We start from the raw sequence: 60948 nt of genomic DNA on the forward strand, positions 1-60948 counted from the left end.
GACTTACAGTTAGAAATAGGAAATAGTGAATGGTCTAAAATGTTAACTCAAACAAGAAAAGCCATACAGGGGGCAGGGCCAAACCAGCATGGCGGCAGGACGCATCTCGGAGGAGCTCCTCCACCAATATACCAAAAAAGGCATTTTACAACCAACTATTAATCGTTCTAAACTACTCTACTTGATACCCAAGCTACCTGCTTAGCTACAAAGCGAGAAGGGGGCTGGCAACCCGAGGTACCTGTCCTGCCACACCCGTGGGAAAAGCGGCCCGGTTGGCGCCGGGCGGGGGAAACGGCCGATCCCCTGCTTCTAAGAAACCGAGCTGCAGATAAGCATAGACCTATGCCCCGTAACCCCCCCCCCCTTGGACCGGAGGGGGTGATCCCGGTCCCCCCCCAGAGGGCAACGCAACCCCAGCAATCAAGCTCCTGACTACGGGTGCACTCAGCGGCGGCCACGCCAAGATGGCGAATACCACATGGATCCCAGCACCTAACTCAGTGCTCGAAGACATACTCGTCCGGCTGGACAATAGGTTCCTAGAATTCTGGCGGAGACTAGAAAGCATGATGAGTGTGCCTACCGCTGTACAGCCAGCTGCTCCCTCACACCAGGGCCCACCGCGAAAGTCTGCAACTCCACTTAGAAGGAACCACCCCACACAACGTCTGCACAAACGGCGGGCACAGCTCAAGCAACTGACATCCAGAAGGCCCCACACGAGGAGACTGACATAGAGATCAGCATTATCTCAAATCCGGCGGACGACAACTGCGATCCAGCACTATCACCAGACACCCACTGGACTTACCCTGCAAAGCCCCCCAGGGCGAGGGTCCCAGAAAAAGCGAGACAGACCACAGGAATCTGGAGGAATAGAAACACCGCTAATGGCGGTCAGCCGCGGCGTACAGCTAAATGCCCTCAAAACACAGTGTCAAGCCATTGGAGCCCGGCGGGGCCTTTCATCCCAAAGAGCTGCGGACGGACTTAAGCATCTACCTGCTGACAGCCTCCCGTTCCCGGGCATCGGCTGAAGATATTATTTTATTTTACCAGCCCTCATCCTGGCGGACGGAGCGGGACTTAATCTGTGTTTATGCCAATATAACTGGATGGACACATAACGGTATTCTTGTCTGCTCTTTTATTAGACCAGCCTATCACAGCACACACAACATTGTCCACAAACATGATATTCCACTATGTTTTATTTGCCTGTTATGTTCATCTTGGTACTTAGATGGCGCTGCATTATTACTATTATTATTTGAACTGTCCCTGCCTTATCTAAAGTGGCAGTTAATCATTTGCACCTAACCACGTGTCACACACAAAATGTCGTCTAGCTGACACACCCTCACTATTCATGCCTGCAACCAACCTACTTCATGCCTTTTGCTTTTATGCCACTTAACGCCCCTGGCAATCTCTCCTGTTACGCATAGGGCAACTGACATACCCACCATAGCGGCGCTCAAACAACTGCTCAGCCCTAGGGGCATCACTATACTCATAGGCTTAAACTATGCTTAGCCTTTGAATGATACTACTCGAATTATCTATTTTGCTTCTCGTAGTTACCACCCTGAATGAACCTAAAGCTACAGATTGTTTTACCTAGCCTGACTTCTCTTGTTTTTTTTTTTGTTTTTTTTAAATGTGCTGATAATGATTGCCATGTTATTGATATTCTTGTTTCATTCCATCGGCTTGTATTTGCTGTTGTGGCAATATAAGCGTGTATTGTTATTCTAAGCACAATAAAAATAAAGAGTTTAAAAAAAAAAAAGAGAAAAGCCATACATTGTTTAAACTTAATAGCCAACTTGTATTGTATCTCTAACAGGTGGTATTGTAATCCCTTAAAACTATCTAAAATATATCCAGCTAGATCATCTGAGTGTTGGAGGTGTGGTAAAATGAGCGCAGATATGATACATATATGGTGGTGATGTCCTGAAATATGCAAGGTCTGGCAGATAATATTTAAATGGATAGAGAAGTGGTCATCAACGAAATTAGAGTACTCTCCTGCATCTGCACTTCTACACATAGTTTGGCAAATAATAGAAAAAGACAAACGAGAAACGAGATCTAATAATCCATAATTTATTAGCAACAAAATTACACATATCTAAAAATTGGAAGTCACACCATCCACCAAAAATAGCCGATATAAAACTCCAAATTATAAATCAATGTCAAATGGAACAAGGGATAAATTAATATTTTAATTTAAGCAATGATACAAGATGGAAGGAATGGATAGAAAAGATTTTAAAAAGAGTAATAATTATGAGGGGAAAAGGGGGGTGGGGAATTATTTTGAAAGGAGAAGGAAGAGGTTAAAAAGATTGAAAAACACAGTTTATAAAATCTTAGAGATAATGAGTTGATAGACGTACGATATAAGAAGAAAATATATGAGGAATTATGTTGATGTTATGTTCTGCTATACCTGCTATAGGATTTAGGGAAGAAAGAGGAAAAGGAATATATTAAAGGAAACATTAGATAGTATGACGTATGAACATTAGCTAATAGGATAATGGATTATATAGGTGTAGTATTGTATGTTTTTCTTTTCTTTTAAGTTTTTGTTTTTTTGTAATGCTAAGTAGCTAGCATCTCAAGATAGAATGAGACCTTTTAATACTGAAGTTATTTATAATGAAACCATGCAAGAATATTCTGCCTTGAAACTTGACCCAAGATAATGCAGATGTGATAATATTTTAAGGCTAGGAAGACAGTTATACTCTAGGTTCTAGGATTATATTAAACTAAAAACCTTAGATGGTTTAAACTTTCCATTTAACTGTTTAAAAAACAAAAAACAAAAAAAAGAAGATGAAAAGGGGAAAAGAGAGAAGAAATGGAAAGGAAAGGGAAAAGGGAAAGAAAAAAGATAAAAAGGAAAGATGGAGAGCAGGAAGGAAGGGGGGGAGGGTGTGTATTGTATTTATACAATTTTGGAAAATATAAATAAAGATTATATATATATATATATATTTAAAAAAAACAAAAAACAGTACCCCCCCCCCATGTACAGGTTTTATGGGGTTTTGAAAAGTTACAGAGACAAATATAGGACTTTCCCATTTCAGTTGGCCAGATTGGTTTGCCGAGCCTATGTTGCCCTTAAGACCATATGGCAGCCAAGGACTGAGAATTACCCCCATCATGGCATACCATTCACAAAAGTAGACAACCCATGGTTTTTAGAAATGAGTAAATCCAGTCTTTTGTAGTAGCCACAAACTTTGGCCAAAAGGTAATGGAAATGGCAGTGATATCTGAAATGTAGTTAAAGTACAAAGTACAATATATAGTACGGTATAAACTAAATCAGATATCACATACACCACATTCCTCTAGAACTAAATATCCACAGTCTGTAAGACTATTAGGTAGCACGGCTATAGAGGTGGGACTGACCGTCAGGCTGAGAGAAAGTGTATATCAGTACTATCATTTGTTAAATTCAGTAGTAGTGCATAGGGAAGATGTGTTGCATGCAAATACATCCTACGAGACTCGAAAAAAGTCCAAGATAGTGATGGACAACAGACTTTCGAAATTACCCACTTTTTCAACTGCAATACAGCTGGCCTGGTATACCTCCTTACCTGCAGCTGCAAAATGCTATATGTGGGTAAAACTTTCAGACCGTTCAAGGAACGGATAAAAGAACACGTAAGCAGGGCCGGATTAACATAGGGGCTGATGGAGCTGCAGCTCCAGGCCCAGGCCCATGGAATAGGCCCATTGGTTTTAAAAAAAAAAAAAACATTTTTTTTTTTTTTTTTTTTTTACACACTACTCTTAGGGTTACCAGGTATTTCTCATGTATTTCTTAGGGTTGCCAGGTATTTCTCAGAAGTATTTCTCAGGTATTTGAGGCTGCCTAGCCGGTGCCGGTATTGCAGTAATACCGGCAATACAAATGTCTGTCTCAGTATAAACATAGATTATTCTGCAATACCAGCGCCGGCCAGTAGGGGTCACTGTTTGTGTGGAGAGAGGCAGTGATAAGAAGTTACGGCATCTCCCTCCCTGCCTCTCTCTACTCACTGATCCGCGGGGGAGCAGCTCTGCACAGAGAGTCCAGACAGCAGCTCCGAGACATGGGGACGCTGATACATTGGGACACTGGGGAACATGGGGACCCTGAGCATGGACGTCCGCAGTAATTTTTCAGGGGGGAGAGGGGGGGCATAATTGTAATGACATCCATGCTTGGCCCCTTTTTGACAGTGTCATGAAAGGGAAGGAGCATAGTCATTTTCACATAAAGCAAGGATGAATAGCGTTTTCACAACTATGGTGTCAGGAATATATGTTTGTATTCCTGACACTATAGTGTTCCTTTCATCAAATTACAGGAACATTCTGGTCACCATAACAACTTTATCTAAATGAAAATGCTGTGATGCAAGGAGGCCCCTGGGTGCTCTTTCTTTGAAGGGGTGAAACCGCTCTCAAATGGTTTACCCCCAAAGGCTTCCTTCAGCTCCAGATCTCCAGGTCGCTCAGTTGTATTCAACTTCTGAAACAGAGTGTCAGGAAGTGCAGATTGATGTTGGGCATGGGTGCCGCTGATTGGCTAGAGTGGTCAGCTGACACTCTAAGCCAATCGCTAGTTCCCGATTCATAAAAATGTTTTACGTTTTTATGAATGGGGAGCTACTGATTGGCTTAGAGTGCTAGCTGACCCATCTAGCCAATCAGCGGCACCCCTACCCAGCGGCCCTCTGTGTTTCCTGACACTCAGTAAATAAAAGTGAACACATTAACACTGATATTGTTTGTTTTTACCTGGGGAGATGAGAAGGTCCAAAGTTTCCCTTCTGATTCTTCCTGCCCCTTCCTGCTCATTGCTGCCCCTTCCTGCTCCTTGCAGACCCTTCCTGCTTTTTACAGACCCTTCCTACTCCTTTCTGCCCCTTCTTTCTCCTTGCTGCCCCTTCCTACTCCTAGCAGACCCTTACTACTCCTTGCTGACCCCTCCTGCCCCTTGCAGACCCTTTCTACTCCTTGCTGCCTCTTCCTACTCCTTGCTGCCTCTTCCTACTCCTTGCTGCCTCTTCCTACTCCATGCTGCCCCTTCCTGCTCCTTGCAGACCCTTCCTGCTCCTTGCAGACCCTTCCTGCTCCCTCTTCCTACTCCTTGCTGCCCCTTCCTGCTCCTTGCTGCCTCTTCCTACTCCTTGCTGCCTCTTTCTACTCCTTGCTTGCTCCTTGCAGACCCTTCCTACTCCTTGGTGACCCCTCCTGCTCCTTGCAGACCGTCCATACCCCTTCCTGCTGCCCCTTCCTATTCCTTGCTGACCCCTCCTGCCTCTTGCAGACCCTTTCTACTCCTTGCTGACCCCTCCTGCTCCTTGCTGCTCCTTCTACTTTACCCCCATCCCTTACTTACCTGCTCTGTAGGCTGCCTCTGTGCTGCTCCCCTGCAGTTTCAGTCATGAGAGAGAGGCAGGCATAAGCTGTAGCTTCCTGCCTTTCTCCATTCACAGCGCCACCTACTGCACTGTATTCTCACACTAAAACGAAAAATAGCAGCACAAGCTGAAAAATCCGGGGGGGGGGGGTACCTCCCTTTACCCCCCCATTCGGACGCCCATGACCCTGAGACACTAGGGACACAGTGGCCCCATGTCTCCCAGTGGCCCCTAGTCTGTGTCCCCATGTCTCCCAGCCACTGTCCCTAGTGTCTCAGTGGCCCCATGTCTCCCAGTGTCCCCATGTCTCTAAGTGTCCCCTAGTGTCCTAGTGACATCAGGACACTGGGAGACATGAGGACACAGACTCCAAGGGACACTGGGAGACATGGGGATACAAACACTAGGGGACACTGGGCGACATGGGGACACTGAGAGGCATGGAGACACAGGGAGACATGGGGACACTGGGCGACTTTGAGACATAGGAGACATGGCAGTGTCTCCATGTCTCCCAGCCAGTGTCCATAGTATCTCAGTATCCCCATGTGTCCCTGGTGTCTCTCAGTGTCTGTAGTGTGCCAGTGCCCCTAGTGTCTCAGTGTTCCCTAGACTCCCAAAGTCCCCTAGTCTCCCAATGTCTCTGTGTCCCCGTGTCTCCTAGTGTCTCAGTGTCCCCTAGTATAAAAGAAAAAATCTCAGGCACTCACTGTGATAGATTTAGGCAGGTTTATTGGACACCGCAACGTTTTGACTTGTACCCAGGTCTTTATCAAGTCTCCAATGTCCCCTATGTATCAGTGTCCCCTATGTATCAGTGTCTCAGTGCCCCATGTCTCTCAGTGCCCCATGTCTCTCTGCCCATAGTGTCTCTGTGCCCATAGTGTCTCTGTGCCCATAGTGTCTCTGTGCCCATAGTGTCTCTGTGCCCATAGTGTCTCTGTGCCCATAGTGTCTCAGTGTCCCCTAGTATAAAAGAAAAAAATCTCAGGCACTCACTGTGATAGCTTTAAGCAGGTTTATTGGACACCACAACATTTTGACCTGTACCCAGGTTTTTATCAAGTCTCCAGTGTCCCCTATATATCACAGTGTCTCAGTGCCCCATGTCTCCCCGTGTCCCCTTGTGTCTGTCACCCAGTGTCCCCAAGAGTCTCAGATTTCCTAGGTCTCCCAGTGTTCCCTAGTATCTTTTTCCCATGTCTCCCAGTGTCCCAATGTCTCTCAATGTCCCAATGTCTCCCAATGTCCCCTAGTGACATGGGGACACTGGGAGAAATGAGGACACAAACACTAAGGGACTAGGAGACATAGGGACACAGACATTCCCCCTTTTTGTGTATGTTCGCCCTTTCGGCCGTTCTGGTTATGAGATTTGTGTCAGTATCCCACCCTTTTACCGCATCCATAGACTTCCTGCTTTACTGGACACTGCTGTTAGGGGGTATGGGTTTACTTGAAAATTGAAAGCATGAGATTAGCAAAGGGTATGTGTTTTCTCATATTTGCATCCTATGAGTTTCCCTACAGCATCATCTCCATCAGATACATGACGCTTAGAAGGTAGGACTGTTTTAGTGTTTTTGGTCAATAAGATTTTGTAATTAGGCCCATCATAATTATCAGCACCAGGCCCACTGGGCTCTTAATCCGGCCCTGCACGTAAGGTCCCCAAAAAACAGTATGGAAACACCAATCTCTAGACACCTAAAAAAATTCCATGATGGTATATCTCATGAGATTAGGTTCTGCGGCTTAGAATGGGTTAAAAGGGACCAGAGACGAGGAGATTTTGATAAACTCCTACGTCAAAAGGAGTGTAGGTGGATATACAAACTAAAAACTCTGAGTACTAAAGGTCTGAATGAAGGCTTCTCTTTTTCCCCCTATATCTAACCATCACCAGATGGCAAAGTCTATAGTGGGTGACTCCATTGAACCGCTTAGACATAGCGATGATTTCGACCGTGTAAATAAATATATACGAATAAACAATAATGTAAAGATATATGTGGAAATTAATCTTCCCATATATTGTTCATGATACATCAATGACTCTGACCGTGTAAATAAACGTGTATATAAATAATAATGTAAATATGTATATGTGAATAAACCTCCCATGAATACACTCCCTTCCTGTTCTGACCTGCACACATTGTCTATTTACGATTATATCTTGATCTTTATTTGTAATAATTTTATGGTCTTTATACCTTAACCTGGTACTGGTTTAGTCCAATGGGACTATGACCATAAAATTGAGGTGTACATATTCTTGTTCATTTATAATTAAATGTATAATCCAGCAGAAGTCTGTCTATCTGGGTGATCTATCCAAAGAATGCATATGATGGATCCTTGATCTATTGGGTCTCTTCTAGTTCAATTAATATTATATGGAACACATAGATACTCTCGGCCATACCATAATGTAACTCCATGATAGAATTAGTGAACATTTGCCCAAATGAGGACTAACTGACACTAATGAGAGAGGCTCTAGTGGAGTGGCCTGGCTCTGTATAAAACTATATGTCCGTTCCACAAACTTACCTGCCCCTTTAAGTAGACGGATCCCTTGCATTAGAAAACTAACAATGACTACCCATGGTATGTGCATATTATGTTTATACCTATGCCTTTTCATATGTAGCCAGCACAGGGAACGGATCCCTAAACTAAAGTCTCTGCGCAGGCGCATGACCTTTACTGCGCGCGCATATAGTACGACCGGCTACATTACCATGGTGATAGCCAAACATACACGAGATACTTGACATCCGGATAAATTACTCTGAATAGACTCGATCGGGTTGTAATCCCGCCCCTAGTCACTCCTCAGCTAATGCTGATTGGAGCACACCAATGTATATACTCACCTCCCTACAGCTGTACCAGGAGCTCTTGATAAAGGCGTGTGACCGCGCCGAAACGCGCGTCGAGCGTTTGCCGTTTTTTTATTTTAGCACCGAGTGATGCAGACGGCTATCTTAGATTGGGTGTTTTAACTACATAGGAGCTTATTTAATGGAACGTTCAGGCATGTGCAACACCGGACTGCCTGCATGTTAGTGTCTGTAGCAGTAGCACTAAAGGATAAGAGGAGATAGATCGAGATACTCCTCTTAGCTAGTTTGACACCAAGTCTATACCCTTTCAGTGCTGGATGTAGCAGCAGCACTAAAGGCTAATAGGAGTATCTCGATCTATCTCCTCTTAGCTAGTTTGACACCAAGTCTATACCCTTTCAGTGCTGGATGTAGCAGCAGCACTAAAGGCTAATAGGAGACAGACTGAGATACTCCTCTTAGCAGCAGCACTGGTGTATACCCTTTCAGTGCTGGACGTTTCTGAAGCAGCTACCCTCCTTAGTCAGTCAGATAGTTACTCCTATCAGCGTTAGGCTGCCTTGAAGCAGCAGTGTGTAAGGAATTTACCTTTGAGCTATTATCAACCTATATAGGTGGTTTATATACTTAAGCGGTCTTTATATCTGGGAAAGATTGGGGTGGTTGTCGAGTACCAGTTTGTGTATGGGACCTATATTTTTAACCATTTACTGTAACTTAATCTTAGATACGTTTTGCTATACCAATTCTTTCATCCTCAACCTATACCTATGTATTTCATACTCCTATTGATATACTGAGATATTTCCCTCCACTGCTGTTTCAATCTAGTGAATTACTATCTATCCACTATCAAATGTATCTCCAGGCTATTGTATACGATTACAAGGAGACATTTGGATATTAGATAGTGTTCACTAGTTAACTCTGTGTGTCTGTGTATATGTATATACACATAGGTGCTGCTATCACGGTCTTCACTGACTGAACAGTTCCCTATGCACTACTACTGAATTTAACAAATGATAGTACTGATATACACTTTCTCTCAGCCTGACGGTCAGTCCCACCTCTATAGCCGAGCTACCTAATAGTCTTACAGACTGTGGATATTTAGTTCTAGAGGAATGTGGTGTATGTGATATCTGATTTAGTTTATACCGTACTATATATTGTACTTTGTACTTTAACTACATTTCAGATATCACTGCCATTTCCATTACCTGTGGACAATATCCATACTGCATCCACTCAGTTTTTAATTCACTTGTATTTTTCACGAGTGTGTCACTATTACTTCACTTGTTTTTTGTTTTGTCCGTAAGCGGCTTAATAAAGGTTATACCGTATATTTATTCTAATCTTTTAGAGATATCTTTTGGTGAAATGGGGGTCCATTTTTTTCACTTTAGTCTTTTTTCTCTTAACGCATATGGGGTTCATGCCCTTCTGATATCTCTGTAACCCATTAGGAATTTTGAGATAGACTTGGTCCATCTCTAATATTTCCTTTCTTGTTTCTATATCAAGAAACGCTTATGACATTAATTTTTTTTTTTAATATTTAGTTTATGTATATTTTGTAATATATGTATTATATATTATAAGTTAATAAAACATCTGATTAGCATATACATCTATAATGACCACTATAGGCACCCAGACCACCTTAACCCTGCCTGCTGTAAAGACAGCAGTTTCAGAGAAACTGCTATGTTTACAAATGGGTTAATCCAGCCTCTAGTGGCTGTCTCATTGACAGTCGCTAGAGGCGCTTCCGCGCTTCTCACTGTGATTTTCACAGTGAGAAAACGCCAGCATCCATAGGAAAGCATTTAGAATGCTTTCCTATGGACTGACTGAATGCGCGCGCGGCTCTTGCCGCGCATGCGCATTCAGCCGATGCCGACCGAAGGAGGAGGAGAGTCCCCAGCGCCGAGGGAGCCCGGCGCTGGAGAAAGGTGAGTGTTTAACCCCCTTCAGCCCTGAAGGTGGGGGCACCATAGTGCCAGGAAAACAAGTTTGTTTTCCTGGCACTATAGTGGTCCTTTAATTCTAAGTGTATTTTGATATTAATATGCATATTAATACCAAAATACAATAAAAATTAAATTATACATGTATTGTATATGTATAATATGCTAATCAGGGGTTTTAATTAACTTATACATGTACCATATACTACCTGTATAATATACTATGGTAATTTTTTTTTTAGGGCACTTGTGGGCCTGCCTGAACACTCAGACAGTCTCCCTGCAGGCAGTCTCATAGAATGCTTTGCGGCCATGTGATACATGGCCCTGTATGGCTTAAATGGAAGCAGAGGGACTGCCTCTCTTGAGAGGCAGTCCCCCGGACCGGGGTATGCAGGGACAGGGGAGCTAACGATCCTTAGGGCGTACTCTTACACCCTAACGAAGTTTAGGCTCATTAAATGCGGGGCGGCATCAGGGCCGGCCTTAGGGGTGTGCGAGGTGTGCGGCCGCACAGGGCGCCATGTAGCAGGGGGCGCCGTGCGGCCGCACAGCCGGCCAGGATTTAAAAAAAAAGCGGTGGCGGAGCTTACCGTGCGGCGGGGGCGGAGCTAAAAGCGCCGGAAAACTGCTGCAGGGGAAGCAGGAAGTAGTCCCTGCTTCCCCACCAAACAGTCACCAGGAGCTGCACTGCCTCCACAATGAACTCCACAGGTAACTGTGGGATTGTCAGGTGAGTGTGACTCTCTGCCTGTGTGTATTACTGTCTGTGTGTGTGTATGACTGTCTGCCTCTGTGTGTCTGTGTGTATGACTGTCTGCCTGTGTGTCTGTGTGTATGACTGTCTGCCTGTGTGTCTGTGTGTGTGTATATGACTGTCTGCCTGTGTGTGTGTCTGTGTGTATGACTGTGTGTGTCTGTGTGTATTACTGTCTGTGTGTATGACTGACTGTCTGCCTGTGTGTGTCTGTGTGTGTGTATGACTGTCTGCCACTGTGTGTCTGTGTGTATTACTGTCTGCCTCTGTGTGTGTGTGTCTGTGTGTATGACTGTCTGTGTCTGTGTGTATGACTGACTGTCTGCCTGTGTGTGTCTGTGTGTGTGTATGACTGTCTGCCACTGTGTGTCTGTGTGTATTACTGTCTGCCTCTGTGTGTGTGTCTGTGTGTATTACTGTCGGCCTCTGTGTGTGTGTCTGTGTGTATGACTGTCTGCCTCTGTGTGTATGACTGTCTGCCTCTGTGTGTCTGTGTGTATGACTATCTGCATGTGTGTGTCTGTGTGTATGACTGTCTGCCACTGTGTGTCTGTGTGTATTACTGTCTGCCTCTGTGTGTGTGATTGTGTGTATGACTGCTTCTGTGTGTATGACTGCTTCTGTGTGTATGACTGCCTCTGTGTGTGTGGCTGTCTGCCTCTGTGTGTCTGTGTGTATGACTATCTGCATGTGTGTGTCTGTGTGTATGACTGTCTGCCACTGTGTGTCTGTGTGTATTACTGTCTGCCTCTGTGTGTGTGATTGTGTGTATGACTGCTTCTGTGTGTATGACTGCTTCTGTGTGTATGACTGCTTCTGTGTGTATGACTGCCTCTGTGTGTGTGGCTGTCTGCCTCTGCGTGTGTGTGTGTGTGTGTATGACTGTCTGCCTCTGTGTGTGTGTGTGTGAGACTGTCTGCCTTTGTGTGTCTGTGTGTGTGTGTATGACTGTCTGCCTGTGTGTGTGTGTGGATGTCTTCCTGTGTGTGTGTATGGCCGTCTGACTCTGTGTGTGTGTCACATACAACCAATACACGCATATCACACACTGTTAATACACCCATTACAAATATCACACATAGCATACATATCACACACAGTCATCACACCTACTATCACATACACAGACAACACAAACATTACAGCATACATGGATGACGGGGGGGGGGCGCTGTGAAGATTTTTCGCACAGGGCGTCTAAATGCCTAAGGCCGGCCCTGGGCGGCATAGTATGCCCTAACTGCATTAACTGGTTAATATCTAAACCGTTGGCAACAAAAGTGAGTACACCACAATTAGCCATTTTCCCTCTCCGGTGTCATGTGTTACAAGGTTTCAGGTGTGAATGGGGAGCAGGTGTGTTAAATTTGGTGTCATTGCTCTCACACTCTCTCATACTGATCGCTGGAAGTTCAGCATGGCACTTCATGGCAAAGAACTCTCTGAGGATCTGAAAAAAATAAAATTGTTGCTCTACATAAAGATGGCATAGGCTATAAGAAGATTGTCCTATTGTCCTCCCCCACCCCCCCCGGCCCCTACACCTGAGTGGTGGGTGGGGGCCCTAAATTAGAATAAGGGGGGGACTTATTGTCCTCACCCTGGTCCTCACCCCTGAGCGGTGGGTGGGGGCCCTAAAGAAGAATAAGGGGGGGGAACCTAAGGGGGGGGACCTTCCCCGGCCCCCACCCTGAACAGTGGGTGGGGGCCCTAAAGTAAAATAATGGGGGGACCTATTGTCCATCCCCCCTGGCCTGCACCCCTGAGCTGTGGGTGGGGGCCCCCGGCCTCCCCTGGCCCCCACCCCTGAGCGTAGGTAGGGGCCCTAAATACCAATAAGGGGGACCTTTGTCCTCCCTCCTGGCCCCCGCCCCTGAGCGGTGGGTAGGGGCCCTAAATACCAATAAGGGGGGACCTATTGTCCTCCCCACTGGCCCCCACCCCTGAGTGGTGGGTGTGGGCCTTAAATTAGAATAAGGGGGGGACCTATTGTCCTCCCCCCTGCCCCCACCCCTGAGCGGTGGGTGGAGGCCCTAAATACCAATAAGTGGGGGGGAACCTATTGTCCTCCCCCTGGCTCCCACGACTGAGCGGCGGGTGGTGGCCATAAAATAATAATGTAACACCCCCCCCCCAGGTGACTACGGGTCCCCAACCCCTAGTTACCCCCCTACCAACAAAATTAATTAACCCCTACCTCCCCCCCTACCCTAAAAATAGTGAGGGGGAACCAATAACTAGGCACCTGTGTAAAAAAAAAAAAGAACTTACCATTTGATGTCTTCTTTTTTCTAAAGTCTTCTTTTTTCAGCCCCAAAAAAGGCCAAATAAAAATCCATAATAACTGCCGCAAAAAAACAGAGCGCATCTTGACCAGGCACCCACGAAGCAGTACCACATAAGGCACCAGTCCGGTTCCATAAAGCCACGTATAACTCGCTACTTCACTGCAAACACCCCCCGCCCCCGCTACCCCCTTGGTCAGGGGCAACACCTCCACCGCACGGCTAAGCCATGCACGAAGGTAGCCAAAGGTAGTCACCCCCACCACAATATCGGCACCCAAGTGCAGGAAAACCACACGATTTAACCCTAGACCCGTGCATGTTTCCAAACTTGCCCACTAATGAGCGGACACGACCGACTTGTAAACCCCTACATTGCCTTAGGAACATGCACCTCATGCACCACCCTACCGGGGCTTGAACAGACAACACCAATATACCATGTACCATACTCGCCAATAGCCCACTAGGGACCCACCCATGTTAAACATAAAAAAATGTGCATAATCACGATCACTAAATATGTGTAACATGTACAATATCATATTGTTTACTTTGCTAAAAATGTCAATTATACATCTCTGTAATGCAATGCACAACAAAAATAAAGAATTAAAAAAAAAAAAAAAAACAGAGCGCAAAAAAAGTAAAAATTTGCTGAAGACAAGCAAACTAAGGACATGGATTACAGGAACCATGTCCTGTGGTCTGATGAGACCAAGATAAACTTATTTGGTTCAGATGGTGTCAAGCGTGTGTGGCAGCAACCAGTTGAGAAGTACAAAGACAAGTGGTGGGAGTGTCATGGTCTGGGCCTGCATGAGTGCTGCCGGCACTGGGGAGCTCCAGTTCATTGAGAGAACCATCAATCCCAACATGTATACTTGCTTGGGGCCAAAATCTAATTTAAGTAAGTCAACATCTTCCTTGCCGGTGACCCCCTTGGCAGAAGTTTTACTTTGAAAACCTAGGTGAGTAAGTGTTTAGTACTTCTGTTATTTTATCCCTTTTGTTTCTTCTGTTTGTGTAAATAATTTGTTTATCATCTATAATTTTGTATGCACTGTGACTACTTTTTGCTCATAATAAATATCCCTTTATTAAGTTCTGCCATTGTCTGGTAAAGAATCACGTTACCTGAAGAGACTAATTAGTATTTTTTGCAATTCCGTAAATATTGTGCTAAGTAATATTTGGTGGGTTTTTATTGTTGATTTACCTGGGGGACCAAAGCACCCCATTTATGAATTGTCTTGGTGGTGGCAGCTTTAAAATAGTAATAGTTATATCATTATTTTTAAGTGTGGGTGGTGTTAAGGGGGATTTTGTCATTATTTCCGGTCTAGTGCAGAAAAATAGTGAACTTTAACCTTTTCACCACCACAACTATGTCACACATACTCTTGAAGTAGGGTAGGTTCATGAAAAAAAATCTCTTGACCCGTCCTCCCCCTCTAACTATCGTCCCATATCCCTGCTCCCTTTTTCCTCAAAGCTTCTGGAAAGACTTGTCTTTGGCCGTGTGTCTCACTTCCAACTCTCTCCTTGACCCTCTCCACTCTACTGAGACTGCACTTATCAAAGTTACTAACGACCTAATCGCAGCTAAATCCAAAGGCCACTACTCCATACTAATTCTTTTTGACCTCTCTGCTGCCTTTGACACCATTGATGATGCTCTCCTTCATCAAACTCTTCAATCACTCGGTCTCTGTTATTTTGTCCTCTCTTGGTTTTTCTCTTATTTATCCCAACGCTCATTCAGTGTCTCCTTTTCTACTGATACCTCCTCCCCTCATCCTGTCTCGTTTGGCTCTGCCCTTGGTCCCCTTCTATTTACTCTTTATACTGCCTCTCTTGGCAAACTCATTACCTCTTTTGGATTCCACTACTACCTGTACGCTGATGTCACCGAGATATATCTCTCCTCCCCAGACCTTTCTCCTGCCGTCCTGCAACGTGTCACTTCTTGCCTACCTTCCATCTCTGACTGGATGTTTCCGAAACTCAATCTCTCTAAAACCGAGCTCCTTGTCTTTCCTCCTTCTTTCAAGTTAGTGGTATCCACATAAGTCCATCCTTGCAGGCGTGCTGTCTTGGCATCATACTTGACTCTAGCCTTACATCTAGTATGTTCCCAAATCCTGTAGATTCCATCTTAAAAACATAGCCCGCATCCACCCCTTTCTTACGCAAGATTCTACCAAGGAGCTTGTCCATGCTCTAGTAATTTCCCATATGGATTATTGTAACCCTCTACTGATTGGTCTTCCCAAAAACCCCTCTACAGTCTGTAATGAATGCTGCCGCCAGACTGATTTTCCTCTCACACCTCACCCCTCTGTCAGTCCATACATTGGCTTCCTGTATCTTATAGGAGTCAATTCAAAGTGCTAACCCATACCTATAAAGCACTAACAATTCTAGCCCCTCTTATATCTCATCACAGATCCATAGGTATGCCCCTTCTCTGTCTCTCCGCTCTGCCCATGACCTTCTCCTGTCCGCTGCTCGCACCCGTACGGCCAACTTGCGCTTGCAGGACTTCTCGCGGGCAGAATGGAATAACCTGCCTACCGCCATCACTCTCCCCTAGTCTTCAATCATTTTAGAAGTGCCTTAAAACCCATTTCTTTAGGAAAGCTTACGGCCTCCCAAACTACCCTCTACCTCACATACTTGTCTCTTGCTCTCTCCCAAAGAGCAGCACTCTACTCTCTCCTCTAGCTCTGCTTCTCTCCCACCTTATTTGATTGCTACTTCCTGTCCTAATGTGGTGGAATCTCGGTAAAAATAAATTTAGTAGGCCGAGATTGCCACGTGGTATGTGCACGTGCATATGCTGATGTATCGGTCGGTTGCACGTGGCAACGATACAATCAGTAGTGTACGGAGCATGTGCAGGAATACAGGATATAAAAGTATTCCCCTCCTCCATTGTGCTGGACAAGCCATGTGGTCAAACAGGAATTTAGTCTCTATTCTGTTGATTGGGTAAGAGTACGTGTAGGTGGAACTGATTATAGGAGGAGCTATATGTCTATATAAGGTGCCTACACTGTACGATCAGGGCTCAGATTTGAGCTGTTTTTGGTGACATTAGTCCCTCTGAGTCCCGGTCGGTGAATCGAATAAAGATCTCTTCCTTCCTGAAGAAACCTGTGTCCATCTCTCTGTGCTTGGCTTCCATCAGTTTCTCCGGTATCACTAATGTGTTTTATACCCCACCTCCTATAGCTTGTTTGAGCAGGGCCGTCTTCAACCTATCATTCCTGTAAGTTTTCTTGTAATAATCCTATTATCCCCCTCTCATAATATTGTAAAGAGCTACGGAACCTGTTGGCACTATATAAATGGCAATAATAATAACAATGTACTGTAACATACTGAAGCAGAACATGATCCCCTCCCTTCAGAGACTGGGCCGCAGGGCAGTATTCCTACATGATAATGACCCCAAACACACCTCCAAGACGACTACTGCCTTGCTACAGAAGCTGAAGGTAAAGGTGATGGACTGGCCAAGCATGTTTTCAAACCTAAAACCTATTGAGCATCTGTGGGGCATCCTCAAACGGAAGGTGGGGTAGTGTAAGGTCTCTCACAACCACCAGCTCCGTGATGTCATCATGGAGTAGTGGAAGAGGACTCCAGTGGCAACCTGTGAAGCTCTGGTGAACTCCATGCCCATGAGGGTTAATAATAATGGTGGCCACACAAAATATCGACACTTTGGGCCAAATTTGGACATTTCCAATTAGGGGTGTACTCACTTTTTTTGCCAGCGGTTTAGACATTAATGGCTGTGTATTTTGAGGGGACAGCAAATTTACACTGTTATGCAGGCTGTACACTTACTACTTTACATTGTAGCACAGTGTAATTTCTCAGTGTTGTCACATGAAAAGATATAATAAAATATTTACAAAAATGTGAGGGTGTACTCACTTTTATGAGATACTGTATATACACTGAACAAAATTATAAACGCAACACTTTTATTTTTGACCTCATTTTTCATGAGCTGAACTCAAAGATCTAAGACTTTTTCTATGTACACAAAAGGCCTATTTCTCTCAAATATTGTTCACAAATCGGTCTAAACCTGTGTTAGTGAGCACGTCTTCTTTGCCGAGATAATCCATCCACCTCACAGGTGTGGCATATCAAGATGCTGATTAGACAGCATGGTTATTGCACAGGTGTGCCTTAATCAAATCTGCTATCTACTACCATAAAAAAAAGGATTCTGCTGTGTGAAGCTGGACATGGACAGGAGTTACCAGTAAGATAACAATCTCTCATATAATTTTATTTGTACAGATTAAACTTATTGTGAAATTTAATGGTGATATAAAAATAGGTATTTACAATATATAGTGTCCGCTTGCAGGCTGTAGGTGTGATGTAAGTTTTGGGGCGATAAAGCACTGACAGAAGTAATCCATGTGGGAAGTTATATTCTAACTTTCTTTGCAGGTGTAGGTTTTGGTCTCTCAGGATTGGGAACACGAGCTGCTGGTGCAGAAATCTGATATATCTTCTTCCCTATGGTTTCTACCTAGAACGACAAGAATCATTTTCCTTATAACAGGAGCTCTCCAAGTCTATTCAGAATATAAATATAATATATACCCAACCACGATACAAAAATAACTTTATAAAAAATTATAACAGGTGAAAATGAACAAGGCCAGGCTCCTATGAAAAAGCAAAATCTATGGTATTTTGGTATGTAATACAGACACTGCAATATTTTCGAAATCATCGGTTTTATCGGATGCAGGGGCATCGGGGGCACAGAGGCAATTGTCCCCCAGGCCGCCCTAAACCCAGGCCCGCTCGCATCCAGCAAAAAAAGGAAAAATCTGGCCGAGGACTCAGATTTTTCAATTTAATTCACTCTCCCTGCAGTCTGCAGCCAGTGGAGTCGGCTGGCCTCTTCCTGATGATGTCATGGGGAGGGGGTGTGACTTACCTGCTCTTCTCACAGCATCGCTGGGGAGTCTGGAAGAAGATCAGAGGAAGCCATGCCCCCTCCTACTGACATCATCAGGAAAGACCGACTTCACTGGCTGCTAGTGTATGCTGGCTGCTGCCCACCCCTCCCTGGCCTAAGGTAAGACTCAGGGATGGGGAAAAACACTTTAGTTTTTTTATTCCCCTCCTCAGCCCTGTCCCCTTAGTCAGCCCATGTCTCCCCTCAGCCACTGTCCCCCTTCCTCAGCCCCTGTCCCCCCCTCTCAGTCCCTGTCCCCCCTCCTCAGCCCTGTCCCCTTAGTCGGCCCCTGTCCCCTTCCTCAGCCCCTGTCACACTTCCTGAGCCCTGTCCCACTCCTCAGCCCCTGTCCCCTTAGTCAGCCCCAATACCTTAGTCAGCCCCTTTCACCCTTCATCAGCCCTAATCCCCTTGCTCAGCCCTTGTCCCCCCTCCTCAGCCCTGTCTCCTTAGTCAGCCCCGTCCCCTTAGTCAGCCCCGTCCCCTTAATCAGCCCCTGTCCCCTTCCTCAGCCCCTGATCCCCTTCCTCAGCCCCTGATCCCCTTCCTCAGCCCCTGATCCCCTTCCTCAGCCCCTGTCCTCTTTTGCCCAGTCCCTGTCCCTTTCCTCTGCCCCTATCCCCTTCTTTAGCCCCTATCGCCTTCCTCAGCCCCTGTCCCCCCCTCTCAGCCCCTGTCCCACCCTTTCCCTGCTCATTCCCCCTCTCTCAGCCCCATGCTCCCCACCACAGCCTCATAACATCCCCACTACAGCTCCTCTCCCCAATTGTGAAACCATATCACCCACACCACAGCCCCTTTCCCAAATTGTAGCCATCAACCTGCTTCAGCCCCTATCCCCCCCTACATTTCATAAACCTCCAATTACAGCTTATACCCTCCACTACAGCCCCTGTCCCCCCCACTACAGCCCTGCCCCCTTACTCTGCCCCTGTCTACTGGTTTTAAAAGTGTAAAGTTTGGGTGTATGAGTATGTGTGCAGGGCCGGACTGGCCCACCGGGATACCGGGAAATTTCCCGGTGGGCCGCTGGCACCTGGGGCCGGGGTGACCTGCGGCCGCAGGGAGAACTTGAAAGGCGGCCGCAGGGGAAGCTTTTCATGAGGCCGCTGGGGGAGCAGGCTCTTCTGGGGGAGCAGGCTGTTCTGTCTCTGCTCCCCCTCCCTCGCGCGCTAGAAAGAGACCGGGGCCGGAATATGACGTCATATTCCGGCTCCGGTCTCATTAAGCTGCGCGCGAGGGAGGGGGAGCAGAGACAGAACAGCCTGCTCCCCCAGAAGAGCCTGCTCCCCCAGCGGCCTCATGAAAAGCTTCCCCTGCGGCCGCCAGCACAGCAATCAGTCTGCCCACCCACAGGTACCAAAAAGTGTGTGTGTGTCTGTCTGTCTGTCATGCTGTGTGTGTGTGTGTGTCTGTGTCATGCTGTGTGTGTGTCTGTGTCATGCTGTGTGTGTGTCTGTATCATGCTGTGTGTCTGTCTGTCATGATGTGTGTGTGTGTCTGTGTCATGCTGTGTGTGTGTCTGTGTCATGCTGTGTGTCTGTGTCATGCTGTGTGTGTGTCTGCCATGCTGTGTGTGTGTGTGTGTGTGTCTGTCTGTGTCATGCTGTGTGTGTGTCTGTCTGTCTGTCTGTGTCGTGTGTCTGTGTCACGGTGTGTCTATCATGGTGTGTGTGTGTGTCATGCTGTGTATGTGTGTCTGTCTGTGTCATGCTGTGTGTGTGTGTCTGTGTCATGCTGTGTGTGTCTGTTTGTGTCATGCTGTGTGTGTGTGTCTGTCTGTGTCGTGTCTGTCTGTGTCGTGTGTGTCTGTGTCATGATGTGTGTGTCTGTGTCATGCGGTGTGTGTCTGTCTGTGTCATGCGGTGTGTCTGTGTCATGCTGTGTGTCTGTCTGTGTCATGCAGTGTGTGTGTGTGTCTGTGTTATGCTGTGTGTCTATCTGTGTTACGCTGTGTGTGTCTGTATGTGTCATGCTGTGTGTGTCTGTGTCGTCTGTATCATGGTGTGTGTGTCTGTGTCATGGTGTGTGTGTGTGTGTGTCTGTCATGGTGTGTGTGTGTGTGTGTGTCTGTCATGGTGTGTGTTTGTGTGTGTCTGTCATGGTGTGTGTGTGTGTGTGTGTGTGTCAGTCGTGGTGTGTGTGTGTGTTTTTAAAAATAGTGTTTTACTCACCTTTTTTTTTTTTTTCCAACGTCGTGCTGGTCTCTGCCTCTATGACTGAGATCATCAAGCTTGATGATCTCAGCCAATCCGCACTGACACAGGAAGCGCCTCTAGTGACCGTCTGAGTGTCTGTCACTAGAGGTGTCACTAGGAAGCAATGTAAACACTGCCTTTTCTCTGCAAAGTCAGTGTTTACATTCAAAAGCCTGCAGGGACAGGCTATAGACACCAGAACCACTACATTAAGCTGTGTGTGCGCCTGCTAGTGAGCTTGCTTGCTTGCATGTGTGTGTGTGTGTGTGTGCCTGCTAGTGAGTGAGCTTGTGTTTTTATGTCAATGAGCTTATGTATATTAGTGAAATTGTTTGTCTATGAGGCTGTGTATCAATGAACTTGTGTGTGTCAGTGAGATTGTCTGTGTCTGCATGTGAGTATGCTTACTGTATAATTAAATGTTTTAATCTGAAAGGACCAATATATTATATTAGAAAAAGCAATAAATATATATATATATATATATATTACTCTATTATCTGGGGTGGCAAGACATATCCTTACATATTACATGCAACAATATATGGCGCAATGACTTATGGGGCTGGCATAGATTTTTTTTTCCAGGGCTGCTTTGTATCCCCAGTCCGGCCCTGTATGTGTGTGTGTGTGTCAGTATGTCTGTCTATGTGTGTGTCAGTATGTCTGTCTGTCTGTGTGTGTGCAAGTATGTCTCTGTGTGTTTGCCAGTTTGTCTGTGTGTGTGTGTGTGTGTCAGCCAGTATGCTTGTGTGTGTGTGTCAGTATGTCTGTCTGTCTGAGTCAGTATGCCTGTAACCATGTGTCTTTCTGTGTGTGTCGGTGTGCCTGTCAGTGAGTGTGTGCGTGTGCCTGTCAGTGAGTGTGTGTTTTTTAATGTGTGCCAAATCAGCAAGTGTGTGTGTGTGCCTGTCATTGAGTGTCTGTTTAGGTGACTGCCCCCCCTCCCCCCTTCAATCAAATGGGAAAGGTATTTTTACTCTCCTCTTTCCTCTTGGTGCAATGGGCCACTTGACTGGATTTTGCCCCCCTAAGGCTGCCAGCCCTCCCCTGATCGGATGTGCCCATTATTTCACTGGGCAGATTGTGTTTTAGAATCATGTACTGCACAGATGGTGACATCATCCATTCATCTAATCTCCATAATAAACAGGTAATTATGAACATAACGGCACCATTAACTCAAATTAGTGTCATTTGATTGAAAGCGGCTGAAAAAGCTCCAAAGGAACTATAACTCCCACTAAGCTTTAAGGAACATTATAGCATTAGGAACACAAATGACATTACATGACAGGCTTCATAATTTGCATAATCTTCCTTTACTACTCCATAGCAGCAAAGACATATAGAAATAAAGGAACCAATCAGAGATAGGCAGAGAGTATAAGATACACCTCCCACTGAGTCACTTCCTCTTTCTTTGCTGTTCCATCACAAGTCAGGTCAGAATATTGTGTGTCTACACTTTGTTGGCTTGTTTTGTTATATTTACTTATATTGATTGATTTCTTTATTTTTCATACTGAAGCCCATGGAACAACGCAGTAGGAGGAGTGGGCCTTGACAGAGCCAGGGAGTGGGCAGGTGCTAGTGTTTGGGGGTTGGGTTAGTTTAATGGTGCTTGGGGGTGGAGACAGGGAGTATAAAGAGCAGCCATTTTAGAATAGGGGCCATTTTAACCAGAGCCTCTCTTACCTGTAAATTGTCCCTCCCACCCTCCCTAAGTTTAGCAGTACCGTTTAGTCACAGCGGCGGAACAGGGCGTAGTAAAAAATTGGAATTTGGCGTGGAGTTTGAACTGGACAGGCCGAGGTGTAGGCCTGATGGAATTAAGGACTGGTTGGTTCTAGCTCTTCGGTGGCGACGAACCTGGGGGTGTAGGGGTGTCTGAGGTACACCCCTACAGTTAACAATATGATGTGGGGCCTCTTTGGTAGGCCGTGGTTCAAGTGAATTGTTATTTGGTTATTTATTGTTCAATTGGTAGGGTCATTGTCAGGGGTACTGTGTGGGGGGTATAGTAATTTAATGTATAGTTGGACAATGACCCTAAATTATGTTAATTATGTTAATTTATGATAATTTAATGAATAATTTAATTAATAAAAGCTGTGGACTTTGTACTCCAACAGAATTAACTGTGTCCGTGTCTTACTTAGTATAAGGGTATAATACATGATGAATAACGTCTGTGCAAAAGGTTATATAAGGTTTGTAGCACATGCCGAATAACGTCTGTGCAAATGTCATGTATATGTATTTATGTTAGATTTTCTATCTGATAGTGGGGACACTGTTTTTTGTTTAGTATGTTATAGACTTTGGGGATTGGCTGTGTAAGCTACATTATCCCTATTAAACCCTTCCCACCTCTTCTGACCAGCTCTTTTTTCTGATACCCCACTACCCTGTTCTCCTTGTGGCTATGCTCGCCACTCCACAGGCACTCTCCCACTGCCACACACTCTCCTCAGGGAGGGCGTGTGGTGCTGTTGAAAAAGCCATCATAGGTGAAACGCGTTGTGGATATTTTAATATTTTATTTTGCATTCCTAATAAAGATATATTGGCTACTTTTAAACTCACTTTGATTGTGCCATTTAACTTTTTTACTCTATTTTATTTTTTACTATCGCTGCTTGGTATCCTGATTTTATTTCTGCCTGCTGAGTATTACTCCAAAGAAATCCTAGGTGGGGATTATACCACTTACGCCTGAGTCATTGAGCAGTCCACCTGCTCAATCATATGTGAGTACATAATTTATTACTTATACTCCTTTGATATTATTTTAAGACATCGAGCACTATCAATTGTCTCTCTTCTCTCCTACTGTCTACATACCGGTACGGTACTTACCTCTCTATACATATCCTATAAGCGGGGATTATACCACTGTACGCCATCCACACTAGAGCTGGTTCAAGCTCTACTGCACGTGAGTAGGACTACTTTAGACCCTGCTGTTATACTACTGATCCATCTATATTAGACGTATTGCACTATCATCTGTCTTTTCTCTTCCACCTACGTATCCTATAAGCGGGGATTGTACCGCTGTATGCCATCCAAACTGGAGCTACCTCCATTTGATCCTCATAGAGAATATTCCTCTACATAGGCCGTTGGCGTCCCATCAGGCTTTCTTAAGACTTTGTTTCGCTATCTCCTTTGTGTAAAGGTTTTCTCTTCTCAAAGATTTGTTACTATATTCTGGACTTTGTTCATAAGTAGCTGCACTACGGTGAGCTTTGGGGCAACCTTCATTTATTTTGTATGTTGAGATTTCCCGCTTGTCAGGCTGCGTTCGCATGCTTTTGTGCGCTCGCCTTCGTCTATTCTCTTAGTTTCAATCTACTGAACGCGTATATCTATACGCGTTTGGCGATTTGTATTTTTTGTCAGGTGTTCGCGGTTTGCATTGGTTCGTGCATTCGCGTACGCCTGTTTTAGTCCTTCAGTCTACCGAACGCGTATTCAAACCAATACGCATTCGGTGGTTTGTATTCCTTCCTGGTTCAGCCTTTTGGGCCGTTCTACTCCCGAACGCACATCCCTCAGCATACTGTAGTTTTCTCTTTGGGATCTTCGTTTCGCGAACGTACTTGTTCGAGTTTTTCTGTGTTCGTTTTTCTTCAGTTTGTTTTTTTTACCTACATTACTGTTATGTCCATAGGCTTGCGCAGCCTATTGCATAAGGGTGTCCACCCTAAAGCACAAACACACATGCCGCGTGTATCAGGATAGTCTTTTTTTTTTTTTCTCGGAATTCAAGTGTGGAATCAGTGCAGGAATTGGTTTCTGTTCGCCTTGCCTGTTACAGGGACCTGTTAAGGTTAGTACTAACCTAGGGGTGGTTCAACCCATTAACCCGGCTTGGGGTGAGCCCCCATATACTAAGCTGCAGAGTGGAGCTGTGCTTGCAGCCTTCTTTTATCTGGGTGAGCCACAGCTTTGTCTCTGCATACATTACTGTGGGTCGCATACTTGACCACCATACCCCCCTAGCAGTCCGTGCTACCAATTTGCCTATTTACTCACGAATCCTTTGGGTGAGCCCCAAGTATACCGAGTGTTATTGACGGAAGACTCACAGATGCCCTCAGACCTCCAGGCATTAAACTCCAGGCAGTTGCCACTTCTGTGGGAAAGGCCTTAGCCAAGGCGTTACCAGCCACTCAAGACACAGTCAAAGCAACTGCTAAAAGCTTCCAACAGTGAGACATCTCGGATGAGTCCGACTCCTCTTCCCATGAGTAAGGCCACCCTGCTAAATGCCATTGGAAAGGTGAGGGGTCAAAGTCAAAACCCACTAAGGGTAAGGCTCCACTAAAGAAGGGAAAATGTACACGGCCTGTGAACCCTCCAACTTATGACGCTTCCTTGGACGAGGAGCAGGATGTCCCACCATCACTATCAGCTTTTGATGAGTGGCAAGCAGAAGATTCCCATTCTGATGATAGGACATGTGACCGTGTTAGAATCCCTCGGCTTCCTGGTCAATTGAGTAAAGTCAACACTGACTCCAACTCAATGTGTGCAATTCCTGAGGTTCGACATCGACTCCCTGTCATGTACACTCCGACCTCCAATTACCAAAGTCGCGACAATATGCAAGGAGATACGGAAGATACTACGTTGGGATTCAATCCCACTCAGACTGCTGGCACAAATCGTAGTACTACTATCCTCCTCCATCCAGGTGATTTTCCCAGGCCCCCTGCACTATCGAGCCATGCAACGCCTAAAAGCTTGTTTCCTCTGGAAAACCCCCACTTATGAACAACCGGTCTCCATGACGGAAGAAGTCCGACAGGAACTTCGATGGTGGCTCGATTGTATGCAGGTGTGGAAAGGCAGAGTCATCTTCAGCAAATGACCGGATTTCATTCTGCAATCGGACGCAAGTCGATGGGGTTAGGGTGCCACTGATGGACAGACAGCCACGGGCGGAGTTTGGACCACAGAAGAACTCACCCTACACATCAATTCCCTGGAATTGTTGGTAGGTGCCTTTGCTATACGAAGTCTATATCACACTGTGCATGGACAATTTATCCGCAGTTCGTTCCATCAACCACTTATGTGGCATCACGTTCTCAGAGACTGACGGATCTCACAAAAGAACTCTTCGACTATTGCCTACCACGCAATATCACATTGGTGGCGGAACATCTTCCAGGAGAAACCAATCTGACGGCAGACTAGTTCTCTCTACACTGGAGGGACAGCAGTGATTGGCATCTGGATCCACACATATTTGCAACACAGAACAACCTTAGAGGTCCGCTCTTGATCGACCTTTTCGTATCCCGCACCAATCGCCAACTACCAATTTTCTACAGTTGGTCGCCAGACCCAGAGGGTGCAGCGGTGGACGCATTCCTGCAGACATGGCCTACCAAAGGAGCATATGCCTATCCACCATTGGCGATGATCGCGAAAGTGGTTCACTACATCAGACTGCAGGAAGTCGCAATTCTCCTGGTAATGCCCCAATGGCAGAGTCAACCGTGGTTTCCAGATCTCCTTGCACTGTCATACATGGATCAAGCTGCTATTACCAGACGATCAGATGATGCTCACAGATCCCATGGGGAATCCTCATCCCATGCTACAAGAAGGATTTCTCTCTGTAGTAGCCTGGATTCTTTCAGGGGTGCTTGGTGCACCGCTGACTTATCGTCATCAGCTAGAGATATACTCTGGGACTCCATGGGCACCTGGAACGAGGAAGTGTTACCTCTCCGCTTGGAATTCATGGGTCAATTGTTGTATGGGATGAAACCTCAATCCCTTTACCGCCTCTGTATCCTCCATATTGGACTTTCTTGCGTCCCTGTTCTCGGAAGGTATGTCCTACCGATCCATCAATGTCGTGCGCTCTGCGAGTTCAGCGGCTCACACCCCATTACAAGGGAAACCAATAGGTCAGAATCCCTTGGTTTGTAGAATACTTCGGGGCATTCAGTTACGTAGAACCCCTGCACCGAAATATTCCTCCCTTTGGGATGTGGCCCAAGTTCTTTGTTTCATCAAGGAGTGGCCTTCTAATTCGGTTCGGGGTACAGCGGCCTCTTCCACCTTCACGGTGGGGGGCCTCCTTATCAGATATATTGCTCTCAACAGACTGGTCAAGAGAGTCCACCTTTCCGATTTTTTGACTTTCGCCCGTCCTCCATTGCCATTTTTCTCTATTGCCTTAGCGTTAAAAATGCAAAATATAAAGCCTCCTGTCATGTAATAAAATGTAAGATTATGCTAGCTTTAGTGTTCTAATAATCTTTATTTTAAATAATGACAGGAGGCGAGTATTTTTCCCCCCCTTTTGAATTTCCCTCCCATTCAGGTGGGTTCGCACACTCGGGTAAGTTATGGATGTTTTATTATAGTACTGGTCGTTCTCTTATGACCACGTAATTGATTCTATGCACTTGAGATGGAAAGTTGGGGTTGTTTTTCATGTAGAGTTGATATATGTATAGATGTTCTATTTTAGGTAACTAATATTATTGTACTATGTTAATTTATATAGCTCACAATAGATTATGATAGAACTTAATTATTGTGCATCTTTCATGTGACTCATATTGTTCAGGTTTACATTTCATTTCACTAAAACGCTCTTGGGGTCTTTCAGCCTAAAAGACGCAAAGAGATCTTCCAAATCAAGCGAACAAGGATGTTTGTTGTTGCCAGTTTTGAATGAAATACAGCCGTTCTTCATCGTTCTTGGAATTGGAACTGTTTTCTTTATTCCGTATGGTTCTTCATTTGATAGTGTGACTTGTGATGTCGCTGTAATCAAGAAGAAGTGACTCGGTGGTAGGTGTATCTTATATTTTCTGCCTGTCTCTGATTGGTTCCTTTTTTTCTATATGTCTTTGCGGCTATGGAGTAGTAAAGGAAGATAATGCAAAATACTCACCTCCTGTCATTATTAAAAATTAAGATTATTAGTACACTACAGCTAGCATAATCTTCCATTTGTAACCCTACCAATATAGTGCCATAGTCCCTGTTTAGATGACAGGACCCCTGCTACCAGGGTTAAAAAAGGGATTTTAGTTACCTTTTATCCCTTGCAACACTGGTCTTCAACATGAAGCTCCACCTCTTTGGCTGAGATCATCGCGGTGAATGATCTCAGCCAATCCAATGCAAGGATAGTTTACATGCTAAGCAGAATGCTGCACAGCGCCAATCAGATGGTTTCTGATTGAAATAGGAGTGTTACTTTACTATTTCTCTGAAGTTCCTCTAGTGGCTGTCAGTATAACAGCAACTAGAGGCAAGTTAACCCCTTAATGAAAACATTTTCAGCTGCAGGATTAAAACAGGGGGACATGGCACCCAGACCATTTCATGACTTGAAGTGGTCTGGGCATCTATACATAGTCCACTTAAAATGAGATAATATAAAATAATGGCAAAGTGTGTAATAGGGAAAACTAAACTCAGAATTCTGGAGGAATTTAATTTGTATATGATTAATGTTTCCAGAACTCCTAAATGGCATTATCTTCCCATGCTACAAAGTTAACTTTTATCCATTATATGCACACACAGACTGTAAATACATTCACTGGCATGTATGCAGACAAAATCACTTTCCCTTATAAAACACATTTTACACATATTTTAAGCTGGCCGTGGAATGTGGAAAGGGGAAGATCTATACAAGCAGACATTTTTCATGCAAGTAATTAGCCATACCTGGAAACCGATTTGTAGTAAGTTCTTATGTAAACCATCTAAAACTCTTCTCCCATCGAAAATAAAGGCAGGTTTTAACATTTTCCCATAGATTCTCTGGTAGTCAAGATCCTAGTTAAAAGGATTGCATTCAATTTAATTTCTAATGTAGAAACATCACATACTAGGAAGAAATCATGATTGATAATATCACCTCCCATTGGTGTAACGGAATCCCCATATTTGTTTGCGTAGATGGGAAATTTTGAGTAGCCTTGCAAGATTTAAAACAATTTTTATTTATTCTTTTCTGTGTGTGCGCTGTTCGTTTAATCTATATTTTGTGGATATGTTCTTAACAGCAGCACTGTACTGAGAAATTTCTCAGTGTGCACCCCAATTCCCCTTTTTTCTGGGTATATTTGGAATCCAACAAAGATACCTATTGGGTTGAGCACTCCGCCCATTCAAATTGGAGGTGAAGACAGAAAGCATAATTTTGGGGAGAGTCTCTGGAAGCAGTTTAAGCAGTCAGTAATGCAGTTAGCATGTTTATCTACCATATTACATATTGGTGTAGGACCAACCGATATTGAGGTACTTTAAAGTAGTGGTGGGCTTAACTCAATATGGCCATGTGGTGTAACTGAATCCCCATGTTTGTTAGCTAAGTGTGTGACTTTAAGTAGCCGCCTTGTAAGATTTCAAAAAGGTATTTTACTTTTTTGTGTGTGCGCTGCTCCTTAATATGTATTTTGAGAATTTCGTACCTTGAAAACATCCCATTCAGTGCAAATCACCAATGCATGTGTATTTTCACAAGCTTCATATGGCTCCGAAGCAATGGTTACCAACTCAGACACTACATCATCAAACAGAGAGTGACAGACAGTGAGGGTAATGGTAAAAAAAATAAAAAAATAACAAAAATGCCAGCTATATGATATTTAATACATCTTGAAGTAAGCACGTCTTTAACTTAATTCATGACCAGGGGTAGTTGACATGTGACATAGGATTTGCAGATGTAAGAGGACAAGGCTATATGGTGAAGTAACACCAAAGCTTGAGGAAAAAGACAAGCTCAGGCCCTGAATTTTAAAAATCTTGACTATTTGGTAAATAGTTTAAAAAAAAACCTTGACAATGCGAGGTTTAACCGATGTAGTGGCTTGCCAGTGCTTGCTAGACAGTTGCCACATTTAAAAGTTAAACAGTTATTTTAACCTCTTTTCATGAAATTTCATGACTTTTGTTTTCATCTACAAGGCACTATTGTACCTTAGTAATTAGGCCCCTCTATAAAAACCTATTAAATAAGTTAAAAACTTAACCGCAATCCAACAACGAGCAAAGCTGCACATACAGACTTGTACCACTATTACCACTTCTAAAAGCAGAAGTCGTTATGGTGGTTTGAGTAGCCCTTTAAAAAAGAAAAAAGCCTATGTGGGTCGCTATGACCCTCATATAACTGTAGGGAGGTCACAAGAGGAGTACATGAGGATATATAATACAGCTAAAAGAATGAAGGAGAGAAAAAAGGATACAAATATATAATAAAGCACAAGACAGAGGAGGAGAGAGTAAAAAGTTATGAAAATGCCTCTCCTAAAGTGGATGGAATGAGACTGAGCAGTGAAGCAAAGAGGTAATAAGGCCTATAAAATCGAAAATTAAAAATGCACTTCTTACCACTATGTGTCTCTCCTAAGCTTCCATATCCCTTTTGTTTGTCTTTCCTAAATTCTATTACCCCCTTTGAAGGACCTCAAAATGTAAAGAAATATGATTGTGAGGGACAGAGGTGGGGATGCATTGCCACACAGTACGTAATTGTCCAGGGTTAATGTACTTTTTGACAATCACCCTGTGACATAGAATTCATTTTTTACACACTATATATATATATATATATATATATATATATATATATATAGTGTAAATATGGAGGTAATGTCACTGTTTACTTTCAGCCATAAACATCCTTTACATATCTCTGTATGAAGATGATAGCTCTAGAATCAGTTAACATGTTGATTATACCTCTCCCTGGATTGTCCCCCGATACAGATGGATGAGAAAGATCCCGTATAATTTGTGCTTTTGTTACTTTTGGATCATAGATTGATAGATGAGCCCCTTCGTCCATGAGATATTTGCACACATGAATACTGGATGATTCCCTTTAAAAATAACACCGGGTCAGTAGGCATACACACTCCGAATTGGGTTTATTAAAATCATTTTTTTTTTTTGCATCAAACATTGCAAAGAATATTTAAAACTGGTTCATGTTCAGAAAACCACAGTTGCGTATGTTTTTTTGTTTGGTTCTATTTTTTAAAACACCTTTAAATAAGACATCTAGGAAGGCATTCTTTACAGTCACTGATGTCATTTTGCACTCAAGTATCACAGTACTTTCCTAATTTACATCGAGTGCATGACGTACTGAATGTTCCATCCCTCTTTAAAGTGACATTATGAGCACCCAGACCACTTCATCTCATTGAAGCAGCTTGGGTGCAGTGTCCCTGTCCTCTGAGCCCTGCAATATGAAACATTGCCGTTTTAGAGAAACTGGTATTGTAAAATCTGACTTGGTTGATATATACGTCTTTTGTATATATAGTCTTGGGCCAAATGCTCGCCATATTAATATATGTCTATATTAATAAAAAGTACTATTACGCAATCTGACTTAATGTTTCTTCAGGTTTATTCTTAGTTACTGATACATATTAAAACAACAAATGATGTTACAGGATAATGGACATTCAACAGCAGATGGTAATTGCTGGACTTCTTTACATCCTTACATCTTTACATCGAGAGAGCCAAGAGACAGAGACAAGAGCGCGACCTCGTGTCCCTCTGTTACTATATATGTGCCCATACTGATGTCATGTATTATTAGTACAATGAAATCAAGAAAATCAAGGAATCAAATTTAAATTAATATAGTGGTCATTGATAATGAACCTTCTATTGAAAATGTCTTGTGATCACAAAATGTGACAATTACCTTGTGTCTCCTGTATCTTTCTTGAAAGCAAATCCAAGCAGAGCTATCTTCTTGTCAGCTACTGTATTAAAAAGGCAGCTTACAATGCGGGACGCAAACCTGCGACGCTGGTATTCATTGATTTCCAGGACCTATAAAATGTAATTAGTCAGTTTATTACAAGTTACATAACCTTATATAATCAGCCACTGCCTGTGAGGATTTGACTGTTGGAATTCCAAGATAATCACCTCCGTACAGCTAGATCTGACTGCAAGTGGTTTCTACAGCTAAACTGTTTTAGGACCTATTGTCTTTAGTGTACAGTTGCTTACTTAATAGTCACCACTAGGTGTCACTCTATAGTATGTACTTCATATAGTTTTGCACACAAGTAAATCTCTTTAACACTATAATATTAGGACTACAAACCTGTGTTCCTAATACTATAGAATCCCTGTCCCTAGTTATATACAGCCCCCTCTCTGTGTGCAATAAAAAAAATAATAACATAAAGGTTTTACTTACCTTTTTATCGGCACTGAGTAAGTATTACCTCTGCAATACTTACCTCTCCAATTCCCGCAATATAACAGCAATGTTTTATCTTGAAGGGGTGAACATACAGGACCAATGCACTCAGACCACTTGAGATAAAGTGATATGGGTGACTATAGAGGGCATTTAAAGGGACATTTTGAGCACCATGTCAACTTCGGAATGAAGTTGTTATAGTGCGAGGAGGTACCCGAAAAACCTGCCTTCATAGGTTAAACTGTTAACCCCAATTTCTTCAGTCCCGCACCTATCAGCTCTGCCCCTCTTCTTCTGTAATGACCTCAAAAAGGCATTAATGTTATTCTGAGAGTTTCCTATTACCAATTAAGTGAAAATTGTATCTTTTGGGGGATGGAAGCTGTTTTATAAGAATAGAGCTGTCTGTGAGAAGTCCCGGCAGTTAGTGAGTTAGTTAGCAGTACAGGTACAAGCAGGCAACAGGAGAAGGACACCGGCACGGCAGAGTTGCTGAGAAGGGATCTGCCTATGAATTTGTTAAGAAATGTAGTGGGAGGTAGAGTTGTTGAGAAGTTATTAGGTAAAAATAAATATATTGTTCCCACTTACTTTACAACATATTTTAATTGTTTATAATATTGTTCCAAAATACTGTTTTTGTTGTATCTGTATAAAATGTGTTCAATAAAAATTATTTGAATGGGCGGGGCCGGACTGCCATGCTGAGCGAACGCACAGAGGAATAGCTCCTGAAAAGCTACTCCGTTTTAACCCCTGAAAACCGGCAAAACGCTTACCCGACAACTGACAGCTGTGCTCCGGTGCAAACAAACAACCCTGGTCCCGAGGAGATGCTTGCCGTGAGGTTCTAGTCCCTCGGTGGGGTGATCCCCGTCACGCATGATGGAGACCGCCCGGGCGGTGAGTGGGGTGGACGGCCGCTGCCCAGCTATCCTGTCCACCAGCGGTACGGCAGAACCAAGAGGCTAGGCGGGTCCGGCCCTGTCCCCCTCTCCCCCCCCCCCCTCTCGGACGGCGGGGGTGATCGGAGCACCTCGAAACCAGCGGGAACCCGCTCCCAAGATGGCAGAGACCGCATGACATGCAACTTCGGTCCTCGCCTGATACCACACAGACAGATAGCATACTCTGCCTGAGCAGGACCCGGCAAGCCAGGGAAGAGTAACACCAATATCCGCAACACCAGAGGGTTCTGACCCAAAGATGAGATGGGGCAGCAAGGCCTTGGACTACCCTGCCATGCCGCTCAGCCTCCCACAGGAGGGTGGAAAAAGAAGGCCTGACAGCCTAATGCAACCATATTGGGACTCTCCCCTCATCCAAGACAGACACCAGCCTGGACAGCAAATGCCCCATGAAGCAACCATCGCCTCTCCACTCGGACGCCCAACGGGACTAAAACTATTGCCACAATCATCAAACCTCTCGTCCAATTGTGGCAGGCGGCACTACGCACAGATGGGCCGCCCAGCACGCCCAAACGAACCCTCGCCCGGCTGACATGGGGCTAACTAGTATAATCTTGAACGTAGATTGTATGCTCAAACCTTGTTCTCCTCCTTTGTCTCTCTTCTACCTACTTTTCCATGACATGTACATTTTAATAAGCATAACTTTCAACAATTCGCATACTGTTAACGTTGATTGCATGTATTAGTACGCATACCTACTCATACAAAATGTGCAGCTTAAACCTGTTATGACAATGTTTACGTTGATATACCTGTGACTGCTGTCGTGGCATAACAGGCTTGCTTGTAACCCATAATGCACAACAAAAATAAAGAATTAAAAAAAAATAAAAAATATTTAAAATAGTTAATATATTGATTGAATAGGGTACAGAAAGCCAGTGTAACAAATCACAAAGATGTCTGAGAGAAGCCATGAGACAGAAAAATGAGTTTGGTAGCAAAATCCATTATGGACTATAGATAGACAGTACAGCTTCTGGTGAGACCAATTAGAAGAGATTTACAGCAGTCAACGAGTGAAACTGAGAGCATGAACCCGCTTCTTAGTAGCAAACATGAATAAAAAAGGGCAGATGTGTAACTGACAGGATTTGGTGACAGCATGAATATGAGATTTAAAGGTGAGGCCAGGATTATTGATAACACCAAGGCAGTGAGCTTGTAAGAATGGGCCGATGTGCAGACCATCAAGTTGCAGGGAGCGCGGCAGAAGTAGATTACTATTATAATTAATTATTACTATTATAATGAGGGAGAATTAGAAGCTCAGTTTTAGAAAGATTGAGTTTTACAAAGCAGGAGGACGAAAGAGAGGACGAAAGAGAGGTGACCCATTCTCAGACATTGGGAGATAGCTCAGGGGAGGAGAGGTATATCTGGGTATTAACATCATATAAGTAGTAGTGGAATCCAAACAATCCAATAAGTTTGCTAAGAGAGGCAAAATAAAGAAAGAAGAGGACTTGGAGGACCCCAGACAAGACAGGGCAAGGGGAGGAAGCGTTACTAGGAAAGGAGACACTGAAGGATTGTTGGGAGAGATTGGATGAGAAGCATGACAGGTGACCGGACATAGTCATGACTGAAGTCAAGTTAAAGTACAAGGGTACGAAACACAGAGACTGCTGCAATTTCTAGTACCGCTACTTTGCATGCTGCATGTTGCCGAATGAATTTTACGACTCATACATGGGAGAATAAAGAAGATTGGTATTTTACTTTATATCTTAGGTACTGTTATTTGCTTATTTTGTTTACTCATTTGAGAGGTTGGACCGCAACACCTCAAAAAGCGAGGGATTGGGGATTAATTTAACTTTGATACAGTGTCATGAAGGCAAAAAGGTGTGAAGAGTTTGGAGAAGGAGAGTGTGATCCAACAGTGCCAATGGCAGCAGTGAGGTTTAGAAGAATTCGTATCGATTAGTGTCCTGGATTTAAAAGGTATGTTACCCTAGTGCTCATTTGCTGCATATTGACAAGCAACCCTACAGTTTGGTTAAATAGGTCGGTCCACGTGCAAAGCACTGAAAATATTTTCTTGTATGGACCGAATTAGCCAGAAATACTTTTGTGCAGCTCTAATTAATATTAATGGTGCTAATTCTGTGCTGTCTGGCAACTTTTCTATGTCTGTGTCTCAAAGCAGGACAGGAAAACGCAGTCGAACAGGCATCCCTATTCAGATCTGCCATGCCAGATTTGGGCAGCTGGGAGGTTTGTGAATGTGACTCCACCAAATATGATTCTTCTATCTATGGCAGTGCTGAAGTTAGGATGTATTTCTCTGCATTTTCTCTGCTCTTTAGACACAGCAAGGATTTCTGGGAGCAGTAGTACAGTTATCAGGTTTATGCTGTAGTATTACAGAAACAGAAGGCACAAAGTTTTATTACAGGAACTTGTCATAATGTACTACATAAACTAGAAAAGCGTCAACCTACAAGCTCACAAGATACAAAAGTATTGGACCATGCAGCAACATTTCGACTCCAACACTGGAGCCTTTATCAAAGCTTAACAGTGGCTGTCATATTGGAGCTGCAGTGTGGTCCAATAAATCTGCAGAACTTCAGCTGAGTACCCGGTCCTTCTGTTTGTTTGTTTTTTTGTTGTTATGCAGTAGAGTTGACATCTTCCAAAAACTCCTGTGCAGCCTGACAAGATAGTACAATTTCTTGTATGGGCAGACAGCGACATGACTTCTCCTGTGATTTGAGTGAAACAGTGCAAAATAACAAAGAAAGGTTGTTATGGTGCCCCGAGTATCCCTTTAAATAGTACCTGCTGCCAGTACATTGCTACTTCGTGTAGACTGAGGGTCTCACACATGTAGATCAGATTCAGAATATCTTTCTGGAAACAGCTCCCACCAAAGCCTAAAAAATACAAAAAATAGTGTTATAATAAACATCAGTTAATTTTCATCATACAAGTATACATCGTAATTTATTTCACATAATGTCAGAAGAATGGATGGAATTTTATAGAGAGAGAAGAAAAGTAATAAAATTAAATTTAAGAAAATTGATTATAATCCATTTTCCAAGAAGAAGTGCTGAGACCACAGGGAGTAAATATATTTGTACATATTTGAACAGAATTTCCAAACAGATGTAAATTCACTTCTTTGTGAGCAGGATTTAAAAGAAATGAATGGAAACCACGAGTAATTGGAAACTGCTGCTCTCATACATGCACTTCAAAAAGCAGTTCCTATTCTGATTTTAAAAATAAATGTGATACAGATTGTATTCAGACCCTTAGCTCAGTATTTAATTGGAAGCACCTTTGGCAGTGATTATAGTCTCACATCTTTTTGGGTATGATGTGATAAGCTTTGCACACCTGAATTTGGGTAATTTATGTCATTAATCTCCTCTCAAGCTCTGTCAGCTTGGATGTAGACTGTCAGTCAGCAGCAATATTAAAGGAATACAAACATGTATTTCTGACCCTATAGTGTTAAACTAACTATTTAGGTTAGGTCTTGTCCCCTTTAAATAACTAGAAAACTCACTTTTATTCCAGCGCTGGCTTTGCCCCACAACCCACCTCCTTGGCTGAGATTATCAGAGTTGATGATCTCAGCCAACCCAATGCTTTCCTCATCAGAGATCTACAACTCTGATGATCTCAGCCAATGAGGCGGGTTGGGGGGTGGAGCCAAACACTGCACTGGCCAATCAGCATGTCCTCATAACGGTTGGTTCAAGTCCAGGCTCTTAAAGATATTTACAGTTGTCCATAAGCCAGTCTTGCATTGTCTTGTGTGTGTGCTTAGGGCATTGTCTATTGTCCTGCTATACCCCAGTCTTAGATCCTAAACACTCTGGACAAAGTTTTCAATAAGGGTATCTCATTATTTTGATGTGTTCAGATTTCCCTCAACCCTTACCACTCTCTCAGTCCGTGCCACTAAAAAAAGCCCCCAAAGCGTGATGCTACCACTACCATCCTTTAACGTTGGGATGATATTGTGCAGGTATGGAGTGATGTCTGGTTTCCTTCAGACACGATGCTTTGAATTGATCTCAAACTGTTCAATCTTCATTTTATCAGACCAGAAAATCAGAAAAAAACAGAAAATCTTGTTTTGCAGTGCTTTTGGCAAATTGACAGCAGGTTTTTATATGTCTCGTAGTGTGGAGAGGCTTCTATCTGGACAGTCTGCCATAAAGACCAGATCAGTGGGGTGTTGCAGTGATGGTTGTTCTTCCACAAGTTTCTCCCATCTCCACACATGATCTTTGGAACTCACCCACAGTGATCATCAGGGTCTTGGTCACTTCTCTTACCAAAGCCCTTCTCTCCCTATTGCTCAGTTTGACTAGAAAAAGTCCATGTTGGTTCAAACTTCTTCCATTTAAGAGTTATGGATGCCACTGTGCTCTTGGAAAAATGGTGGCATATGCTGCAACATAAAACCTCCCTCCCTGTAGACAGTAACCTTCTTTGTGTCGGGACCTCAGCTACTCCAGTTTCTGTTTAACTTGTTTAGTCACAGCTAATTGTATGTCTCAATCGTTGCACTGTGTGTTCAGAATTTGTTGGCACTTTAAACAATAACAATGATAAAATAAATGTATTCTAAAATTAGCTGATTTATTTATTTTCTATACATACCAATACTTGCTTGTAGGAATGGTCGCCCAATGCGTTGATCAGTACCAATGGCGTGTGCTACTTCTCCCACATCTGCGCCTGTAACCTCACAGAGCGCACTGATCGAGTTTATGCTGCTAATTCTTTGAGCCAGGAAAGCATTAGCTGCCTGAAACGAGGTCAAAAGACAATTTTCGCACTGTACAACATTGGAAACATTGCAAAAAATTCCATCTATCTATCTATGTCTGTCTGTCTGACTTTTTTTTACAGAAATGAATACAAATTGAATTATTTCCTGTAAATTCACAGTAAAATGTCCTGTGAGGCAAGCCTATTAGGGGCATGCCTATTAAGCAGTTTACATTACTAGTGGTGACCCAAAAAAATAAAATTGGGGCAATTGTTGCTTGGAAGTTTAACGCACACTAATTTTGCACATGTATGACCAGGTTATTAGGAAATAATTGCACATTGATGTCACCATTCTTATAACAGTGTTACATCAAGGTTTCAAATCCATTTCCTTGGACATTTCTGAAGATATTGGACTAATGCACAAACACATAATATATAAACATACTTGAAAGACAGAGTTCTGGCATGGAGCAGTATGAAGCGGGGAACTAATAAAAGGTTGCACAAAAAGAGACAGATAGTGGAAGTGAACAAGGTCTTACCAACTTGGAGAGCTCAGATGACCAGGTGTTGGTAGTTATTATTTTACTCTTTGGAACCCAGTGCTCATAAACTGCACTAAGAGCTGCAATAGCCTCCTGACCAGCGGCAGTCTCATCACCTCCGATAAGAATTCGGTCTGGATTCTTCAAATTTTCAATGGCTGTACCTTCTGCCAGGAATTCTGGATTAGAAAGTACCTATTATGAAGAGTAAGAGGCCAGGAATATATGAACACCAAATAGATCCAAGCATAACTGGCTGATTTTAAAAACAGAGGACTAAGAACCTTAAATCCTTTGTAATTTCTCCACAATTTTCAGTTAGACATCATCATGGTGATCAGCATAGTGGAATTAAGAGCCCATTGGTGTAGACACTCACAATGGGCCTAATTACATAATCTTATCAACAGAAAACACTAACACAGTTATACCACCCAAGTGGCATGTATCTGGTAGAGGTGGTGCTGGAGAGAAAGTCACAGGATGCAGCTATAAGAAAACACATATCCTATGCTAATCTCTTTCTTTAATCTCTCTACCAAATCTATATCCCCTAACAGCAGCATCTGATGAAACAGGACATTGGTGGGCATGGTAAAAGGATGAACGGTCCACTGATGCAAATCACTTAACCGGCAACGCCTAAAGGGGCAGACATTCCAGGAAAAGGGGCAGGTCTGCCTGAAGAAAAATGTAAATGTTAGCATGCTCCGAGCTTGACGCAAATGTGTCTAATAATGCGCTCGCTGTTGTCTATTCGTCTCCCTACTTTCTTACTAGCAGGCAAGCTCCTGGTATGCAGTCTGGGATAGAGAATATTGTGAGTGTAGAAGAAAGGAGACATGTTAGAGACAGTCCACACAACTTTTGTTCCTGTACATCCCTCTTAAGTTTCCATACTTAAAGGGACAGTATAGGCACAAAAACTAATTTAGCTTAATGAAGCAGCTTTGGTGTATATATCATTCACATTCAGTCTCACTGCTCAACTCTCTGTCATTTAGCCATTTAATCACTTTAGTTTCTGCTTATGCAACCCAAGCCTCACACAGCCTACATGGAAAAAAATAATTAAATTTTCAATCAGATGTTAACTTATGAAATGTATATTTCCATTACATTTATTTACATGCAAGAGTCTTCTGCAGGTCCTAGAAGGCTTTAATTTATAAAAAATAAAATAAAAAAATAGATGTCCCTTTACAGGAAGTGTTTAGGAGGGCTGTGTAAGTCACATGCAGAGAGGTGTAATTAGACCGCATAAACAAAGTATTTTAGCTGCTAAACGGTAGAGAATTGTGGAGTGAGACTGCAGCGGCATGATCTATAAACCTTTGTTAAGCTAAAATTGTTTTGGTGTCTGTATTGTCCCTTTAGATCCCTCCCTCTACACAAACCAATTGCATGTAAAAAGCAGTAAAAAAATGTGTGTTTTTTTTTTAAATCAGTGGGCCTATTTGATGGGCATGGGCCTGGAGCTTTAGCTCAATCAGCCACTATATCCAACCCTGGTGATCAGCTGATATTTTAGATATTCACACACATATATTAACTAGATTCTGATGTTTTAACGCATGTCTGTGTGTGCACATACAATTTTACCAAGAACAACTCTTTCTGGTTAAAAAATAAACTAGTTATCCAAGATATTTCTTGAAAACTGGAAATGTCTAGAATGATCTAATGTAACAAACTGTTTTATACCCAGTATTCCTGGATGATCCTTTATACGGTTCTCATAAAAGGGTTTGCCCTGCTACTGATGATCCTAATCTCTTACTTACTTGGAAGGAGAGGTTGGGCTTGGTGCTTGTTTTAAAGATCCTGCGGATAATTTCGGCAGCTCGGACTGGCACAGTGCTTTTTTCTACCACAATTTTGTAACCATCAGCTATGTCTGCTATTTGACGTGCACAGGCTTCCACATACTTCAAGTCAGCTGCTCTCCCCTTTCCCATCCCAAACGTCTTGGTGGGAGTGTTGACCTGTTGGTAAATATTACACAAAATAGATAAAACATGTTTAAATTCGGTATAAAGTATCAGCATAATGGGGGCAGAGCCTAATCACGAAGCGTAGAAGTCGCATGGCGCTGAAACTCCAGCGATATAAACATAATTTCGACCATTACAGACCGAAAAACCAACCCAAAATTACAACAAGTGCCAGTGAGAGGCAGAAATCCAAAAAATCGAAGCCCGACCAGCCGAGACAGAACAAAGATATCGGGGCCATGTGGAGACAAGCCCATGATGTCCGAATACATAGAAACATATTCCGACTTCTTGGATGATTTCTACCAGGGGGTGGACATGCCTGATAAAACGCACGTACCTGTGGTGGGGACCAAGCCTCAGGACCCAGACAACGCACCGGTAACAACATTGGTGCTCAAAAACCCTGCTGGCGGGCCTCCAGACCACGCTACAGGCGGACATGGCTGCCCTCTACACGGAGCTTCAGGGAATAACTGGAAGGCTGGGAACCCTGGAGGATGCCTCCACTGCACGAGATGTGCACATCACCGCTATGCAGGCGGAGATCACAGAATTACAAAATAAAAACGCAGAATATGACCGGCGTACGCCGCGGCAGAAGAAGAGCGCAGAGCGGCTAATGTAAAGGTCCGGGGGCTACCGGATGATATACCAGCAGAGCTGCCACACTATGTATGCAGGCTCCTAACAGGATTGCTTACTCCGAAACTGGCCAAAGCCATACAAATTGAAAACAAATTCAGAGTCCCGAAACTGGCCAGAGCTCCAGCGACTGCAACCCGAGACCTTATAGTCCGCTTCCACCAACGCAAGGACAAGGCCGCAATCCAGGCAGTAGTTAAGAACAGGGCTCAAGTCACATTTGAAGGACACTCCTTAACATTCTTTGCGGACTTAACTGGCAGCACACTGACCTGGAGGGGGATGCTAAAGCCCTTCACTACCCTCCTCAGGCAAAGAACATAAAATATAGATGGCGCCTCGACCGAGCACTTATAGTCCTGAAAGGAGAGGTCAAGCATGTGGTTTACTCTCTACAAGGAGCAAGGGACCTACTGCCCACTTTGGGACTACCCCAGGATGCCATACCCGGACCGGCACTCCGGGTGAACACAAGCCAGCAACACAGATGGGACCCAGATCAGGCCAAAACCTTTGTGCCGCGACGACCCAGGCAAGCCCCCTCTGAGGCGACAAGCACCTGAGAATCCTCCGGAAACCCTCCGATTGCGGACAGCGCTGGTCGAGACAGTATAACACTCAGCCAAAACTCCACGGCTTAATGTTCTTTCTTAATGTTTATTATTACTGTTTCTCATCAGTTAACCTTATTATTGTTTTACTGACGCAAGCCATGGCTCCATAATGCGAGCGCACACACCGGTAACTCTCCTCTCCCACTACACTAAGCAAGCGCAGCTCAACATATTCAAAGCTCCTTCCGTCCCTTTCTCACCCCCCCCCCCCCCCCCCGGCCCTGGAAAGCGTCAGGGGAGTCAGCGAAGAGTCAGTGTAAGGAGTACAACAACCCATACACAGCAGGCAAGTACACGAATAGATGTCATAAAGCTGTGCCCTGAATCAGTATTTTGCTCTTCTCATGGATATCTTCTGCCATACCGCATAGTTTTACATGTAGTATGCTGCGCCAGTACGCTAATATACAAGTTAACCTTACTAGTGTTTTACGCAATGTTTAAAACTACGATATAATTGTACCAAGATTCTTGACAAATCATGCAGCCGCAGCAATGTTTTGCCAAATATACCTGACCTACTCATGTTTCATTCATGCTTTTGTTTTATCACCGATTCTTTTTTTTTTTGTTTAATTTCTTTTTATTATTTTCAGTTAAGTCGTCAATGTATAGGGTACAGAAGGAATAGGGATACTTAAAATGGTTGAACATAGTGGGGTTCACATTAGTTATACAGAGTCAATAAAATCTTCCAGTATAAGCAATTGCAATTACAATTACAGAGCCCCTTTGGGGCAGTCAATGTCTTTGCTGGTAAGTTTGTGTCGACCGTTCAGGATTTCTAATAGCGATGTCAATACCTTTCATAACATGGCTAGCAACATTTGGACCCTTAGGTCCCAACAAGTACACTCTAGGACTGTGATCTTGGGATGATCGAGTGAATTATATCACCGGTTGAACTGTCATAAAAACAGGACTGATAAGGTTCCTTGTGGGCTTGGGAGTTAGAGGCTCCCCGACCTCCCAGTTCCGTTGTTCTGATATAATATACCCAGTGGGTTAGTAGGTCTCCTGTTCCCATCAGACTTTTAACGAGGTTGGGGCGTGTAGGTCCCCGTCATTGTGGTGGGAGGTGAGACCATTGTCGTTTATCTAGCGGACGGGTTTGTTCAGTGTTTATACCCTAGGTGTTGGTGCCTGAGTGATAGGGCTGGTAGGCCGTGTAGGCAGTGTTAGGCTTAGGTTAGAGCAGGATTCAAGGTTCTGGCCTGCGATGTACCTCGGGTAAGGGCTCTCCTGCCTTTGTGTTTGCGCAGTACGTGTCCTGATGTGCACCTGTGTCTCTAGCAGTCGTCTTGTTGTATGTTGTCTTGCGGTCGGGGATCCAGGTATGTCTCACTAAGGGTTTCAGGGATTAGTCTGTGCTCGTACCTGTGTTTGGTCTCGGTTTGTCTGTTAGTCGTGCTTACGGGGTAGGGTGGGGAGGAAGGACGGGCGTGCGTCCGCACATCAATCTGTCGGGTGTCTGTCCGTTTTGGGTGGGGTAGGTAGAGGGGGAGGGGGGGGAGGGGGGGGGCGGCTCCTCGGGAAGCCAGCTGTCGGGGTACGCTGGGCTGGTGAAGTTCCCTTACTGGGACTTCGCTTGGGCCACCAGCTCGTGTTTGGAGATAGCTGGGGTCTTAGTATTAACCAGCTTCCCCCAGTAAGTCCGGGAGTCTATCTCCAGTCATCGTCAGAATCCAGTGTGTCCATGTATCTAGGTACCTCTGGGCTCTGTCCGTTGCCGTCAGGTGTAGGTCCTCCATCACCCTGAGGTCCTCCATTTTCGCAAACCATTCCCTGAGGGTAGGGGCCACCGTGTCCTTCCAGTGTAGGGGGATGAGTAGTTTGGCAACGTTCAATATCCGTATAGTCAATGAACGTTTGTATCTGTTGTTGGGCACCTTAGTGTGGTGTAGGAGCATTGCTGCCGGTTCGTAGGGAGGGGGGCTGTCTGAGAATTTCTGTATTAGTTTGTATATCCCCCGCCAGAAAGGTTGTATCCTCTCGCAGGACCACCAGATGTGTATGTGTGTCCCAGTTTCAGTCCCGCATCGCCAACATTTTGGGTCATGGTCTGGGTGCATGTTGTGTAGTATGTCTGGTGTGCGGTACCATTGTGTGAGCAGTTTGTATGCGGCCTCCTGGTGTCTGCAGAAGACCGCACAGTGGTGTGTCAGTGTGCATATTTTGTCCCATTCCCCTTCGCTTAACTGCAGGTTCAGGGCCGTTTCCCATTTACCCTTAAATCTAGGGGTTTCAACGGGGATCTGGGTTTGTAACATGCCGTAAAGCTTTGATATCCCGTGTGAGAGTGGTTCCGGATCGAGGCACAGTCGCTCGAACTCTGTGGGGGTACGGCGAAGGGCCCTGCCCTGTGGCAGGGTCCGGAGATAGCTCGTCGTTGCGTGTGTGAGTGTCTGTGAGAAGGTCGGGGGCCTGTCGCCTATGAGGTCTGAGAGGGTCTACCGGCCTGTTGGTGCGAACAAGTGGAGGAGTCTAGGTAGTTGGGTAGGTATCATGCTCCTAAAAATTAGCGGGTCTAGTCCCGGGGGGAAATCCTTGTTGTGCGTCAGGGGTAGTAAGGGTGACGGGTACGGGGTTAAGCTAGCTCTGTCAGCTATGCTGTACCATACCTGTAAAGTGTGCCTCACATATATAGGTGCCTCCATTTTCCCCCTTCTGGGTAACCATGGGGCCAACGCTATGGGGATCCCCAGGTCCGCCTCCTCCACTGTCTTCCATTGCTTGTGGACGGCGCCTTTGGACCATTCCACTATTCTGAGAAGATGGCACGCTAGGTAGTAGAGGTGGAAGTCTGGCAATGCCATGCCCCCCCTCTCCATCGGCTGAGTGAGTTGAGAGAATTTTAGCCTAGGTTTCTTCCCATTCCATACGTATTCCCTTAAAGTCCTGTGTAGGGTCGCGAAGTATGTCTTGGGGATACGTATAGGTATCGTCTGCATCAGGTACAGTAGGCGTGGGAGGAAATTCATTTTGACGACTTGGACCCGTCCAAACCAGGAGATGTGGGGGTATGACCATTCCCCTGTATCTCTCTTAAACAAGGCCAGCATCTGGGCGAAGTTTTCCTTAAAAAGGTCCATGCTGTTGCGGGTGAGCCATATACCCAGGTACCTGATTTTAGAGTCTGCCCATTGGAATGAGAAGCTCTGGCGGAGAGATGTTACCCGTTGTTTGGGTATGGAGATGTTGAGGATGTATGATTTGGCGAAATTAATTTTCATGTTAGAGATCTCTCCGTACTCTTTAAAGGCTCTAACAATGTTAGGGAGTGAGATTTCGGGTTTAGAAACAAAGAAGATAAGGTCATCGGCGTACGCCGCGACCTTGTGCTGTGCCCCGCCTCTGGTTACCCCTGTGATATCCGGGTTGGTCCGGATTGCCTGTAGGAGTGGTTCTAATGCTAAAACGAAAAGGATCAGCGACAGGGGGCATCCCTGTCGAGTGCCGTTCTGTATTGTGAAGTCCTCTGTAAGAGCCCCGTTCACGAGTATCTGGGCTTTGGGCTGTTTATAGAGCGCCTCTATCCAACCTCTCATGTGCGTTCCCATACCCAGGTGCGAAAGGGCCTGGAACAGGAATGGCCATCCGATCCTGTCGAAGGCCTTCTCCGCGTCTGTGGATAGCAGGAGAAGGCCCCCGACTCCCCCCTGCTCCCCGTGGGCTATTGATAGGGCTCTGATTGTGTTGTCCCTGGCTTCCCGTCCCCTCACGAACCCCACCTGGTCCGGGTGTACCAGGGCAGGGACGTGCGGTTGCAGGCGGGTCGCCAGGATTTTTGCTAGGAGTTTCGTATCGCTATTTATAAGGGAGATGGGTCTATAGTTGCGGCAACAGTCGCCATCTTTCCCTTCTTTTGGAATGAGTGTGATGTGTGCCCTGAGGGATTGTGGGGGTAGGTGGTGCCCGTCCCTAATCGCGTTGAAGGAGGACAGCATCGGCGCATATAGGGTCTTTGCAAAGCATTTGTAGTAGCGCAGTGGGAGGCCATCTGGCCCCGGGCATTTGCCCAGTTTGGATGTTTTGACAGCCCCTGCTATCTCCTCCACCGTGATGGGCTCATCCAGCGCCTCCGCTACCTCTGGTTCCAAGTGTGCGTGTGTGTTAGTTTGGAGGAAGTTAGTTATCCGGGTCATGAGGTTGGCTCGTGATTGTGTGCCTTGTGGGGTCGGTAGGGAGTAGAGGTCTGTGTAGTAGGAGCGTACGATTTTGTGTATTTCGGCAGGAAGGCGAAGCACCCTCCCTTGACCGTCCTTCATTCTGTCAATATATGTCAGCTGTCTGCGTTTGGTCAGCATTCTTGCTAGCAATGTTCCGCTTTTATTGCTGTTGGTCTCAAAGAATGTCTTTTGTCTGGCCGCCTCTCTATGGTGTCTAGCGTTTAGTAGTGTGGACAGTTCCCTTCTTAGCTGAAGTAGCTTGGCCTGTAGTGAGGGGAGGTTGTCTCTTTTGTTCGAGTCGTCTGTCGTCTGTATGTCATGTATGAGTGACGTGATGCGAGCTTCTCTTTGTCGCTTTAACCACGACCCCTTTTGTATAAGGTGTCCTCTTATTACGCATTTGTGTGCCTCCCATATGTATGTGGGTGAGCTTTGGTCTGGTGTGTTGGATGTGAAGTAGTCCGTCAGTATCTTTTCTGTTTCAGTCCGGACGTCAGGCATGGACAGCAAGTAGTCATTCAGCCTCCATTTAGTCGCCCTTGGCCTATATAGTGGTGAGGAGATAGTGAGCGTTACCGGTGCATGGTCAGACCACGTTGCTGTTCCCAGCTCCGTTGTCTTCACCAGGGTTAGGTGGTGGTGTGTCGTGAAGAGGTAGTCAAGTCGTGAGTATGTGTTGTGTGGGTGGGACAGGAACGTATAGTCCCTTTCGTCCGGGTGGTGCGCTCTCCAGCAGTCTATCAGCTGCGAGCGTCGAAGTAGGGCCCTGATGTGTGTCAGGTGCTGGGTCGGGACCCTTGAGGACCCGGAGGACGAATCCCATTTAGGGTCCAGCGTCAAGTTGAGATCCCCTCCCAGAATTAGTATGCCCTCTGTGAAGGTTAGCAGTTTGCGCAAGGTGCGTTTGAGGAAGCTGTAGTGCCTTTGGTTAGGGGCATAGATGTTTGCAAAGGTATATGTAGTTTCGGATATGGTGCCCTTTAGGAATAGGTATCGTCCTTCCGGGTCCGATTCGGCTCCCGTTTCATGGAATGGTACCCTCTTGTGGAGTAATATGGCGACCCCTCTTGATTTGCTTGTCTTAAAGTCGCTATAGTACCCTCTAGTGTATCTGTGGTCCGTCAGTTTGGGCCGGAGCCCTTCTTTGAAGTGTGTTTCCTGGATATAGACCACGTCTATTCCGGATTTATAGAAGTCCCTCAGTGCGCTTGAGCGTTTTTCGGGTTTGTTCAACCCTCTTGCGTTGATAGTGGTGATTTTGAGATCCGCTTGTCGAAGCGCCATGGTATGCCTCCTGGGGGACCCCAGGGTGACGGTCTAGGGGAGATAGTCTGTTGGCGGGGGTATGTAGGGGAAAAGAAGGGGAAAAAAGAAAAGGGGGGGGGAGAGAAAAAGAGGGGGGGTGGGGGGAAATAGGGGTGAGTAGTCAGTCTGTGGTGAACCAACGTCCGTCGATGCGCTGTCTAGGATGTGGGTTGCCCGGGACGGGTTAGTCACCTTCCCACCAGGGGTGTGAGGCGACCCCCTACCCGGGGTCTATTACCCCTTCCTCAGAGGGGTCGAGGGAGGTCGCGAGTGTCGTGGCAGCACTCGTGAGTGTGCGGGTTGTTGTGTTACCGGTCCCCTAAGTCCTGGGGTTCGTTAACCATGTCGGCCCCTAACGGCTCGTAGTGTGTCTAGGTAGTCTATGTGTTCCTCGCTTTCTAATGCGTGGCCCTGGGCCATGTAGCCTTCATCCGTGTCGGATCTCTCGTGAGTCAAGAGGTAGCGTGTGTGGGGGTGGTCTGTGATGACCATATAACCTTCAAACATTGAAACATTGTAAACATTTTAAACATTTGATTAGTAGCAGTAAACAAAATTAGAGAAAAGGAAAACCTGCTGCGTCTTGGGCCTTGTCACAGCCCGGTAGCATGTGCCCAGTGCCCCCGCGGGGCCCACCTCCCCCCCCATCCCTGTTAGCTTCTCTATCCGGCAGTGTTAGCCGGTGTCAGTCGGCCGTTTCCCCTCCCGTTTCCCCTCCCCCTCGGGGTGTCGGCAGATTTGGCAGCTTGTGTTGCTCTTTGAGATTTCCCCATCGTGGGGTCCGACACGTTGTTTAGCGAGGATTTAAGCGGAGCCAGCGGGGAGCTCACAGATTATGCTGCCATTACTCTCGGCGTCCAGGCCACGCCCCCTCTATCACCGATTCTTAATGCTTCATAAAAAAAAAAGTGCAAATGTCCTTAAAGACCCCACTGTCATAAATATTCCTGATTCAAGCGAGTGGATTGCCTTTGGGGTACCACACGCATGCCTGTTACGCATATATGCACGGAAAAAAAAAGAATATAAAATAATCTACAGTAATATATCTTATCAGGATTATTTACAGTACTTAAAGGGACACTCCAGGCACCCAGACCACTTCTGCCCATTGGAGTGGTCTGGGTGCCAACTCCCACTACTCCTAACCCTGCAAGTGTAATTATTGCAGTTTTCTATAAACTGCAATAATTACCTTGCAGGGTTAACTCCACCTCAAGTGGCTGTCTACTAAACAGCCACTAGAGGGAACTTCCTGATTTATAGCAAAGATTTTCTTTGCTAGAGCGTCGCTGGACGTCCTCACGCTGTATGTGGACCTCCAGCATCGCTCATTTCCCCATAGGAAAGCTAATGTGCATGCAGGTCTCCCCGGCCGGTGGGCGGGATCAGTCTCGCCCACCAGCCGACAGAGTCAGTAGGAGGAGCGACACGGAGGAGGAGACAGCGACGAGGGACATCGTCACTGCCTCAGGTAAGTGACTGAAGGGGTTTTCACCCCTTTAGTAACCAGGAATTGGGGGGTGGGCGGGAGAGGGAACCTGCAGTGCCAGGAAAACAAATTGTTTTTTTTTTGTTTTTTTTTGTAAATCTTTATTTTTCGAATGTGAAAATGATAAACATAAGTGTACGATCACAAAAGCCTGTACGTATCGAAACAGTAAATATCATGTGCATGGATGACTAGAATCGCTTCACAAACATTTTATAATTACAGTTGGTCTCAATGTTATAATGAGTAATACAAGTCTTATAGTTGGTATGGTAAAGGGTACCTATTTGCTAGTGTCACCTCTAGTATTTTAGGGGTGCGAGCTACGGGGAGAGGGTGGGATTGACTAGGACTGAGTACTATGTCTAACGTCTTGTCCTACGTCCCGAGGATGTGGGTTTATTATGAGGCCCTTCTGCGCTTAGGTCTAGGAGTAGACCATGGTGGTCTTGGTCGTGGGGTCCCTCTGTGGGTGTCCCTTCTAGTTCTGAGTCCGCTCTCATGTTCGTACCTGACTAAGGTGATTAGGTGCACCTGTGTGCATGGCATGTAAGGGGTCTTAAGGTGCCCTTTTTTTTCCTATTGGTGGCTGCGTGTAGTCGCTAAATCAGTTCACAGCTATGGCTGGTGTGTCTAGGTGGTTCCAGGTTGCTACAGTATGACAGGATCAGGTCGAACCCGTGTGGTTCCAGGTTACTGTTAACAACCTATTTGACGTGCCTGATGCCAGTCCGTGTGGTTATGTCGCCCTTGTTATCGGTTCCCTAGAACCCCAGGGAGAGGGGGGGGTGTCGTCGGAGCAAAGGTGTTTGGCTCCAGTGAGCCTCATTCGTACTGCAACAGCGTGAGAACGAGAAAAAATGAAAATAAAGAACGATATATGATTTAAAGATCAGGGTTAACTACACAAAACATTTAAGAGAAGTAAAATGTTCGAACTGAAGCCTATTCGGCTCGCGGTCTAATTATGTCTCTCAGGTCTTGGGTTTGGCACCCCTGCCTCTTCCAGGAGTCGCGGTAATGTCATCTTCGGGTGTCCCAGGCTGAAGGTCTATTGGTGTCCCCATATTCGCTGCGGTGGTTGGTAGTCCCAGGGCAGTCATCAAGGCTGGGCCCTCCGTGGGTTCGGTGGCCTTGAAGTGCTTGCCGTCCTTGGTGATCCAGAGAGTTCCTGGGGTCGCCCATCTATAGGCTATACCCGCCGCTTGGAGTTGCTTGGTAATCGGGTGCATGCTTTTGCGCCATTGTAGTGTGGCTCTGCTCAAGTCCTGGAAGAAGGAAATTTTGCAGGTTTCGAAGTCGAATGGGGTCTGCCCTTGTACCGCTGCCATTAGCCCCAATTTGTCCGCCATTGATTGGCATCTTAGTATTACATCCCGAGGAGCTGAGGTGGGTGCTTGTGGGGACTTAGCTATCCTATAGATCCCGTCAAATTGGAACGTTTTTGCCTGCTTGGCTGGTAAAAGTGTGGCCGCCAGGCGTCTAGCGAAGTGCGGCAGTTCTTCCAGGGGCACAGATTCTGTCACCCCACGAATTTTAATATTTTTGCGGCGCCCTCTGTCATCCAGGACTTGCCTGGCCATTGTCAATTGTGAGGTGTGTAAGTGCCGCACTTTCTCCCCTAGGGCTAGGTAGTTCTCCCTCAGTCCCTGGACCTCTACTTCGATTGCCTGTGTGCGCGTTGACACCGCGTGTACATCCAATTTGAGTACTGCGAGATCTGCCTCCCACATGTGTCTGAGATTCTGCTGAAGGCCTGTCAACATGGCCTGTATGTCACTTTTGGAGGCCGGTACGCTAGCGTCTGATGTCCATGTAGGTGTTGAGTGCTGGGGACTGGGGTGTGGGTTGTCTTGTGTGTCCCCTTCCTCTGAAGGCTGTGGGGATGTGTCTCTGGGAGTTTGGGCCTTCACTGCGTTTGAGGCCTGTAGCATTTGGCCTATATCACGCTGTGGCTTTGTGGTGTTTTGGGGCGTTTTTTGCGTCTTGCGGCCCATCTCACCTGAGCTCAGTGTGTCGGGGTACCAGTCCTCAAAGTCTGGGACGGTCCAGGGCCAGTGTGTTCCCGAAAGGGTCTGAGGTTGCCCTCTCGTCCTGCAGGCCTTGCCACCTCTGCGTTTAGTTTTGGAGCCGGGTGTCAGAAGGAACGGCATCGGCGGGTCGGTGTGGTACTCCGAGGTCAGTGCTCTGTTGTGTGGCTGAGGGTGATGTGGATTCTCCCCGGTTTCTGCGGATTGCAGTAGATTGTACCGGAGCTCCGGTAGTGTGCAGCCGCTCCGGTCCGTGTCAGGCTCCGCCCCCCCCAACAAATTGTTTTCCTGGCACTGGAGATTCCCTTTAAGTGAGAATTCACAATCAAGGCCAGAGTACCTTAACTGGAAGCATAGCTAACTGTTCAAAGATATCCTTAAAGGGTTAATCTAACCATATTTTTCACTTTTATCTAGCTAAACTTATGGGCACTTTGCACTTGTATATTTTTTTAAACTTACCTAGAATCCATCGCCAGGCCAAGTTCTGCATGATCGATTTCCCGCCTTCTCTGTCGTTACGCAGTGTCATCCTCTTCCTGTTCATTGTCCAATCAAATGCTTCTCATATAGAAGCCAACAATTTGACAAGTATTAGCAAGCCACATGCACACCGTATGTACAGGCTTCTACATGCAGGTGGGCTCACAGCACTGCCTGCAAGTGAAGAAGCCAATTATGTGCAGAGTAGGTGCTGAGGATGGATGTAATTTTTGCACAGGATTCACACCAATCACACATGTCCGGTGTGTAATTACACTGCGTGCACAAAATGAGTAATATCTGAAAAAAGCGGAAATGTTACACATACAGATTGCTTGCACCATGACTACTTCTAAAACCAGAAGTAGTCATGGTGGTTGGCGTATTGGCATCCCATGTTCTATCTTTTTTATTATCTTCAATATTGGAATATTACAGAGCATTAAAAAAAATTATAGACCAATGTGTACCCTTGGGTGATGAATAGTTGGTGTACACACTGACATTTTTATTTCACGTGTTTCACTATCACAGACATTTGTGCGTCTGTCTCCTATGAAACATGTTGACATTTGTGTACTAAAAATATAAAACGATGATATAGATTTTCCTGCATTGTCACACATAGTTATTATTATTATTATTATTAAGTATAACGTGCAAACAAATTCCACACTGTGCAGCAGGTGTAATTGAAAAAAAAAACTGAAAAACAACACCTAATATAGAGCATAGGGCGACCAATGGCTGAATTCCATTTCTGTAGAGTAACTCACCGAAATAAATATCATGTCAGCATTTCTGATGGCATCAGGGATGTTAGTTGAAAAGAAAAGATTCTTCCCTCTGCAGGATTCCACTACATCTTGAAGGCAAGGCTTAGGACAAGGAGAGAATAAGAAGATATCATCATTTGTTTGGACAACTAAAATTTTCTTATGCATCACGTAGTGTAAGTGTCATTACCCAACTCAATTGCACTCAATTTCATCAACCTCGGAATTATTAAAGGACCACTATAGTGCCAGGAAAACAAACTCGTTTTCCTGGCACTATAGTGTCCTGAGGGTGCCCCCACCCTCAGGGTCCCACTCCCGCTGCGCTCAAGGGGGAGGAAGGGAGTTAATCCCTTACCTTTTTTCCAGCACCGGGCTCCCTCGGTGCTGGGACTCTCCTCCCTCTTCTGATGTCATCGGCTGAATGCGCATGCGCGGCAAGAGCCGCACGCACATTCAGCTAGTCCATAGGAAAGCATTCTCAATGCTTTCCAATTGACGCTGGCATCTTCTTACTGCGAAAATCACAGTGAGAAGCGCGGAAGCGCCTCTAGCGGCTGTCAATGAGACAGCCACTTGAGGCTGGATTAACCCATTTGTAAATATAGCAGTTTCTCTGAAACTGCTATGTTTACAGCAAAAAGGGTTAATCCTAGATGGACCTGGCACCCAGACCACTTAATTGAGCTAAAGTGGTCTGGGTGCCTATAGTGGTCCTTTAACAACCGAGTTTACCCTGTGACTCTGCAATTGACCCATCAGCTAACAGACCACCACTAGTGCACTAACCAATTGAACAGTTTTTTTCCTGTCTTGAATGCACGTCTTACGGATTCACAACATTATGACTCTTGGTCGATGAAATTACTAATCAGATAGCTATATCTTTTCAAAAAGTTACAGAATGTGACAGTGCTGACTCAGAATTACACCATTCCACAGATCTATTCATCATAATAAGTAGTAACAGGGTGTGGACTATATTGAGAAGGTCAACCATTACACATCGTTTATTATTTCAGGGTATTTAAATTTTACAGTGGTTTATTCTGCATAAGAAATAATGTGTTTCCAATGGGATTTATTAAATGCTTCACAATATTATGATTACGGACTTGCAATGCCGCACCCACAGACCTATGCACTGCAGCTGTGCTGAGATTTAATAGTGATTTGGAGGCATCCTTTTGTGCATAAAATAAATGAGTCTCATAATTCTCATATTCACACAAACCTCACAACCTGACAATAAGTATTAAATATTTAAATGTATGATATTTGGGTCCTTATGTACAAATGTTGTTGTATACATTATAAAAATGTAAATTACCATTTCATAATTTTATAAAATACTTCCTTTAAACTTTCTTATCTAGTTAAACAAGTATCTGGAGGCCACTATTGCTGGGGGCCGTTACTTCTTTAGATAATATCATCACAGCCATGGGGTCATATAGGCCCCATCCCACATACACCGTCATTTCAACTTTACAAAGCCCACAACGAGATTACGCCACTCTCGCATTGTTCTCTACCAGCTGGGATATATGTAATATCTAAAGAAAGGAAAGACCCTATACTTTACCAAACCTACAGACCCGTGTCACTGCTTAATGCAGATGTTAAAGTATATTAAAAGTCCTAGCGTTGCACTTCTTATGCACCACAATGATAATGCACCTAGATGTGAGGCCATGGATACCATAACTAGAATCCTTACTATTTTACAGTCTGTATACTTTACGTTTGAATGGCATGTTCATGTCTTCACAGCTTAATTATATAAATGTCAATTATTACAATTATATTTAATCTTTCTATATAGTGCCTTATGGCAGAATTGAAATGGACACTGCATAGTCGAACAATTGCGTACATTTGTTCATTGCGGATATAGGCATGGATTCCTTGTATTCCTTTACTTTTCATCCTTTTAAATATCACTCCAACATTATGGGTTGGTCTCTGCAATGCCATGAAATTAACTTGCAATAGTCTCGGAGAGCTTTTGACTATATCTTGGAACATTTCTTTGTGGAGCTTTTATGTTGACATGACCCATGACATCAGCTGCTGACTTTGTAAATCCAAGATTTCGCTCTCGGTTATTTGAACCCCTATGTGACTAAAGATGCCTAAATAGGATAGCTATATTACTGTGATTATACTTAAACATACCTCATAAATAGGTAGTTCCTCAGAGTTCCAAGCTTGGATCCTTGCTTCGTTAATGTCCACCACCGTAACTGTGATTTCGGGACACATCTGGGCTATGACCGTACATGTTGGGCCACCAACATACCCAGCACCAATGCAGCAAATATGTTTGACCTGAACCATGGTTATGTTTGACTATTAACGCAGATAATGTAAGTGTCTTATCCTGTAAACAAAGGCACAGTTATATTTTTAATGTTTCAGTTGGCAAAATGTTTACGTGGCCTGCACACAGTTTACTCCCATATCACATATTACTGGGCAGTTGAAAACACACTGTAAGCTGTTTGCTAGTTTGTTCAAATGACATCACTTGCTTAAAAAAAATAGAAAAAAACATACGCCCTCAGATCGAACCCTTTATGACTATTCAAGTATAAAAATACAAAGTGACTGTATGTATAGATAGACTAACAGGCAGGCAGAAACATAGACGCTGTTATAATAATGCTCCATTAATGGTTAAACCTTAAAAAAAAACTCTTTCACAGGACAAGCCCACCAACCCCACAGAGCGACAGTTACATGAATTCTAGGATGCTTATGTGCAACATCTGGGTTTAATTACGGCCCCTAAACTGACAGTATATGTTAACAATCCTCACTGGACACTGTACTCATTTTCAGCGTAGGTCAGTTGTACACGTAAGAAACCACATCATTTTGTCATTAAACTCAGAGGGGGGTCTTTCAACATATAGGGGGGGAAATTCATACATCTGGATTTAACTGCATCAGGAGAGCAAAACTAAAACACACTTTTGCCTAATTAGATAACAGTGGCCCTGTTTAAATATATATATTTGTACATTCAGGTTTGCAGATAAAGAGTATTATACACAACATAAAGTATATGTTTTGTACTCATTTACTAACATCTACACAGTAAGATCCAGACAGAATGGGCCCTCATATCCTTTCCCTTCAGGGAATGGATGGTTTAAATGACTTCTATTAAAGAGTAATTAAACTTGAAAAAATAAACAACACTGAATTTATTTTATAAAATGTGTAGCGCAGTTGTCACAGATGTTTTAATGTGTGCAGCTGCAATCTTAGCTAACTCACAGATAACGGCAGTAACTTAAGATCAGTGGGAGCAGCCATATTTCTTTTTCAGCTAGCTGTAGCTAAGTTTTTCCTAGTTTTCACAACATTGTTTGTAATAAAAAAAAACATATATGTTAAGTAATAACAATGACATCTCCATTGAATCTATATTATTTAGTTGGAAAGGAAAGATGAATAAGGATAACCATTTGTTTTTATTTTTGGCAATAAACTTATTTTATTATTTAAATTTTAGTTACAAATTTTAACAATGGCGGCAATAAATTTAAAAATGTACTTTTTCAAAATAATTCCTCTCTAAGCTCTCTTATATCTTTTACTTTGTTCATTTGTATTTGAGACTATACCTTTAATTATTGAATTTTAAGATTGTGTTACAAAAAAAAAGTGTGAATGGTTGGCATTTTGTTTGAATTTAAAAATATTAGGATAAGGACAGAACCTGTCTGTGTGTATCCCTTATAAAACATCGAGCCCATTGCTGTTTGAATATAGTGGTGTGATTATGACTCTGCTTATTGGCCCATGTGTACACCATACATTCCCATCTCCTAGACTGACAGAGGTTGAGTTGTGCAGCCAACAAAGGCAGCTCTGTAGGGGTAAGAACAGCTCTGTAGAGTAATACATGTACTGTAGACACATGACTGCTGGAGGAATATATTGTTCCCACAAAATGATGCATCTATAATTTAAATATACTGTGGCAGCAAGAACAAGTTTGCATATTACTATGAAAGTTATAAGTTTTCTGAATAACTATATTCTGTGTAGAGTAATGTAAAATATACATGAAATTTATAGAAAAACAGAAAATATGTTTGTTTTTTTTTAAAAATGGCACATATTACGTCATCTGTGTGTATTATTATTTAATGCATCCATAAGTAGTTACCTCTTTTAAGTCCATCTCCTGGTTCCATCGAGTCAGCCATATTTAAGTGCTCTTTGGTCAGAAACAATGGTTATCCAACCTAAGACCAAGGAGGTAACAAAAATGTGTTCTGGGCTAGTTCTATTTGTTTAAATTGTGCATGGTCTTGGAGTATAAGTGGTGCAACTGGTACTGACCAAAAAGGAATGGAAGATGGTCATGAAGTAAGGGTAAGAACAGGTATGCATTAAAAAAAATAATACACATAGTTAATACTACATGAAACTTTTACAAACTAAAAATTACAACATATAATTAAAAATGATGAAAGCTTTCCTTTAACATCACTGCCTGAAGAGGTAATGAGCTCCACTTTTTTCAGCATCATGTTTTAATGACAGTGCTTGCTGTTTTACAATTCAGGTAACCAGCTCCCAAGTTCAGCTTCTAAAAAAGCCAATTCATGATCATCTTGATTGTGCAAGATATGGCAATATATCATGAACTGCAAACGAACATTTGGAGTTTATGGGAGTTTGATAGGGAAAGTGGAATTATGGGGAAAACATTCATGTAAATCAGTGCCATATGCACAGCTGTGACTACTGGGGGAATTTCCTTCCCAAAACACATAACTTTTCCTAATCTTTTCCACAAAAAATATTTTAGTCTCACCCATAACAGTTTCTCTTTTTTACATCTCTGCTAAGTAGTGAGTAATAGAGATGTGCATTGAGAACTTTTTCGTTTTAATTCATTCTCAATTTCGATTCATCTGAAATTTGACTGACTCCACTATTCACCCAGAAAGCTTAGCAGGGGTAGATCATTGGGTGCGAGTGTTGATGTCCAGATAATCAGGATGCCAGTGTGGAGGGTGTAAAGGGGTTAGCCAAGTGACGTGATTGCATCAGTAGTTCATCCTCTCTAATAACTGGCAGGTCAGCCAGTCCATCTTTAAAGACAGCCCATCAAGGGCAAATCCTGCGGGGAGCACAGTTTTAGTGCTCTCTAGAAGGTCCTAGACCTAGTGCCCTGAATATAGCATGAGTACATCTAATGATGAGTTTGTGCTATGCTTGTCTGGGACAGATCCCTGGTGTCCCCAAAATTAAGACAAGGGACATAGTTTGGACAGTGAAACAGGACCAGAAAATCATGACTGTCCCTCCAAAATTGGGACATTATTGGTTTGTCTCAGTTAGTGAGCTTGGCTTGGAAACTTGGCTTGGGCTTAGCTCATCTCTGTCAGAAGTAGTGGAGGCAGGAAGCAGAGACTGGTGGACCCCAGTTTAGAAGTCGAACCTATCTAAAACCATTGTGGTGGGGGCACTACGCACTCCTGGCACCATAACTGCTATAACATGCTGTAGAGGTTATGATACTTGGAGTGTTCATTTAAGATAGAGAACCATAACCACTACAACATGCTGTACACAAATAGTATATTTAAGAGCTAGAGAACTTATTTAGCACTATGAAATACTCATCTCTTCTATAACAGAGAAATTCCCCCGAGAGCTGATTTCTTTATAGCTTTTTGAGGGGGAAGGAGAAGGGACCCCCTCTTATTCCCCTCCTGTTGGTAGCCAGACAGCAGACAATAGCCTAAAATTATAATGTATATACTTAAAGATCCTCCATTAAATGAATGAACTTATAAAGCCGCTGTCATATTTAGCTGGGCACTGAGTGTGTGCAATAGAGGTGGAGGCAAGGCATGTATATAATATGGCTATACAGAGGAGACCCCCCCCCCCCCCCCCCCTCCCCAGTGTCTCAGATAAATTTAACTGCCAAGTAACAGTGCATAGAACATAGTAATAATCATATTCATGAATGAAATGCAATCTAAGAAACAGATGGAAAGGAAAGAACTGAATTATTGTGACCATATGGTTTTTTTTTCCAGACGGATTTTGTGTATTTTTTAGGACAGCAATAGCTAAACTGTAAACTGCAGTCTGCTGATAGTGTGTGCATTTTAATTGCACTGAATAAATGAGCATGGTGTTTAGCTAAGTCCAAGGAAGGCTGGAACGGGAAGCGGTAATATCTTGCGAATCAAAGTTCTACATTCATCATCAGTATTCACCATGAAAACTAATAGGATGTTTCTGCTGATTGGTACAGTTTTAAAACTTTACCCAGGATTACTTTCTATAAATAACCCCAGCGAGATATTATATATATCCATATACAGTATTGATGGACTGGCTATTACTGTTCTACTCTTTCAATGTGGTGAATAGTCCATAAGGCATCAGATCTATTGAATGCGATATCGGCAGTGCTGCACTTTCTGGGAGAGAGTTAAAAATAGCTCAGTTTATTATAACTAGTGATAATTGCTGAATAATTAATAATTTATTTTTAATATAACAGTTTTCTCCGCAAAGGGACTCAAAAGGATTTTTCAATACAGTGCAATGGAAAAATATAATTCTAGATAAATTATGCAGACTGAAAATATTGGCTTAAAATGCGCAGTTCATTTATAAACTTTGCACAGTTCACCGTATACTGAATATCTCTCTCTCTCTCCCTCCCTCTCTCTCTCTCTCTCTATATATATATATATATATATATATATATTTATTCTTTAGATGAGCTCCCCCATAGGTCTGTAAATTGTGAATACAATAGAGATCAGTCATTCCATTCTGGGGCCCACATTTCCTCTCCGAGAGTTCTCCTGCCTTTAGGTATCCCACTGCAACATTGAGAGCGTACCCAAACTGTTTAACACTCTCACTGCTGGACAGCAGAGGCACACAATACAGAAATATGCGCACACAGAAAATCTCTCACTGATCACGTAGGTGTATATATTTACATCATCTACATATCTCAAGTAAGAGAATCCAACCCCAACACGGTAATCCAAACAAATCATGGTTCCAGGCACCCTTACCAATGGAGTACTGTTTTAAATACAGCTTTTCAAACTAAAGCATAGATTGCGTTTCAAAGAGGATCAATGACCAAAAACTAAGCACTATCCCTAGAATGTATAAAATTACTAATATATACACACACACACACACACACACACACACACTTATTGATTTATGTCTAAAAGTACTGACCATAGAAAGATTGAGCTCTAGACAGGCTTCCTTAATTCTTCACATAGGCATAGTAAATGGGGCTAAGCAAATTCAGGGTTCCCGGGGCCCCTGTATAACCCCTGGACCCTAAGAGGCCATCTAGGGGCGCCTTATGGTTAATTCTTCTCTGGTGCTAGCTTATTTTCCAAGTTACTTAACACACATTGATTACATAGTAACCTTACCGGAACAGACCAAATAATGAGGTTAAACTATATATATATATATATATATATATATATATATTTATATATATATATACACACAACAATTACAGCAGATGCATGTATAGGAATGAAACACCTCAAATTGCACAATTACGTCAGTTTCAACATCTGTACATTGTAAGATTAAATAGTACAACATAGAATACAACTGTGCGCTGTCATAAGCAGATTAAATAGTAATGAACAGACTAAATATAAAAATAGAATATAAATAGTAATCAACAGACTAAATAGTACAAATAGGATATAACTATATAACTGTGTGTTTTGATGAACAGATTAAATAGTAATGAACAAATTAAATAGTGGAAAAATCAGAGTAGAGATAAACAAAAAGGACACAGAAAATTAACTTCACATTCTCCAGTCTGATGTAAATGGAATAAAGCAGCATTAGAACGTGCCTGTAGCGGCTGTAATGTGGATGTAGTAAGACTTGCCTGTCTGCGTCGGATTTTGGCAGCTCTGTAGGATGGAGAAGTGGAAGCACATTTTCTCCCTTAAAGTCCTGTAACCCAATCCTTCCAGGCAGTTATTGGAGAAGAGGGTTACAGGGAACTCCCCTATACTCATATCATGAAATGGGAGTATCTTCACTTAAATAACCCTCAGCATGACACCACATACAGATAACTGTTTTACCCTTAACATGAGAAGCCAAAAGGTGGCTATTTGCTCTATAAGGAGCTGTGGGATTTATTCACTAAACACCAAATTGTAGTGGATTGAAAAAAATTCAAAATTTAGGTAAAAATAGCTCCATCTTAGCTATATTTACAGCTTGGCTATTTTGCAATCTGGTTTGCAGTTAACTACAATTTGGTGCTTAATTAGTTATTTACTAAAGTGTGAATTGACAGGAAATGTAAATGAATTTAAGCAGTGTTGTTTACAATAGTGTGAATTGTTGGTTTGTCAAAGTGAATTGCTCATTTTAGAGGAACACGGTAGCATTAGGAATACAAACATTGTATTTATTTATTTATTACTGCTATTTATAAAGCTCCAACAGATTCCGCAGCGCTGTACAATTAGTGGAGAAACATACAATATACACAGACAAATACATGAGGTAGAGAGACACTAGTTCATTTGAATGCAAGATGGAAAGAATAGATCAGATAAAGAAGCAGAAAGGATTATCAGAGACACTGCCAAAAGACATTGTAGCTAAATTCTTCATGTATTCATTGGAAGAAAAACATATATGTGTCAACAGAGAAAACCGCTCAACAAACCCAAATTCAAGAATATGGTATTGTTACAAGATCTACCTTTCCAAACAAGATCTTGGAGGAAGTCTTCTCTAAAGCAACACAATGTAAAACCTACATGGGGTTCCCCAGCATTCCTGAAAGTTTTTTTTGGAAGGGACAGATTGAAAACTTTGATTTGATATAAAAAGGAGCAGTCTGGTTAAAGCACTTGGAGTCACGAGAGGAAGAGTTTTTCCCCTTCACTGTCTTTTACTTTAACGGATTCGATAAATTCTCTTTCCTCCCTTATGAATGAAATTACTGATTATGCAGAGGTTTCAAATTATAAATATAATGTACGGTAGATACGTTTGTGATCATGACTTATAGTTTGAGTTTAGAAACAAAAGAAAACAATTAAGCTGAATGGAAATTGCTGGAAAATTCTTGGTTACGGATGGCAAACATCATAAATACTCACTTGCTACCTAAATGGTCATATGTTCCAAAGGCTTCCCCTCAAAATTCCGAAAAGCTGGTTACAATTTTTCAGTGCAGTATTGATAATTTTATTTGGAGGGGGGAGACCTAAGTTGAAGCAAGCTGTTATGCCAAAAAAGGAGAAAAGGGTATATATATATATATATATATATAACTATTAATAGCCCATATTTACAGACTCCAACTAGACAATGAGTACAGAGAATTTTGGTATGAAATTGAG

At 43.8% G+C, this 60948-nt stretch overlaps 1 protein-coding gene across 2 annotated transcripts; it reads right to left on the reverse strand.

Moving 5' to 3' along the window:
* Positions 1–17611: 17611 nt before the first annotated feature.
* On the reverse strand, positions 17612–59549 carry LOC134601012 (UDP-glucose 6-dehydrogenase-like). 2 transcript variants are annotated; one of them, XM_063445426.1, is made up of 12 exons: positions 59469–59549; positions 53708–53912; positions 51530–51631; positions 39806–40006; positions 38019–38216; positions 37360–37507; positions 35518–35612; positions 31244–31374; positions 30262–30401; positions 28986–29077; positions 28237–28347; positions 17612–17881 (listed from the first exon to the last, which is right to left on the reverse strand). In XM_063445426.1, the coding sequence occupies exons 2-12, from the start codon at positions 53867–53869 to the stop codon at positions 17777–17779; spliced, it is 1485 nt and encodes a 494-aa protein (XP_063301496.1). In that variant the 5' UTR covers positions 53870–53912; positions 59469–59549; the 3' UTR covers positions 17612–17776. The 2 variants fall into 2 exon arrangements, with proteins under 2 accessions (XP_063301496.1, XP_063301495.1); XM_063445425.1 differs by lacking the exon at positions 59469–59549 and adding an exon at positions 55713–55771.
* Between the last annotated feature and the right edge of the window lie 1399 nt (positions 59550–60948).

Source organism: Pelobates fuscus, chromosome 3 (assembly GCF_036172605.1).
Source record: "Pelobates fuscus isolate aPelFus1 chromosome 3, aPelFus1.pri, whole genome shotgun sequence".
NCBI lineage: Eukaryota > Metazoa > Chordata > Amphibia > Anura > Pelobatidae > Pelobates > Pelobates fuscus.

Coding starts and splice junctions, on each gene's coding strand:
- LOC134601012 (XM_063445426.1), bottom strand. CDS start 53,869: ATGGTTCAGGTCAAACATATTTGCTGCATTGGTGCTGGGTATGTTGGT. Junction 29,078..30,261: donor GGGGGACAATCCAGGGAGAG/GTATAATCAACA, acceptor TTGATGATGTAG/TGTCTGAGTTGGTAACCATT. Junction 28,348..28,985: donor CTGAATGGGATGTTTTCAAG/GTACGAAATTCT, acceptor CCTTTTAACTAG/GATCTTGACTACCAGAGAAT.